The following is a 72,089-nucleotide window of genomic DNA, read 5'->3' as shown; positions in this document are numbered from 1 at the left end:
TATAACATGTGTGTGCAAGTATCTTTTTTGTATAATGACTTTTATTATGGGTAGATACACAAGAGTGGGATTGCTGGATCAAATGGTAGTCCTAGTTTTATTTATTTAAGGAATCTCCACAGTTTTCCATGATGGTTGTACTAGTTTACATCCCCACAAACGTTGTAAAAGTATTCCTTTTTCACCATATCTATGCCAACATCTATTATTTTTTGATTTTTTAATTATTGTCATTTTGCAGGAGTGAGATGGTATCACGTTGTGGGTTTGATTTGCATTTCCCTGATAATTAGTAATGTTGAGCACTTTTTCATATGTTTTTGGGCCATTTATTTATTTTGAGAATTTTCTATTCATATCCTTTGCTCACTTTTTGATGGTATTATTGTTTTTTTTTTTTTTTTTTTCTTGCTGTTTTGTTTGGGTTCCTTGTAGACTCTGGATATTAGTCCTTTGTCAGAATGGTAGATTGTGAAGATTTTCTCCCACTCTGTGGGTGTCTGTTTACTCTGCTGATGATCATGATGATGATGATTATTACTTTTTGTTGTTCTTGTTGTACAGAAGCTTTTTTGTTAAATTAAGTCCCATCTATTTATCTTTGTTTTTATTGTATTACTTTCGGGTTCTTGGTCAAAAAGTGTTTGTCAAATCCAACATCTAGAAGGGTTTTTCTGATGTTATATTCTAGAATCTTTATGGTCTCGGGTCTTAGATTTGAGTCTTTGATCCATCTCGAGTTGACTTTTGTATAAGGTGAGGGATGAGGATCCAGTTTCATTCTTCTATATGTTGCTTGTCAATTATCTCAGCACCATTTGTTTAATAGGGTGTCCTTTCCCCAATTATGTTTTTGTTTGCTTTGTTGAAAGACGGTTGACTGTAAGTATTTTGATTTATTTCTGAATCATCAATTCTGTTTCATTGGTATATATGCCTATTTTTATATCAGCCCCATGCTGTTTTGGTGACAAGGCCTTGTAGTATAGTTTGAAGTCAGATAATGCGACACCTCCAGATTTGTTCCTTTTTGCTTAGCCTTGCTTTGACCGTGAAGGTTCTTTTTTGGTTTCCTATGAGTTTTAGGATTTTTTTTTTTCTAGTTCTGTGAAGAATGATGGTGGTATTTTGATGAGAATTGCATAGAATTTGTAGATTGCTTTTGGTAGTGTGGTCATTTTCAAAATGTTGATTCTACCCATCCATGAGTATAGGATGTGTTTCCAAATTTTTGTATCATCTATGATTTCTTTCAGCAGTGTTTTTTAGTTTTCTTTATAGAGGTCTTTTACCTCCTTGGTTAGGTATACGTGTAAGTATTTTATTCTTTTGCAGCTATTGTAAAAGGGGTTGAGTTCTTGATATGATACTCAGCTTGGTCACTCTTGGTGTATAGAAGAGCTACTGATTTGTGTACATTAAATTTTAATCCTGAGACATTCCTGAATTCATTTACCAGTTCTAGGAGCTTTGTGGATAAGTCTTTAGGGTTTTCTAGGTATACAATTGTTATAAGCAAACCGCAACAGTTTGACTTCCTCTTTACCGATTTGGATGCCTTTATTTCTTTCTCTTGTCTGATTGCTCTGGCTAGGAATTCCAGTACTATGTTCAAGAAAAGTGGTGAAAGTGAGCATCCTTGTCATGTTCCATTTCTCAGGAGGAATGCTTCCAAATTTTCCCTATTCAGTATAATTTGACTGTGGGTTTGTCATAGACGGCTTGTATTACCTTAAGGTATGTGCCTTCTATGCCAATTTTGCTGAGGGTTTTAATCTTAAAGGGATTCTGGGTATGTCAAATGATTTTTCTGCATCTATTGAGGTGATCATGTGATTATTGTTGTTAATTCTGTTTATGTAGTGTATCACATTTATTGACTTGCATTTGTTAAACCATCCCTGCATAACTTGTATGAAACCCACTTGATCATGGTGAAGTATCCTTTTGATATGCTGTTGTATTCAGCATATTAGTATTTTGTTGAGGATTTTTGCATCTATGATCATCAGGGATATTGGTCTCTGGTTGCCTTTTTTTGTTATATCCTTTCCTGGTTTGGGTACTAGGGTGATGTTGGCTTCATAGAATGATTTAGAGAGGATTTTCTCTTTTTCTATTTTTTAAAATAATGTCAATAAGATTGCCATCAATTCTTCCTTGAATGTCTGATAGAATTCAGTTGTGGGCCGGGCGTGGTGGCTCAAACCTGTAATCCCAGCACTTTGGGAGGCCAAGACGGGTGGATCATGAGGTCAGGAGATCGAGACCATCCTGGCTAACATGGTGAAACTCCGTCTCTACTAAAAAATACAAAAACAAAAACAAAACAAAACAAAACAAAACAAGCCAGGCGACGTGGCGGGCGCCTGTAGTCCCAGCTACTCAGGAGGCTGAGGCAGGAGAATGGCGTAAACCCGGGAGGCGGAGATTGCAGTGAGCTGAGATCCAGCCACTGCACTCCAGCTGGGGTGAGAGAGCGAGACTCCGTCTCAAAAAAAAAAAAAAAAAAAAAAAAGAATAAAAAAAAGAATTCAGTTGTGAATTCATCTGATCCTGAGCTTTTTTATTGTTGGTAACATTAATTACCATTTTAATCTTTCTGCTTGTTCTTGATCTGTTCAGAGTTTCTATATCTTCCTGGTTTAATCTAGGAGTTATTTATTTTCAGGAATGTATTATTCTTCTCTAGGTATTCTAGTTTGTGTGTGTAAAGGTGTTTATAGTAGCCTTGAATGATAATTTGTATTTCTGTGATATCAGTTGTAATATCTTCTATTTTATTTCTAATTCAGCATATTTAGATATTTTTTCTTATTTTCATGGTTAATCTTACTAGTGATTTATCAATTTTATTTAGCTTTTCAAAGAAACAGCTTTTTGTTTCATTTATCTTTTGTATTTTTGTTTTATTTTGTTTTCATTTCAATTAGTTCTGGTTTGATCTTGGTTATTTCCTTTTTTCTGCTGGGTTTGGATTTGGTTTCTCCATGTTTCTTTAGTTCCTTGAGGTGTGACCTTAGCTTGTCTATTTGTGTTCTTTCAGAATTTTTGATGTAGGTATTTAATGCTATGAACTTTCCCCTTAGCATCAGCTTTTGCTGTATCCAAGAGGTTTAGATAGGTTATGTTACCATCATCATTCAGTTTAAATAATTTTTAAATTTCTATCAAGATTTCATTGTTGACCCAATTATCATTCTGTAACTGGTTATTTAATTTCCATGTATTTGCATGGTTTCAAGGGCTCTTTTAGAGTAGATTTCCAATTTTATTCTACTGTGCTCTAAAAGAGTACTTGGTATAATTTTAACTTTCTTAGATTTGTTGAGACTAGTTTTGTGGCCTAGTCTCATATGGTCTATCTTGGAGAATGTTCTATGTACTGAAGAATAGAATGTTTATTCTGTATTTGTTGGGTAGAATGTTCTGTAAATATCTATTCAGTCCAATTATTCTAGGGTGTACATTAAATTCATTGTTGTTCTTTGACTTTCTGTCTTGATGACCTGTCTAGTGTTGTCAGTGGAGTATTGACATCCTCCACTATTGTGTTGCTATCTCATTTTTTAGGTCTATTAGTAACGGTTTTACAAATTTGGAAGCTCCAGTACTAGGTACATCAGTATTTAGGATCATGATACTTTCCTTTTAAACAAGACCTTTTGTCATTATGTAATGTCTTTCTTTGTCTTTTTTTAACTGCTGTAGCTTTAAAGTTTTTTTGTCTGATGGAAGAAGAGCTCCTCCTGTTTGCTTTTGGTGTTTATTTGCATATAGCATCTTTTTCTGTACCTTTACCTTAAGTTTATGTGAGTCTTTGTGTGTCAGGTGAGTCTTGAAAACCGCAGATATTTGGTTGGTGAATTCTTTTCTACTCTGCTATTCTGTATCTTTTAAGTAGAACATTTAGGCCATTTACATTCAGTGTTAGTATTAAGATATGAGGTACTATTCTATTCATTGTGCTATTTGTTGCCTGAATACCTTGTTTTTTTAAAAAATTGTATTATTGTTATCTAGGTCCTGTGAGATTTATGCTTTAAGGAGATTCTATTTTGGTGTATTTTCAGGATGCTTTTCCAGACTTCGAGTTCATTTTAACAGTTCTTATCATTCTGGCTTTGTAGAGGTGAATTATCTCATCATTTCTTTTTTCACAAAATATCATATTTTTTATTTATGAAGCTTAATTTCGTTGGATATAAAACTTATGGCTGATAAATTTTTTAAAGAAAGCCAAATCTAGGAATCTAATCCCTTCTAGTTTGTAGAGTTTCTGCTGAGAAATCTGCTGATAATCTGATAGGTTTCCTTTGTAAGTTACCTGATAATTTTGCTTCACATCTCTTAAGACTCTTTCCTTGTCTTGACGTTAGATAATCTGATAACAATGTGCCAAGGTGATGATCTTTTTGCACGGAATTTCCCGAGTGTTCTATGAACTTCTTGTATTTGGATGTCTAGATCTCTAGCAAGGCTGGGGAAGTTTTCCTTGATTATTCCCGCAAATGTATCTTTCAAACTCTTAGATTCCTTTTCTTTCTCAGGAACGTGAAATATTCTTATGTTTGATTGTTTAACGTAATCCCAAACTTCTTGGAGACTTTGTTCAATTTTGTAATTCTTTTCTCCCAACCCTTTGTCAGATTGGGTTAATCTGAATGTGTTGTCTTTGAGCTCTGAAGTTCTTTCTTTTACTTGTTTGATTCTATTGTTGAGACTGTCCAGTGTATTTTGCATTTCTCTACATGTTTCATTCATTTCAGAAATTGTGATTATTTTTTATTTATGCTATCAATTTTACTTGGGATTTTTCCATTTGCATCCTGTATTTTTATTTTTATTTTTTGCTTGTTTCTTTAATTTGGACTTCACTGTTATCTGGTGCCTGCCTCCTTGATTAGCTTAATAATCCACCTTCTCAATTTGTTTTCTGGCAATTCTGGTATTTCTTTTTGGTTTGGATCTTATGTTAGTGAGCTAGTGTAATACTTTAGGGGTGTTAAAGACCTTGTTTTGTCATAGTACCAGAATTGCATTTCTGGTTTCTTTTTATTTGAATAGACTATATCAGAAGGACAATCTGGCACTTAAGCGTTGCTGTTCAGATTCCTTTGTCTCATGGGCTGTTTACTTGATGTGACATTCTTCCCTTTTCCCTGGGGATGGGGCTTCCTGAGAGCTGAACTTCAGTGATGGTTATTTCTCTTCTGGATCTAGGCACTCATCGGAGCTACCAGGCTCCAGGGTGATAGTAGAGAGTGTCTGTAAAGAGTACTGTGATGTGATTCATCTTCAGGTCTCTCAGCCATGGATACCAGCAACTATATCAATAAAGGTAGTAGGAGAGTGAAGTGGACTTTGTGATGGTCCTTGGTTGTATTTTTGTTAATTGCAAGGGTTTTGTGTTGCTGGCCTCCAGCTAGGAGGTGATGCTTTCAAGAGCACATTAGCTGCAGTACTATAGGGAAGATACAAGTTTGCCCTAGGGTCAGGCAGTGGGTAGAGCCATAGATATCCCAGAAGATTATATCCCTTTCTCTTTGGCTCTCAGGTTGAGTAAAGATCATCAGGTGGGAGCAAAGTTAGGTGTGTCTGAGCTCAGATTCTTTGGCGGGGCTTTCTGTGGCTGCTGGTGGGAGTGTGGTTGTGGTTCTCAGACCAATTGAGTTACGTTCCCAGGAATATGATGACTGCCTCTGCTGGGTCGCACAGGTCACCAAGATAGTGGGAGAAACCCAGCTACCACACAGCCCACAGCCCCAAAAGCCAATCTCACACCATGCCTTCCCCAACAGCACCAAATTTATTTCCAGGCAGCCAGTGAGCAGGGCTGAGTGAGACCTTGCTTCAGGTTACAAGCCTCCCAGCTCAGAAAGCAAGCAGACTCATAGTTCCTCAGTGGTCCCATGTAGCCTGCAGTGGCAATCCACCTCCTTCAGAAAGTCTGTGGATTCTATTGGTTTTCCTGTTATGTTCCTGCAGTCGTTCCTGAAGCAAAAGTTTACGATGTGAGTTTCCACATGCTATTCTTTTCATCCAAGTGGGAGCTGCAAGTTAGTCCTACTGCTGAACCACCATTTTTTTCTCCACATGTACTTTATTCATTTACCTGTTGAACACTTAGGTTGCTTTCAAAACTTAATTCTTGTAAACAGAGGTGAAACAAAAATAAGAGTGCAGATACCTCTTAGATATATTGATTTTCTTTCAGTTATATACCCAGCAGTTGGGTTGCTGGATTATATAATGTCTCTATTTTTAACTCTTCGAGGAACCTCTAAACTGTTCTTTATAGTGGTTGTACTAACTTACATTCCAACTAACAGTATATGAAGCTTCCATTTTCTCCACAACAGCATTTGTTATTTCCTGTCTTTTGTATATAAGCCATTTTATATGGGATGAGATGATATCTCATTGTAGTTTTGATTTGCATTTCTCTAATGATCAATTATGTTGAGCAACTTTTCATATGACTGTTTGCCATTTGTATATCTTCTTTAGCAAATGTCTATTCAAATATTTTGCCCATTTTTAATTGCATAGTTATAATTTTTCCTATACAGTTGTTTGAACTTTCATATATTCTGATTATTAACCCTTGTCAGATGTGTAGTTTGAAGATATTTTCTCTCATACTGTGAGTTGTTTCTACACTTTATTTGTTTCCTTTGCTGTGCGAATTTTTAATTTCATGTGTTGTATTTTTGTTTTTGAAATTTTTGCTTATAGTGCCTGTGTTTGTGGCATATTACTCAAAATATCTTTTCCAAGACTGATGTTCTGGAGAGTTTCCAAAATGTTTTATTATACTAGTTTTATAGATTGAGGTTTTACATTTAAGTATTTAAGAATTTGTATTTGATAAGGTCTAGTTTTATTCTTCTACATATGGATATTGACTTTTCCCAGCATCATTCACTGAAGGGACTGTCTTTTCCCCCGTGTATTTTTTGACACTCTTGTTGAAAATGAGTTTACTATAGGTGTATGAATTTGTTTCTATGTTCTCTGTTTTGTTCTATTGGCCTAGATGTCTGTTTTTCTGTCGGTACCTTGCTGTTTTGGTTACTATAGCTTTGTAGTATAATTTGAAGTCAGGTAATATGATTCCTTCAGTTTTGTTCTTTCTGCTTAGCATAGCTTTGGTTATTTTGGATATTTTGTGGTTCCATATAAATTTTAGGATTGCTTTTTTCTATTTTTCTGAAAAAGGTCATTGGTATTTTGACAGAGATTGCACTGAATCTGTAAATTGCTTTGGGTAGTATGGACATTTTAACATTATTGATTCTGCTAATCAGTGAACATAAAATATTTTTGCACTTTGGAGTGTGCTCTTCTATTTCTTTCATCAGTGTTTCATAGTTTTTATTATAACAATCTTTGATTTTTTTTTTACTTAAATTAATTCCTAAGTATTTACATTTAATTGTGGCTATTGTAAATGGGACTATTTAAAATTTTTTTCTCAGTTTGTTTTCTGTTAGCATCCAGAATGCTACTGATTGTTGTACGTTGATTTTGTGTCTCACAACTCTATTTAACTTTTTTTTTAGTTCTAATAGTTTTTTGGCTTACTCTTTCAAATTTTCCAAATATAAGATTATATCATCAGCAAACAAGGATAATTTGACAACTTGCTTTCCAAATTAGCCAAATTAGATGATAGTTATTTTTTTCTTTATCTGATTGCTCTAGTTAGAATTCCAAGGGCTATGTTGAATAACAGTTGTGAAAGTGGGCATTTTTGTCTTGTTCCAGATCTTAGGGGAAAGAATTTCAGTTTTTTAAAATTCAGTATGATACAAGCTGTTAAACTGTCATATATGACTTTTATTACATTGAGGTATATTCCTTCTATATCATTTTTTTTAGAGTTTTTATCACGAAGGGATGTTATATTTTATAAAATTCTTTTTTAGCATTACTGTAAATTATTGTATGGTTTTTCTCATTTTTTTCTGTTGATATAAGGTATATAATTGATTGATTTGCATATGCTGAAACATACTTGCATCTCAGGGATAAACTCTATTTGGTCATGATGAATGATCTTTCAAATGTATTGTTGAATTCTGTTTGCTATTATTTTGTTGAGAATGTTTCTGTCAATATTTATCAGAGATATTGGCCTAGAGATTTCTTTTTTATTTGATATGTCTTTGTCTAGTATATACATATTTTGATATGTCTTTGTCTTTGGTATCAGGATAATACTGGCTTTATAGAATGGCCTTGAATGTATTTCCTTCTCCTATACTTTTTGGAGTAGTTTGAGAAGAGTTAGTATTCGTTTATCTTTAAATGTTTGGTAGAATTCTTCAGTGAAGCCATTGGGTTCTGGACTTTTCTTTATTTGGAGAGTTTTTATTATGTCTTCAATCTCATTACCTCTTATTGCTCTGTTTAGGTTTTAGATTTTTTTCATGGTTTAATCTTGATAGGTTTCATCTGTCTAAGAACTTATCCATTACCCCCAGAGTTTCTAATTTATTGGTATGTAGTTGCTTATAGCAGCCAGTGATAACTCTTTGAATTTCTGTAGCATCAGTTCTAGTGTATCTTTTGTCAACTCCCATTTTATTTATTTGAATCCTTTTTTTAAGTTAGTCTGGCTAATGTTTAGTCAATTTTCTTTAGCTTTTAAAACAGCAAACTTTTTGTTTCATTGATATTGTGTATTGTTTTCTTTATTTCCATTTCTTTTTATGCTCTGATATTTACTATATTTTCTCTTCTACTAATATGGATTTGGCTTGCTGTTACTCTTCTAGTTCTTTAGATGCATAAATAAGTGATTTATTTGAAGATTTTTATTTGACGTAAATATACATTTTCCTCTTAGTACTGCTTTTGCTGTATTCCATAGTTGTGTTTTCATTATCAATTGTTTCAGAAAATTTCTCAATTTTTAAAAAATTATTTATCATTCCACTGGTCATTCTGGAGTATATTATTTAATATCTATATATTTGCATAGTTTCCAAAATTACCCTTATTAATTTCTAGTATTATATTGTTGTGGTCAGAGGAGATTCTTGATATTATTTTAATTTGAATGTTTTAAGACTTGCTTTGGATCTGGGCTGGCAAGATGGCCAAATAAGAAGAGCTCTGATCAGCAGCTCCCAGCAAGTTCAATGCAGAAGGTGGGTGCTTTCTGCATTTCCAACTAAGGTATCTGGCTCATCTCAATGGGACTGGTTAGATAGTGGGTGCAGCCCATGGAGGGTGAGCCGAAGCAGGGTGGGAACTCGCCTCACCTGGGAAGTATAAGGGGTCAGGGGAGTCCTTCCCCTGGCCAAGGGAAGGAATGGGGAACTACGTCGTGAGAAATGGTGCATTCCATCCCAGATACTATGCTTTTCCCGAAGTCTTCTCAAGCCACCGACAGGGAGATTCCCTCAGGAACCTACACCATCAGAGTCCTTGGTTTCAAGCATACAACTGGGCAGCCATTTGGGCTGACACCAAGCTAGCTGCAGGAGAATTTTTTTTTTCTTACCCCAGTGGCTCCTTGAATGCCAGCAAGACAGAACTATTCACTCCCCTGGAAAGGGAGCTGAAGCCAGGGAGTCAAGTAGTCTAACTCAGCGGACTCCCCTCCTCACCAAGCCCAGCAAGCAAAGATCCAATGGCTTGAAATTATTTTCTTTTTTTTTCTATTATGCTTTAAGTTCTAGGTACATGTGCACAAAGTGCAGGTTTGTTACATATGTATACATGTGCCATGTTGGTGTACTGCACCCATTTACCCGTCATTTACAATAGGTATATCTCCTATATCTCCTAATGCTATCCCTCCCCCTCCCCCTCCCCCTCCCCACAATAGGACCTGGTGTGTGATGCTCCCCTTCCTGTGTCCAAGTGATCTCATTGTTCAATTCCCACCGATGAGTGAGACCTTGCAGTACTTGGTTTTCTCTTCTTGCGATAGTTTGCTGAAAATGATGGTTTCCAGCTGTATCCATGTCCCTACAAAGGACAAAAACTCATCCTTTCTTATGGTTGCATAGTATTCCATGGTGTGCATGTGCCACATTTTCTTAATCCAGTCTGTCATTGATGGACATTTGGATTGATTCCAAGTCTTTGCTATTGTGAATAGTGCCGCAATAAACATACGTGTGCTTGTGTCTTTATAGCAGCATGACCTATAATGCTTTGAGTATATCCCCAGTAATGGGATGGCTGGGTCCAAAGGAATTTCTAGTTCCAGATCTTTGAGGAATCGCCACACTGTTTTCTACAATGGTTGAACGAGTTCACAGTCCCACCAACAGTGTAAAAGTGTTCCTATTTCTCCACATCCTCTCCAGCATCTGTTATTTCCTGATTTTTTAATGATTGCCTTTCTAACTGTTGTTAGATGATATCTCATTGTGGTTTTGATTTGCATTTCTCTGATGGCCAGTGAAGATGAGCATTTTTTCATGTGTCTGTTGGCTGTATGAATGTCTTCTTTTGAGAAGTGTCTGTTCATATCCTTGCCCACTTTTTGACAGGGTTGTTTGTTTTTTTCATGTAAATTTGATTGAGTTCTTTACAGGTTCTGGATATTAGCCCTTTGTCAGATGAGTAGATTGCAAAAATTTTCTCCCATTCTGTAGGTTGCCTGTTCACTCTGATGTTAGTTTATTTTGCTGTGCAGAAGCTCTTTAGTTTAATTAAATCCCATTTGTCAATTTTGGCTTTTGTTGCCATTGATTTTGGTGTTTTAGACGTGAAGTCCTTGCCCATGCCTTTGTCCTGCCTGAATGGTATTACCTGTGTTTTCTTCTAGGGTTTTTATGGTCTCAGGTCTAAGATTTAAGTCTCTAATCCATCTTGAATTAATTTTCGTATAAGGAGTAAGGAAAGGATCGAGTTTCAGTTTTCTACTTATGGCTAGGCAATTTTCCCAGCACCATTTATTAAATAGGGAATCCTTTCCCCATTTCTTATTCCTCTCAGGTTTGTCAAAGATCAGATGGTTGTAGATGTGTGGTATTATTTCTCAGGGTTCTGTTCTGTTCTATTGGTCTATATCTCTGTTTTGGTACCAGTACCATGCTGTTTTGGTTACTGTAGCCTTGTAGTATAGTTTGAAGTCAGGTAGCGTGATGCCTCCAGCTTTGTTATTTTGGCTTAGGATTGTCATGGCAATGCGGGCTCTTTTTTGGTTCCATGTTAACTTTAAAGCAGTTTTTTTTTCCAATTCTGTGAAGAAAGTCATTGGTAGCTTAATTGGGATGGCATTGAATCTATAAATTACCTTGGGCAGTATGGCCATTTTCACAATATTGATTCTTCCTATCCATGAGCATGGTATGTTCTTCCATTTGTTTGTGTCCTCTTGTATTTCACTGAGCAGTGGTTTGTAGTTCTCCTTGAAGATGTCTTTCACATACCTTGTAAGATGGATTCCTAGGTATTTTATTCTCTTTGAAGCGATTGTAAATGGGAGTTCATTTATGATTTGGCTCTCTGTATGTCTGTTACTGGTGTATAAGAATGCTTGTGATTTTTGCACATTGATTTTGTATCCTGAGACTTTTCTGAAGTTTCTTATCAGCTTAAGGAGATTTTGGGCTGAGACAATGGGGTTTTCTAAACATACAACCATGTCATCTGCAAACAGGGACAATTTGATTTCTTCTTTTCCTAACCGAATATCATTTATTTCTTTCTCTTGCCTGATTGCCCTAGCCAGAACTTCCAACACTATGTTGAATAGGAGTGGTGAGAGAGGGCATCCCTGTCTTGTGCCTGTATTCAAAGGGAATGCTTCCAATTTATGCCCATCCAGTATGATATTGGCTGTGGGTTTGTCATAAACAGCTCTTATTATTTTGATATATGTTCCATCAGTACCTAGTTTATTGAGAGTTTTTAGTATGAACGGCTGTTGAATTTTGTCAAAGGCTTTGTCTGCATCTATTGAGATAATCATGTGGTTATTGTCTTTAGTTCTGTTTATATGCTGGATTACGTTTACTGATTTGCATACATTGAACCAATCTTGCATCCCAGGGATGAAGCCCACTTGATTGTGGTGGATAAGCTTTTTGATGTGCTACTGGATTCAGTTTGCCAGTATTTTATTGAGGACTTTTGCATCGATGCTCATCAGTGATATTGGTCTAAAATTCTCTTTCTTTGTTGTATCTCTGTCAGGCTTTGGTATCAGGATGATGTTGGCCTCATAAAATGAGTTAGGGAGGATTCCCTCTTTTTCTATTGATTAGAATAGTTTCAGAAGGAATGGTACCAGCTCCTTCTTGTACCTCTGGTAGAATTTTTCTGTGACTCCATCTGGTCCTGGACTTTTTTTGGTTGATAGGCTGTTAATTATTGCCTCCATTTCAGAGCCTTCTATTGATCTATTCAGGGATTCAACTTCTTCCTGGTTTAGTCTTGGGGGAGCATAAGTGTCCAGAAGATTATCCATTTTTTCTAGGTTTTCTAGTTTATTTGTGTAGAGGTGTTTATAGTATTCTCTGATGGTAGTTTGTATTTCTGTGGGATTGGTAGTTATATCCCCTTTATCGTTTTTTATTACTTCTCTTTGATTCTTTTCTCTTTTCTTCTTTATTAGTCTTGCTAGCGGTCTATCAATTTTGTTGATCTTTTCAAAAAACCAGCTCCTGAAGTCATGGATTTTTTGGAGGAACTATCTCCTTTAGTTCTGCTCTGATCTTAGTTATTTCTTGCCTTCTGCTAGCTTTTGAATGTGTTTGTTCTTGCTTCTCTAGTTCTTTTAATTGTGATGTTAGAGTGTCAATTTTAGATCTTTCCTGCTTTCTCTTGTGGACATTTAGTGCTATAAATTTCCCTCTACACACTGTTTTAATTGTGTCCCAGAGATTCTGGTATGTTGTATCTTTGTTCTCATTGGTTTCAAAGAACATCTTTATTTCTGCCTTCATTTTGTTATGTACCCAGTAGTCATTCAGGAGCAGGTTGTTGAGTGTCCCTGTAGTTGAGTTTTGATTGATTTTCTTAGTCCTGAGTTCTAGTTTGATTGCACTGTGGTCTGAGAGACAGTTTGTTATAATTTCTGTTCTTTTCCATTTGCTGAGGAGTGCTTTCCTTCCAACTATGTGATCAATCTTTAAATAAGTGTGATGTAGTGCTGAGCAGAATGTATATTCTGTTGATTTGGGGTGGAGAGTTCTGTAGATGTCTATTAGGTCCACTTGGTGCAGAGTTGAGTTCAATTCCTGGATACCCTTGCTAACTTTCTGTCTCGTTGATCTGTCTAATGTTGACAGTGGGGTGTTGAAGTCTCCCATTATTATTGTATGGGAGTTTAAGTCTCCTCATAGGTCTCTAAGGTCTTGCTTTATGAATCTGGGTGCTCCTGTATTGGGTGCATATATATTTAGGAGAGTTAGCTCTTCCTGTTGAATTGATCCCTTTACCATTATGTAATGGCCTTCTTTGTCCTTTTGATCTTTGATGATTTAAATCTGTTTTATCAGAGACTAGGATTGCAACCCCTGCTTTTTTTTTTGTTTTCCATTTGCTTGGTAAATCTTCCTCCATCCCTTTATTTTGAGCCTATGTGTGTCTCTGCATGAGATGGGTCTCTTGAATACAGCAAACAGATGGGTCTTGACTCTTTATCCAACTTGCCAATCTGTGTCTTTTAATTGGACTATTTAGTCCATTTACATTTAAGGTTAGTATTGTTATGTGTGAACTTCATCCTGTAATTATGATATTAGCTTGTTATTTTGCTTGCTAGTTGGTGCAGTTTCTTCCTAGCATTGATTGACTTTGCGTTTTGAGAGGTTTTTGCAATGGCTGTTACCTGTTGTTCCTTTCCATGTTTAGTGCTTCCTTCAGGATCTTTTTTAGGGCAGGCCTGGTGGTGACAAAATCTCTAAGCATTTACTTTTCTGTAAAGTATGTTATTTCTCCTTCACCTATGAAACTTTGTTTGGCTGGTTATGAAATTCTGGGTTGAAAATTCTTGCTGCATGCAAAGCACACTGAAGTCGACCTGGGACACTCAAGCTTGGTGGGGGGGGCGGGATGCCCGCCATTGCTGAAGTTTGAGTAGGTGATTTTTCCCTCATGTGTAAAGAAAGCTGCCAGGAAATTCTAACTGGGTAAAGCTCACTGCAACTTGGGAAACCTGCTGTAGCTAGACTGTCTTTCTAGGTTCCTCCTCTCTCAGTATGGCGTCTCTAAAAGAAAGGCAGCAGCCACAGTCAGGAGCTTATAGATAAACTCCCATCTCCCTGAGACAGAACACCTGCGGGAGCGAATGGCTGTGGGCGCAGCTTCAGAAGACTAAACGTTCTTGGCTGCTGGCTCTGGAGGAAGAAGCAGGTCTCCCTCCCAGCACAGGACTCAAGCTCTGCTAAGGGACAGAGTGCCTCCTCAAGTGGGTCCCTTACCCCCATGTCTCCTGAGTGGAAGACACCTCGCAGCAGAGGTCGACAGACACCTCATACAGGAGAGCTCTGGCTGGCATCTGGTGGGTGCCCCTCTGGGATTAAGCTTCCTGAGGAAGGAACAGCAGCATTTTTTGCTGTTCTGCAGCCTCTGTGGGTAATACCCAGGCAAACAGGGTCTGGAGTGGACCTCCAGGAAACCCCAGCAAACCTGTAGCACAGGGGTCTAACTGTTAGAAATAAAATTAACAAACAGAACAGAATAGCAACAACATCGACAAAAAGAACGTCCCCACATAAACCACTTTTGAAGGTCACCAATATTAAAGATCAATAGTAATTAATCCACGAAGATGAGGAAAAATCAGTGCAAAAAGACTAAAAATTCAAACAACCAGAATGCCTCTTCTCCTCCAAAGGATCACAAATACTCACCAGCAAAGGAACAAAATTAGAGAATGAGTTTGATGAGTTGACAGAAGTAGGCTTCAGAAGGTGGGTGAAAACAAACTCCTCCAAGCTAAAGGAACATGTCCTAACCCAATGCAGGGAAGCTAAGAAACTCGAAAAAAGGTTAGAGGAATTACTAACTAGTTTAACTAGTTTAGAGTAGAACATAAATGACTGGATGGAGCTGAAAAACACAGCACGAGAACTTCATGAAGCCTATGCAAGTATCCATAGCCAAATCAATAAAGCCAGAGAAAGAATATGTGAAATTGAAGATCAACTTAATAAAATAAAGCATGAAGACAAGATTAGAAAAAAAATAACAAAAAGGAAAAAACACAATCTCCAAGAAATATGTAACTATGTGAAAGACCAAGCCTACATTTAATTGGTGTATGTGAAAGTGATCGGGAGATTAGAACCAAGTTTGAAAACCGCCTTCAGGATATTATCCAGGAGAACTTCCCCAACCTAGTAAGACAGGTCAACATTCAAATTCAGGAAAAAGAGAGAACACCACAAAAATACTCATAGAGAAGAGGAATCACATGACACATAATCATCAGATTCACCATTGTTGAAATGAAGGAAAAAATGTTAAGGCAAGCCAGAGAGAAAGGTCAGGTTACCCACAAAGGGAAGCCAATCAGACTAACAGTGGATCTCTATTCAGAAACCCTACAAGCCAGAAGAGAGTGTGGACCAATATTCAACATTCTTAAAGAAAAGAATTTTCAATCCAGAATTTCATATCCAGCCAAACTAAGCTTAATAAGAGAAGGAGAATAACATCCTTTTCAGGCAAGCAAATGCTGAGAGATTTTGTCACCACCAGGCCTACCTTACAAGAGCTCCTGAAGGAAGCACTAAATATGGAAAGGAAAAACTGGTACAAGCAATTGCAAAAGCATACCAAATTGTAAAGACCTTCAATACTATGAAGAAACTGCATCAGCTAACAGGCAAAATAACTAGGTAGCATCATAATGACAAGATCAAATTCACAATGAAAATATTAACCTTAAATGTAAATGGGCTAAATGCCTCAATTAAAAGACACAGACTGGTAAATTGGATTAAAAATCAAGACCCATTGGTGTGCTGTATTCATGAGACTGACCTACTACTGTACAAAGACACACATAGGTTCAAAATTAAGTGATGGAGAAATATTTACCAAGCAAATGGAAACAACAACAACAACAATAACAACAAAAAAGCAGGGGTTGTAATCCTCATTTCTGATAAAACAGACTTTAAACCTACAAAGATCAAGAAACACAAAGAATTGCATGACCTAATGATAAAAGGATCAATGCAACAAGAAGAGCTAACTATCCTAAATATATATGCCCCCAATACAGGAGCACCCAGATTCATACAGCAAGGTTTTAGAGACCTACAAAAAGACGTAGACTCCCACACATTAATAGTGGGGGTCGTTACCACCCCACTGTCAATATTAGATCAATGAGGCAGAAAATTAACAAGACTATTCAGGACTTGAACCCAGCTCAGGACAAAGTGGACCTAATAGACAACTGCAGTACTCTCCACCCCAACTCAACACAAAATAGATAATTCTCAGCACCACATCTCACTCATTCTAAAACTGACACCATTATTGAAAGTAAAACACTCCTCAGCAAATGAAAAATAATGAAAATCACAAAAAAAAGTCTCTCAGACCACAGTGCAATGAAGTTAGAACTCAGGAGTAAGAAACTCAATCAAAACTGCACAGCTACATGGAAATTGAACAATCTGCTCCTGAATGACTACAGGGTAAATAACGAAATTAAGGCAGAAAAAATAAATCCTTTGAAACCAGTGAGAAAAAAGACACAACATACCAGATTCTCTGTGACACTGCTTAAGCGGTGTTTAGAGTAAAACTTATAGCTCTAAATGCCCAAGGAGAAAGTGGAAAGATCTAAATTTGACGCCCTCACATCACAATTAAAAGAACTAGGGAAGCAAGAGCAAACAATTTAAAAAGGAGCTGGTTTGTTGAAGAGATTAACAAAATAGATAGACTGATAGCCACACTAATGAAGAGAAACAGAGGGAAGAATCAAATAGACCCAATAAAATATTATAAAGAGGATATCACCACTGATCCCACAGAAATACAAACTACCATCAAAGGAGACTATAAACAACTCTACTCAATAAACTAGGTTTATTAAGAAATTAATAAATTCCTGGATACATACACCCTCCTAAGTAAAAACCAGAAAGAAATTGAATCCCTGAATAGACAAATAACAAGTTCTGAAACTGAGGCAGTAATTAATAGTCTACCAACCAAAAAAAGCCCAGGACCTGATGGATGCACAGCCAAATTCTACCAAAGATACAAGCAGAGCTGGTACCATTCCTTCTGAAACTCTTCCAAACAAGATGAAAAGAGAAACTCCTAGCTAACTCATTTTGTGAGGCCAGCGTCATCCTGATACCAAAACCTGGCAGACACACACACACACACACACACATACACACACACACACAAAACAAAACAAAACAATACAAAACAAAACCCAGAAAATTTCAGGTCAATGTCACTGAGAAACAGAGATGCAAAAATCCTCAATTAAATCTGGCAAACTGAATCCAGCAGCATATCAAAAAATTGTCCACCACAATTAAGTCAGCTTCATCCCTGGGATGCAACTCTGGTTCAACATATGAAAATCAATTATATATATATATAATATACATAATATATAAAAAATATATAAAATGTATATATAATATATATATTATATATATATCTGGTGCTCCATTGTTGGGTGCATATATATTAAAAATTCTTATATACTCTTGTTGAATTGACCATTTTATTACTATAATAACCTTCTTTGACTGTTTTTATAGCTTTTATCTTGAAATCTGTTTTGTCTGACATAAGTATAGCTACTCCTGCTCTTTCTGGTTTCCTTTTGCATGGAATATCTTCTGCCATCAATGAGTTTTGTACCTATGGATGGTATATTATCACTCATTAATGTTCTTTTCTTTCTGATTTAAGTACACTCTTTAGCATTTTTTGTAGAATAGGTCTGGTGTTGAAAAATATTCTAATGTTTTTTATTTGTCTGGGAATGTCTTTCTTTCTCCTTCATATGAAAAGAAATTTTTGCTGGATATATATACCCTAGAATACTAGGGTAGTTTTTTTTCAGCACTTTACATATGTAATACCACTCTCTCCCAGCCTATAATGTCTCCACTGAACAGTCAGCAGCTAGACTTATTGGAGCTCCGTTGTATCTTATTTGTTTCTTTTCTCTTTCTGTTACATATTTTGATCCTTAATATTTGCGAGTTTACTTTCCAAATGCCCTGAGGTAAGCATCACTGGGTTAAATCTGCTTGGTGTTCTATAGCCTTCTTGTACTTATATATTGATATCTTTCTTTAGGTTTGAGAAATTCTCTATTTTCATCATGTATTGTAAACTTTCTAGCCCTATTACTTACTCTACCTCCTCTTTAAAGCCAATAACTCTTATATTTACTATTTTTTGACTATTTTCTAAATCCCGTAGGCTAGCTTCATCACTGTTTGGTTTTGTTTCCTTGTCTGTTTTTACTGTGTATTTTCAATTAGTCTTTCTTCCAGCTTAGTATTTTTTCTTCTGCTTGCTTGCTCAATTATGCAATTAAAAGACAGTGCAATTTATTATTTCAGTTTGCCAATTACATTTTTAAACTATGCATTTTGTGCTTGATTATTTTAAATTTTTTTTGTTAAATTTTTCTGATAGAATTCTGAATTCCTTCTGTGTGTTATCTTGAACTTCTCTGAGTTTCTTGAACACAGCTATTTTGGATTTTCTTTTTGAAAGATCACATATTTCTGTTTCTCCAGGATTGTTTCCTGGTGCCTTATTTAGTTCATTTGGTGAGACCATGTTTTCCTGGATTGTCTTTTAAAAATATTTTCTTTTTTAAAATTTCAATAGCTTTTGGGGAAACAGGTGGTGTTTGGTTACAAAAATAAGTACTTAAGTGGTGATTTCTGAGATTTTGGTGCACCCATCACCTGAGCAGTGTAAACTCTACCCAGTGTGTAGTCTTTTAACTCTTGCCACCCCCAAACTTTACCCCAGGTACCCAAAGATTAATGTATTATTCTTATGCCCTTGCATTCTCATTGCTTAACTCCCACATATTAGGGAGAACAAACTGTGTTTGGTTTTCCATTCATAGTCACTTCACTTAGACTAATAGTCTCCAATTCCATCCAGGTTGCTGCAAATTCCATTATTTTATTTCTTCTTATGGCTGAGTAGTATTCATATATAGATATATTTTGGTTCCATATTTAGTATTGTGTGTATATATGTATATATACACCTATATATGTGTATATGTATGTATATATACACATATATATAGATTCCATATTTTTGCAATTGTGCTCCTATAACATGTATGTGCAAGTATCTTTTTGTATAATGACTTCTTTTCCTCTAGGTAGATACCTAGTAGTGGGATTGTTGAATCAAATGGCAAATCCACTTTTAGTTCGTTAATAAATCTCTTCACTGTTTTTCATAATAGTTTTACTAGTTTACATTCCCACCAACAATATAAAAGTGTTTCACATCAACAATATAAAAGTGTTTCCTTTTCACTGCATCCATGCCAACATCTGTTATTTTTTGATTATGGCCATTCTTGCAGGAGTGAGATGGTATTGCATTGTGGGATTGATTTGCATTTCTCTGATCATTAGTGATTTTGAGCGTTTTTTCCATATGCTTTTTGGCCATTTGTATATCTTCTTTTGAGACTTGCCTATTCGTGTCCTTAGCCCACTTTTTGATGGGATTTTTTTTTCTTGTTGATTTGTTTGAGATCTTTGTAGATTCTAAATATTAGTCCTCTGTTGGAAGTATAGATTGTGAAAATTTTCTCCCACTCTGTGGGTTGTCTATTTACTCTACTGATTATTTCTTTTGTTGTGCAGAAGATTTTTCATTTACTTAAGTCCCATATATTTATTTATTTATTTGTTGCATTTGCTTTTGGGTTTTTGGTTGTGAAGTCTTTGCCTAAGCTAATTTCTAGAAGGATTTTTCTGATGTTATTTTCTAGAATGTTTATGGTTTCGGGTCTTAGATTTATGTCTTTAATCCATCTTGAGTTGATTTTTGTATAAGACGAGAGGTGAGGATCCAGTCTTACTTTTCTACATGTGGCTTGTCAATTATCACAGTACCATTTGTTGTATAAGGTGCTCTTTCCTCACTTTATGTTTTTGTTTGCTTTGTCAAAGATCACTTGGATGTAAGTATTTAAGTTATTTCTGGGTTCTTTATTCTCTTATATTGGTCTACGTGCCTTTTTTTTTTTTTTTTTTTTTGAGATGGAGTCTTGCTCTGTCTCCCAGCTGAAGTGCAGTGGCTGGATCTCAGCTCACTACAAGCTCTGCCTCCCGGGTTTACGCCATTCTCCTGCCTCAGCCTCCTGAGTAGCTGGGACTACAGGCGCCTGCCAACTCCCCCAGCTAGTTTTTTTGTATTTTTTAGTAGAGATGGGGTTTCACCGTGTTAGCCAGGATGGTCTCTATCTCCTGACCTCGTGATCTGCCCGTCTCGGCCTCCCAAAGTGCTGGGATTACAGTCTTGAGTCACCGTGCCTGGCCTACGTGCCTATTTTTACACCAGTACATGCTGTTTTGGTGACTATACCCTTATAGTATAGTTTGAAGTCTGGAAATGTTATGCATCGAGATTTGTTCTTTTTGCTTAGTCTCGCCTTGGCTATGTGAGCTCATTTTTGGTTTCATATATATTTTAAGATTGTTTCTTCTAGTTCTGTGAAGAATGATTGTGATATTTTGATGGGAATTGCATTGAATTTGTAGATTGCTTTAGGCAGAATGATCGTTTTCACCATATTGATTTACCCATCTATGAGCACTGGATGTGTTTCCATTTGTTTTTGTCCTCCATGACTTCTTTTAGCAATGTTAGTTTTCCTTATGAAGATCGTTCACCTCCTTGGCTAGGTATATCTGTAAGGATTTTACTTTTTTGCAGCTATTATAAAAGGGGTTGAGTTCTTGATATAATACTCAGCTTACTGGCTGTTGGTGAATAGCAGAGCTATACACTGATTTGTGTACATTACCTTTTTTACCCTGAGACTTTGCTGAATTCATTTACCAGTTTTGGGAGCTTTTTGGGCAAGTCTTTAGGGTTTTCTAGGTACACAATCATGTCATCAGCAAACAGTGACAGTTTGACTTCCTCTTTACCAATTTGGATGCCCTTTATTTTTTTCTCTTGTCTGATTGCTCTGGCTAAGAATTCCAGTGTCATATTGAATATAAGTGGTAAAATTTAGCATCCTTGTCTTGTTCCAATTTTTAGGGGAAATGCCTTCAACTTTTCCTCATTCAGTATAATGTTGGCTGTGAGTTCTCCAAAGATGGCTTTTATTACCTTAATGTATGCCCTCTCTATGCCGATTTTGCTGAGGGTTTTAATTATAATAAGATGCTGCATTTTGTCAAATGCTTCTTTGTGTGTCTATTGAGATTATCATGTGATTTTTGTTTTCAATTCTCTATATGTGGTGTATCACATTTGTTGATTTACATATGTTAAACCATCACTGCATCCCTGGTATAAAACCTACTTGATCATGGTGGATTACTTTTTTGATATGCTGTTGGATTCAGTTCACTAGTATTTCATTGAAAATTTTTGCATTTGTGTTTACTAGAGATATTGGTCTGTGGTGGTCTTTTTTTTACTATGTCCTGTTCTGGTTTTGGTAATAGGGTGATACTGGCTTCATAGAATGATTTGGGAAGGATTTCCTATCTCCAATTCTTGTGGAACAGTGTCATTAAGATTGGTACCAGTTTTGCTTTGAATGTCTGATAGATTTCAACTTTGAATCCTTCTGGTCCTAATCTTTATTTTTATTGTTGACAATTTTCTAAAAACAATTCAATCTTGCTGCTTGTTCATAGGTTTATGTCTTCCTGGTTTAATCTGGGAGGGTTGTATATTTCCAGAAATCCATCCATCCTCTCTAGGTTTTCTAATTTATGTGCATAAATGTGTTTATAGTAGCCTTGAGTAATCTTTTGTGTTTCTGTGGTATCATTTGTAATATCTCCCATTTTATTTCTAATTGAGCTTATTTGGTTCTGCTGTCTTCTTTTCTTTGTTAATTTCACTAATGGTGTATCAATTTTATTTATCTTTTCAAAGAACCAGCTTTTTGTTTCATTTAAATTTTGTGGATTTTTTGGTTTCAATTTCATTTACTTCTGCTGTGATCTTGGTTATCTTTTTTTTTTTTTTCTTTTCCACTGGATTTGAGTTTGTTTTGTTCTTGTTTTGTCAGCTCTGTAAGGTGTGACCTTATATTGTGTTTCTGCTCTTTCATACATTTTGATGTAGGTGTTTAAGGTTATGAACTTTCCACTTAACACTGCTTTTGCTGTGTCCCAGAGGTTTTGATAAGTTGTGTCACTATTATCATTTAGTTTACAGAATTTTTAAATTTTCATCTTGATTTTGTTGTTTACCCAATGATTATTCAGAAGCAGATTATTAAATTTTCATGTATTTGCATAGTTTTTAGGGTTCCTTTTGAAGTTGATTTTTAATTTTATTTGACTGTGGTCTGAGAGAGTACTTGTTATAGTTTTGATTTTCTAAATTTCTTAAGACTTGTTTTCTGGCCTATTATATAATCTATTTTGGAGAATGTTCCATGTGCTGAGGGATAAAATGTATATTCTGCAGTTTCTTGGTAAAATGTTCTGTAAATATGTTAAGTCCATTGTTCTAGAAAATAGTTGAAGTCCATTGTTTCTTTGTTTTTTACTTTCTCTCTTAATGACATAGCTACTGCTGTCAGTGGAGTATTAAAGTTCCTCACTATTATTGGGCTACCCAAGTCTCATTTCTTAGGTCTAGTAGTAATTGTTTTGTAAATTTGTGAGCTCCTGTGTTAGAGGCATATATATTTAGAATTGTGATATATTTTCCTGTTGGACAAGTTTTTTTTGTCATATGTAATGTCCCTCTTTGTCTGTTTTTTAACTGCTGTAGCTTTAAAGTTTGCTTCATCAGATAAAAGAATAGCTATTCCTGCTCACTTTTGGTGTCCATTTGCATAGAATATCTTGTTCTACTCATTTACTTTAAGTTTATATGAATCCTTTAGTGTTACACAAGTCTCTTGAAAACAGCAGAAACTTGGTTGCTGGATTATTATTCATTCTGCCATTTTGTATCATTAAGTGGAGCATTTAGGCCATTTACATTCAATGTTAGTATTGAGAAGTGAGGTAATATTCTATTCATTATGCTATTTTTCTGTACTATTGTAAGTCCTGTGAGATTTGTGACTTAAGGAGATTCTATTTTGGTTTATTTTGGGGATTTGTTTAAAAATTTAGAGCTCTTTTTAGCAGTTTTGTAGTGCTGGCTGGGTAGTGGTGAATGCTGTCAGCATTTGTTTTTCTAAAAAAAAAAACCTATATTTTTCTTTCATTTATGAAGCTTAGTTTTGCTGGATACAATATTCTTGGCTGATAATTGCTTTGTTTGAGGAGGCTAAAAATAGGACCCCAATTTCTTCTAGCTTGTAGGTTTTCTGCTGAGAAATCTGCTGATAATCTGACTGGTTTCCTTTTGTAGGCTGCCTGATGCTTTTTCCTCACAGCTCTTAAGATTTTTTTCTTGGTTTTGCTTTAGATAACCTGGTGACTATGTGCCTAGTTGATGATCTTCCTATAATGAATTCCCCATGTGTTCTCTGAGCATCTTGTATTAGGATGTCTAGATTTCTAGCAAGGTGGGAGAAGTTTTTTTTTTATATTCCCACAAATATATTTTTAAAATTTTAGATTTTTCTTCTTCCTTGGGAACAAAAATTATTCTTAGGTTTTAACATAGTCCCAAAGTTCTTGGAGGCTTTGTTCATTTTTGTACTTTTTTTTTTGGTCTTTGTCAGATTGGGTAAATTTGAAAGCCTTGTCTTTGAGCTCCAAGGTTTTTCTTTTGCTTGTTCAATTCTATTGCTGAGAATTTCCAGTGCATTTGGCATTTTTTGTGTGTTCTTGATTTTCAGAAGTTGTGATGGCTTTTTATTTATGATCTATATTTCACTAAGAATTTCCTTTTTATATCCTATATCATGTCTGTTTATTTCTTTAAGCTGGACTTGATCTTTCTCTGACACCTCCATTTTTAGCTTAATAATTGACCATCTCTATTCATTTCCTGGCCATTCCGTTATCTTATCATAGTTTGGATCTATTACTGGTGAGCTTGTATAATCTTTTAGAAGTGTTAAAAAACCTTGTTTTGTAATATTACCAGTACTGATTTCCTGGTTTCTTCTCATTTGGGTAGACTATGTCAGAGAGAAGATCTAGGATTCAGGCCTTGCTCTTCAGGCTCTTTTGTGTTCCTTTGATGTGATATTCTTCTCCTTCTAGAAATGGGGCTTCCTGAGAGCCATACTGCAGGAATTGGTTTTTCTCTTCTGGGTCTAGACACCCAGCAGAGCTACTGGGCTCCAGGCTGATAATGTGGAGTGTCTGCAATGAGTCCTGTGATGTGATCTGTCTTAAGGTCTTGCAGCTGTGAATACCAGCATCTGCTCCAGTGGACTTAGCAGGGAAGTAAAGTGGACTCTGTGGGGGTTCTTGGTTGTGATTTTGTTTATTTTACTGGTTTCATGTTGGTTGACTTCCAGCCAAGAGGTGGCACTTTTAAGAGTGCATTAGTGGGGAGAGCTGGCAAGATGGAGAAATAGGAACAGCTTTGGTCTGCAGTTGCCAGTGAGACCAACGAAAGAGAGTGACTTCTGCATTTCCAACTGAGGTACATGGTTCATCTCATTGGGACTGGTTAGACAGTGGTTGCAGCCCACGGAGGGTGAGCAGAAACAGGGTGGGCTGTCACCTAACCTGGGAAGTGTAAGAGGATGGGGAGCTCCCTCCCCTATTCAAGGGAAGCTGTGAGGGACTGTGCCGTGATGGACTGTGCTATCTGGCCCAGATACTATGCTTTTCTCACAGTTTTTGAAACCCCTAGACCAGGAGATTCCCTCGTGTGCCTACACCAGGACCCTGGGTTTAGAGCACAAAAATGGACAGCTGTTTGGGCAGACATCGAGCTGGCTGCATTTTCTTTCTCCCTGTGGCACCTGGAAAACCAGTGAGACAGATCTGTCCACTCCCCTGGAAAGGGGACCGAAGCCAAGGAGCCAAGTGGTCGTGCACAAAGGGTCCCACTCCCACAGAGCCCAACAAGCTAAGAACCACTGGCTTGAATTTCTCGCTGCCAGCACAGCAGTCTGAAGTCAACCTGGGACAATCAAGCTCAGTGAGGGAGGGGCGTCCAACATTACTGAGGCTTGAGTAGCTGATTTTCCCTTCACAGTGTTAACTCTGACTGCAGAACTCACATTCTGCATGTCAAATGTATGGCATGGCAAAGTGCATGGGGCCAGACCACCTCTCTAGATACCTCCTCACTGGGCAAGGCATCTCTGAAAGAAAAGCAACAGGCACAGTCAGGGGCTTATAGATAAAACTCCCGTCTCCCTGAGACAGAGCACCTGGGGGAAGGGACAGATATGAGTGCAGCTTCAATAGACTTAAATGTTCCTGCCTGCTGGCACTGAAGATAGCAGCAGATCTCTCAGCACAGCACTTGAGCTCTGCTAAAAAACAGACTGCCTTCTCAAGGGAACCCCTGTACCCCATGCCTCCTAACTGGGAGACACCAGCAGGGGTCAACAGACACCTCACAAAGGAGAGCTCCAGCTGGCATCAGGCAGGTGCCCCTCTGGGACAAAGCTTCCAGAGAAAGGAGCAGGCAGCAATCTTTGCTGTTCTGCAGCATCCACTGGTGATACCCAGGCAAACAGGGTCTGGAGTGGACCTGAAGCAAACTGCAGCAGATGAGGGGCCTGACTGTTAGAAAAGAAACTAACAAACAGAAAGTGATAACATCAACATCAACAAAAACAATGCCAACAGAAAAACCCCATCCAACAGGCCATCAGACTCAAAGATCAAAGATACGTAAATCCATGAAGATGAGAAAAAAACAGTGCAAAAATGCTGAAAATTCCAAATATTAGAATGCCCCTTCTCCTCCAAATGATTGCAACTCCTCTCCAGCAAGGGCACAATACTGAATGGAGAAAGATTTTGATGAATTGACAGAAGTAGGCTTCAAAAGGTGGGTAATAACCAACTCCTCTGAGCTAAAGAAGCATGTCCTAACCCAATGCAAGGAAGCTAAGAATGTTGATAAAAGGTTACAGGAACTGCTATCTCGAAAAAAACATTTTAGAGAAGAACGTAATTGACCCGATGGAGCTGAAAAACACAGCACAAGAACTTTGTGAAGCATACGCAAGTAGCAATAGTGGAATCAATAAAGCAGAAGAAAGAAATCAGAGATTGAAAATCAACTTAATGAATACAGCATGAAGACAAGATTAGAAAAAAAAAAAAAAAAAAGATGAAAAGGAACAAAAACTTCCAAGAAATATGGGACTATGTGAAAGACCAAACCTAGGATTCATTGGTATACCTGAAAGTGACAGGGAGAATGGAACCAAGTTGGAAAACACACTTTGCAATATTTTGCAGGAGAATTTCCCCAACCTCGCAAGACAGACCAACATTCAGATGCAGGAAATACAGAGAAAACCACTAAGATACTGCTCAAGAAGATGAAGCCCAAGACACATAATCGTCAGATTCTCCAAGGTTGAAATGAAGGATAAAATGTTAAGGGCAACCAGAGAGAAAGATCGGGTTGCCAACAAACAAGCCCATCATACTAACAGTGGATCTCTCTGCAGAAATCCTACAGGCCAGAAAAGAGTTGGGGTCAATATTTAACATTATTCAAGAAAAGGATGCTCAGTCCAGAATTTCACATCCAGCCAAACTAACCTTCATAAGCAAAGGAGAAATAAAATCCTTTGCAGAGAAGCAAATGCTGAGACATTTTGTCACCACCAGTCCTGCCTTACAAGAGCTCCTTAAGGAAGCACTAAATATGGGAAGGGAAAACCAGTAACAGCCACTGCAAAAACATACCAAAATATAAAGATCAACGAGACTATGAAGAAACAGCATCAACTAATGTGCAAAATAAACAGCTAGCATCATGATGACAACATCAAATTTACACATAACAGCATTAAACTTAAATGCAAATGGGCTAAGTGCCCCAATTAAAAGACATAGACTGGCAAGTTGGATAAAGAGTCAAGAACCATTGGTGTGCTGTATTTAAGAGACCCATCTCATGTGCAAAGACACATATAGGCTCAAAATAAAGGGACGGAGGAATATTTACCAAGCAAATGGAAAGCAAAAAGAAGCAAGGGTTGCAATCCTAAAGGGATCAATGCAATAAGAAAATATATATGCATTCAGTACAGGAGCACCCAGAGCACTAAATATATATGCACTCAATACAGGAGCACCCAGAATCAATAAAGCAAGGTCTCAGAGACCTACAATGAGACTTAGACTCTCATGTAAATATTGCAGGAGAATATAAAACCCAACTGTCAATATTAGATGAAAAATTTAAAAGAATATTCAGGACTTGAACTCAGCTCTGGACCAAACAGACCTAACAGACATCTACAGAACTCTCCACCTCAAATCAACAGAATATACATTGTTCTCAATACCACATAGCACTTAATATAAAGTTGACCACATACTTGAGAGTAAAACACTCCTCAGCAAATACAAAAGAATGGAAATCATAACAAATAGTCTCTCAGAACACAGTTCAATCAAATTAGAACTCAGGATTAAGAAACTCACTCAAAACTGCACAACTACATGGAAACTGAAGAACCTGCTCCCGAACAAGTACTGGGTAAATAACAAAATTAAGGCAGAAATAAATAAGTTCTCCAAAACCAATGAGAAGAAAGACACAACATACCAGAATCTCTGGTACACAGCTAAAGCAGTGTTAAGAGGGAAATTTATAGCACTAAATGCTCACCTTAGAAAGTGGGAAAGATCTAAAATTGACACCCTAACATCACAATTAAAAGAACTAGGCAAGCAAAAGCAAAGAAATTCAAAAGTAAGCAGAAGATAAGAAATAACTAACATCTGAGCAGAATTGAAGGAGATAGAGAAAAGAAAACTTCAAAAAATGAATGAATCCAGGAGCTGGTTTTTTGAAGAGATTAACAAAACAGATAGACCCCTAACCAAACTAATAAAGAAGAAAAGAGAGAAGAATCAAATAGACACAATAAAAAAAAAATGATAAATGAGTTATCACGACTGATCCCACAGAAATATAAACTACCCTCAAACAATACTATAAACACCTCTATGCAAATAAACTAGAAAATCTCGATGAAATGGTTAATTCCTTGACACATTCACTCTCATAAGACTAAACCAGGAAGAAGTCGAATCTGTGAATAGAATAACAACAAGCTGTGAAATTGAGGCAGAAATCAGTAGCTTAACAACCAAAAAAAGCCCAGGACCAGATGGACTCACAGCTGAATTCTACCAGAAGTACAAACAGAGACTTGTATCATTTCTTCTGAATCTATTCCAAACAACGGAAAAAGAGGGACTTCTCCCTAAGTCATTTTATGAGGCCACCATTATCCTGATACCAAAATGTGGCAGAGACACAACAAAAAGAGAAAACTTTAGGCCAATTGCCCTGATGAACATCGATGCGAAAATCCTCAATAAAATACAGACAAACTGAATCCAGCAGCATCTCAAAAAGATTATCCACCAGGATCAAGTCAGCTTCATCCTGAAATGCAAGGCTGGTTCAACATACAGAAATCAATAAACATAATCCATCACATTAACAGAACCAATGACAAAAAGCACAGGATTATCTCAATAGATGCAGAAATGGCCTTCAATAAAATTCAACACCCCTTCATGATAAAAACACTGAATAAACAAGGTATTGGTGGAACATATCTCATAATGATAAGAGCTATTTATGACAAACCCATAGCCAATGTCATATTGAATGAGTAAAAGCTGGAAGCATTTTCATTGAAAACTGTCACAAGACAAGGATGGCCCCTCATCACTCCTTTTCAACATAGTACTGAAAGTTCTGGCCAGGAAACTCAGGCAAGAAAAATAAATAAAGCATATTCAAATAGGAAGAGAGGAGGTCAAATTGTCTGTTTGCAGATGACCTGATTGTGTATTTAGAAAACCCCATTGTCTCTGCCCAAAATTCCTTAACCTGATAAACAACTTCAGCAAAGTCTCAGGATGCAAAACAATGCAAAATTCACAAGTATTCTTATACATTAATAATAGACAAACAGTGAGCCAATCATGAGTGAACTCCCATTCACAATTGCTACAAAGAAAATAAAATACCTAGGAATACAACGTCAAGGGACATGAAGGACCTCTTCAAAGATAACTACAAACCACTGCTCAAGGAAAAAATAGGAGACAAACAGACGGAAAAGCATTCTGTGCTCATGGATTGGAAAAAGCAATATCGTAAAAATGGCCATACTGCCTAAAGTAATTTACAGATTCAATGCTATACCCATCAAGCTACCACTGACTTTCCTCGCAGAACTAGAAAAAACTACTTTAAATTTTATATAGAACCAGAAAAGAGCCTGTATAGCCAAGAAAATCCTAAGCAAAAAGAAAAAAGCTGGAGGCATCACCCTACCTGACTTCAAACTATACTACAAGGCTACAGCAACCAAAACAGCATGGTACTGGTACCAAAACAGATATATGGGCCAATTGTACAGAACAGACACTGCGGAAATAACACCACGCATCTACAACCATCTGATCTTTGACAAATCTGACAAAAACAAACAGTGGGAAATCATTTGTTATTTAACGAATGGTGCTGGGAAAACTGGCTAGCCATATGCAGAAAACTGAAACTTGACCCTTTCCTTACACTTTATACAAAAATTAAGATGGATTAATGACTTAAATGTAAAACCTAGAACCATGAAAACCCTAGAAGAAAACCTAGGCAATACCATTCAGGACACAGGCATGGGAAAAGACTTCATGACTAAAACACAAAAAGCAATGGCAACAGAAGCCAAAATTGACAAATGGGATCTAATTAAACTAAAGAGCTTCTGCACAGCCAAAGAAACTATCATCAGAGTGAACAGGCAACCTACAGAATGGGAGAAAATTTTTGCAATCTATCAATCTGACAAATGTCTAATATCCAGAATCCACAAGAAACGTAAACAAATTTACAAGAAGCAAACAACCCCATCAAAAAGTGGATGAAGGATATGAACAGACACTTCTCAAAAGAAGATATTTATGTGGACAAAAAAAGAAAAAAAGAAAAAAAGCTCATCATCACTGGTCATTAGAGAAATGTAGATCAAAACCACAATGAGATACCATCTCACACCAGTTAGAATGGTGATCATTTAAAAAATGAGGAAACAATAGATGCTGGCGAGAATGTGAAGAAATAGGAAATCTTTTACACAGTTAGTGGTTGTGTAAATTAGTTCAACCATTTTGGAAGACAGTGTGGTGATTCCTCAAAGATCTAGAAACAGAAATAACATTTCACCCAGCAATCCCATTACTGGGTATTTACCAAAAGGAATATAAATTATTCTAATATAAAGACACATGCAAACGTATGTTTATTGCAGTGCTATTCGCATTAGTGGAGATTTAGAACCATCTCAAATGCTTATCAATGACAAACTGGATAAAGAATATTATGCAGCCATAAAAAGGAATGAGTTCATGTCCTTTACAGTAATATGGATTAAGCTGGAAACCATCATTTTCAGCAAACTAACACAGGAACAGAAAATCAAACATCGCATATTCTCACTTATAAGTGGGAGTTGAACAATGAGAACACATGGACACAGGAAGGGGAGCATCACACACTGGGGCCTGTCGGGGTGTGGGGGTCAAGGGGAGGGAGAGCATTAGGACAAATACCTAATACATGTGGGGCTTAAAATCTAGATCATGGGTTGATGGGTGCAGCAAACCACCATGGCACAGGTATACCTATGTAACAACCTGCACCTTCTGCACATGTTTCCCAGAACTTAAAGTTTAAGAAAAAAGAAAAAAAGAGTGTATTAGCTGCTATAGTACTATAGGGGGATGCAAACTTTCCCTAGGGACACCTAGTTAAGTATTCAGGTTTCTCAGAAGGTAGACAGTCCCATAGAGCTCCCAAAAGATTGTGACCTTTGTCTTTGGCTACCAGGGTGAATAGAGAAAAACCACCTGGTGGGGCCAGGGATAGGTGTGTCTACACTTAGCCATTCCTGGGTGGGGCTTGCTGTGGTTGCTATGGTGGATGATGGTGTGGTTCTCAGTCCAATGGAGTTTTTACTTTATGAGTTATTGGGGAACAGGTGTTATTAAGTTACATGTGTAAGTTCTTTAGTGGTGATTTGTGAGACTTTGGTTCACCAATAATCCTAGCAGTATACACTGCACCATATTTGTAGTCTATTATCCCTCACCCCCATTCTTCTTCCCAAGTCCCCAAAGCCCCCCATTGTAATATTCTTAGGCCTTTGCATCCTCATAGCTTAGCTCCCATATATTGGTGAGAACATACAATATTTCCTTTTCCATTCCTGAGTTACTTCGCTCAGAATAATAGCTTCCAGTCTCATCCAGGTCACTGCACATGCTGCTAATTCATTCTTTTTTATGGATGAGTAGTATTCATGTGTGTGTGTGTGTGTGTCACATACACACACACACACACACTCACACACACTCATACCACAGTTACTTTATCTACTTGTTGATTGATGGGCATTTGAGTGGGTCCACGATTTTGCAATTATGAATGGTGTTGCTATAAACACGTATGTGCAAGTATCTTTTTCGAATAATGACTTCTTTTCCTATGGGCAGATATGCCATAGTGGGATTGCTGGATCAAATGGTAGTTTTACTTTTAGTTCGTTAAGGAATCTCCACACCGTTTTCTATAGTGACTGTGCTAGTTTACACTCACACCAGCAGTGTAGAAGCATTCCCTGATCACAGCATCCATGCCAACATCTACTGGTTTTTGACTTTTTGATTATGTCTATTCTTGCAGGAGTAAAGTGGTATCACATTGTAGTTTTGATTTGCATTTTTCTGATCATTACTGGTGTTGAGCATTTTTTCATATGTTTGTTGGCCATTTGTTTATCTTCCTTTGAGAATTGTCTACTCATGTTCTTAGCTCACTTTTTGATGGGATTGTTTATTTCCTTCTTACTGATTCATTTGAGTTTGTTGTTGATTGTTGACATTAGTCCTTTGTCAGATGTATAGATTGTGAAGATTTTTCTCCCACTCCGTGGGTTGTCTGTTTACTGACATTGAGGTAAGTCCCTTGTACGCCAATTTTACTGAGAGTTTTAATTATAAAGGAATGCTGAATTTTGTCAAAGGATTTTTCTGCATCTATTTAGATGATCATGTGATACATGTTTTTAATTCTGTTTATGTGGTGTATCACATTTTTTGACTTGTATATGTTAAACCTCCCTGCATCCCTGCTATGAAATCCACTTGATCATGGTGGATTATCTTTCTGATATGTTTTTGGATTTGGTTAGCTAGTATTTGGTTAAGGATTTTAGCATCTCTGTTTATTGGAGATGTTTGTTTGTAGGTGTCTTTTTTGGTTATGTCTTTCCCTGGTTTTGGTATTAGGGTAGTGCTGGTTTCACAGAATAATTTAAGTAGGGTTCCTTCTTTCTCTATATTGTGGAATAGTGTCAAAAGGACTGGTAACTTTTTAAAAAAAATCTGGTTAAATTCTGCTGTGAATTCTTCTGATCCTGGCCTTGTTTTTGTGGGTAATTTTTGTTCATGTCCTTTGCAGGGACATGGATGAAGCTGGAAATCATCATTCTCAGCAAACTAAGACAGGAACAGAAGGTCAAACACCACATGTTCTCACTCATAAGTGGGATTTGAACAATGAGAACACATGGACACAAGGAGGGGAATATCACACATCGGGGACTGTCAGCGTGTGGGGTTCTTCAGGAGGGATAGCATTAGGACAAGTACCTAATGTAGACGATGGGCTGATGGGTGCAGCCAACCACTATGCCACATGTATACCTATATAACAAGCCTCAACATTCTTCACATGTATCCCAGACTTAAAGTATATAATAAAAAAATAAATAAAGGACAATCAAGAGCTTGGGGATAACCCCATGCCTTAATTGCTTGTACTTTCAGAAATTCAAAGTGCAACAAACAAACAAACAAGAAAAATTACCATTTTAATCTTGCTGTTTGTTATTGGTCTGTTCAGGGTATCTAATTCTTCCTGATTAAAGCTAGAAGGTTATATTTTTTTCTAAATTTATCCATCTCATCTAGGTTTTCCAGTTTTATGTTTGTAAAGATGTTCATAGTAGCCTTGAATGATTTTTTGTATTTCAGTAGAGTCAGTCGTACTATCTCCTGTTTCATTTCTTTTTTTTTTTTTTTTTTTTATTATACTTTAAGTTCTAGGGTACATGTGCATGACGTTTATATCATGTATAACTCCCCATGCAATCCCTCCCTCCTCCCCCTCCCCATGATAGGCCCCAGTGTGTGATGTTCCCCTTCCCGAGTCCAAGTGATCTCATTGTTCAGTTCCCACCTATGAGTGAGAACATGTGGTGTTTGGTTTTCTCTTCTTGTGATAGTTTGCTAAGAATGATGGTTTCCAGCTGCATCCATGTCCCTACAAAGGATGCAAACTCATCCTTTTTTATGGCTGCATAGTATTCCATGGTGTATATGTGCCACATTTTCTTAATCCAGTCTGTCACAGTTGGACATTTGGGTTGATTCCAAGTCTTTGCTATTGTGAATAGTGCCGCAATAAACATACGTGTGCATGTGTCTTTGTAGTAGAGTAATTTATAATCCTTTGGGTATATACCCAGTAGTGGGATGGCTGGGTCATATGGTACATCTAGTTCTAGATCCTTGAGGAAACGCCATACTGTTTTCCATAATGGTTGAACTAGTTTACAATCCCACCAACAGTGTAAAAGTGTTCCTATTTCTCCACATCCTCTCCAACACCTGTTGTTTCCTGACTTCTTGATGATTGCCATTCTAACTGGTGTGAGATGGTATCTCATTGTGGTTTTGATTTGCATTTCTCTGATGGCGAGTGATGACGAGCATTTTTTCATGTGTCTGTTGGCTGTATGGATGTCTTCTTTTGAGAAATGTCTGTTCATATCCTTTCCCCACTTTTTGATGGGGTTGTTTGTTTTTTCTTGTATATTTGTTTGAGTTCTTTGTAGATTCTGGATATTAGCCCTTTGTCAGATGAGTAGGTTGCAAAAATTTTTCCCATTCTGTAGGTTGCCTGTTCACTCTGATGGTAGTTTCTTTAGCTGTGCAAAAGCTCTTTAGTTTAATTAGATCCCATGTGTCAATTTTTGCTTTTGCTGCCGTTGCTTTTGGTGTTTTAGACATGAAGTCCTTGCCCATGCCTATGTCCTGAATGGTACTACCTAGATTTTCTTCTAGGGTTTTTATGGTATTAGGTCTAACATTTAAGTCTCTAATCCATCTTGAATTAATTTTCGTATAAGGGGTAAGGAAAGGATCCAGTTTCAGCTTTCTACTTATGGCTAGCCAATTTTCCCAGCACCATTTATGAAATAGGGAATCCTTTCCCCATTTCTTGTTTCTCTCAGGTTTGTCAAAGATCAGATGGCTGTAGATGTGTGGTATTATTTCTGAGGACTCTGTTCTGTTCCATTGGTCTATATCTCTGTTGTGGTACCAGTACCATGCTGTTTTGGTTACTGTAGCCTTGTAGTATAGTTTGAAGTCAGGTAGCGTGACGCCTCCAGCTTTGTCCTTTTGACTTAGGATTGTCTTGGCAATGCGGGCTCTTTTTTGGTTCCATATGAACTTTAAAGCAGTTTTTTCCAATTCTGTGAAGAAACTCATTGGTAGCTTGATGGGGATGGCATTGAATCTATAAATACCTTGGGCAGTATGGCCATTTTCACGATATTGATTCTTCCTATCCATGAGCATGGTATGTTCTTCCATTTGTTTGTGTCCTCTTTGATTTCACTGAGCAGTGGTTTGTAGTTCTCCTTGAAGAGGTCCTTTACATCCCTTGTAAGCTGGATTCCTAGGTATTTGATTCTCTTTGAAGCAATTGTGAATGGAAGTTCATTCCTGATTTGGCTCTCTGCTTGTCTGTTACTGGTGTATAAGAATGCTTGTGATTTTTTCACATTAATTTTGTATCCTGAGACTTTGCTGAAGTTGCTTATCAGCTTAAGGAGATTTTGGGCTGAGACGATGGGGTTTTCTAAATATACAATCATGTCATCTGCAAACAGGGACAATTTGACTTCTTCTTTTCCTAACTGGATACCCTTGATTTCTTTCTCTTGCCTGATTGCCCTAGCCAGAACTTCCAACACTATGTTGAATAGGAGTGGTGAGAGAGGGCATCCCTGTCTTGTGCCAGTTTTCAAAGGGAATTTTTCCAGTTTTTGCCCATTCAGTATGATATTAGCTGTGGGTTTGTCATAAATAGCTCTTATTATTTTGAGGTACGTTCCATCAATACCAATTTATTGAGCGTTTTTAGCATAAGGGCTGTTGAATTTTGTCAAAAGCCTTTTCTGCATCTATTGAGATAATCATGTGGTTCTTGTCTTTGGTTCTGTTTATATGCTGGATTACGTTTATTGATTTGCGAATGTTGAACCAGCCTTGCATCCCAGGATGAAGCCCACTTGATCATGGTGGATAAGCTTTTTGATGTGCTGCTGAATCCGGTTTGCCAGTATTTTATTGAGGATTTTTGCATCGATGTTCATCAGGGATATTGGTCTAAAATTCTCTTTTTTTGTTGTGTCTCTGCCAGGCTTTGGTATCAGGATGATGTTGGCCTCATAAAAAGAGTTAGGGAGGATTCCCTCTTTTTCTATTGATTGAATAGTTTCAGAAGGAATGGTACCAGCTCCTCCTTGTACCTCTGGTAGAATTCAGCTGTGAATCCATCTGGTCCTGGACTTTTTTTGGTGGGTAGGCTATTAATTGTTGCCTCAATTTCAGAGCCTGCTATTGGTCTATTCAGGGATTCAACTTCTTCCTGGTTTAGTCTTGGAGAGTGTAAGTGTCCAGGAAATTATCCATTTCTTCTAGATTTTCTAGTTGATTTGCGTAGAGGCATTTATAGTATTCTCTGATGGTTGTTTGTATTTCTGTGGGGTCGGTGGTGATATCCCCTTTATCATTTTTTATTGCGTCTATTTGATTCTTCTCTCTTTTCTTCTTTATTAGTCTAGCTAGCGGTCTGTCAATTTTGTTGATCTTTTCAAAAAACCAACTCCTGGATTCATTGATTTTTTGGAGGGTTTTTTGTGTCTCTATCTCCTTCAGTTCTGCTCTGATCTTAGTTATTTCTTGCCTTCTGCTAGCTTTTGAATGTGTTTGCTCTTGCCTCTCTAGTTCTTTTAATTGTGATGTTAGAGTGTCAATTTTAGATCTCTCCTGCTTTCTCTTGTGGGCATTTAGTGCTATAAATTTCCCTCTACACACTGCTTTAAATGTGTCCCAGAGATTCTGGTATGTTGTATCTTTGTTCTCATTGGTTTCAAAGAACATCTTTATTTCTGCTTTCATTTCGTTATGTACCCAGTAGTCATTCAGGAGCAGGTTGTTCAGTTTCCATGTAGTTGAGCGGTTTTGATTGAGTTTCTTAGTCCTGAGTTCTAGTTTGATTGCACTGTGGTCTGAGAGACAGTTTGTTATAATTTCTGTTCTTGTACATTTGCTGAGGAGTGCTTTACTTCCAATTATGTGGTCAATTTTGGAATAAGTGCGATGTGGTGCTGAGAAGAATGTATATTCTGTTGATTTGGGGTGGAGAGTTCTATAGATGTCTATTAGGTCCGCTTGGTGCAGAGATGAGTTCAATTCCTGGATATCCTTGTTAACTTTCTGTCTCGTTGATCTGTCTAATGTTGACAGTGGAGTGTTGAAGTCTCCCATTATTATTGTATGGGAGTCTAAGTCTCTTTGTAGGTCTCTAAGGACTTGCTTTATGAATCTGGGTGCTCCTGTATTGGGTGCATATATATTTAGGAGAGTTAGCTCTTCCTGTTGAATTGATCCCTTTACCATTATGTAATGGCCTTCTTTGTCTCTTTTGATCTTTGATGGTTTAAAGTCTGTTTTATCAGAGACTAGGATTGCAACCCCTGCTTTTTTTTGTTCTCCATTTGCTTGGTAGATCTTCCTCCATCCCTTTATTTTGAGCCTATGTATGTCTCTGCATGTGAGATGGGTCTCCTGAATACAGCAGACTGATGGGTCTTGACTCTTGATCCAGTTTGCCAGTCTGTGTCTTTTAATTGGAGCATTTAGTCCATTGACATTTAAGGTTAATATTGTTATGTGTGAACTTGATCCTGTCATTATGATATTAACTGGTTATTTTGCTCGTTAGTTGATGCAGTTTCTTCCTAGCCTCGATGGTCTTTACATTTTGGCATGTTTTTGCAATGGCTGGTACCGTTGTTCCTTTCCATGTTTAGGGCTTCCTTCAGGGTCTCTTGTAAGGCAGGCCTGGTGGTGACAAAATCTCTAAGCATTTGCTTATCTGTAAAGGATTTTATTTCTCCTTCACTGATGAAGCTTAGTTTGGCTGGATATGAAATTCTGGGTTGAAAATTCTTTTCTTTAAGAACGTTGAATATTGGCCCCCACTCTCTTCTGGCTTGTAGAGTTTCTGCCGAGAGGTCTGCTGTTATTCTGATGGGCTTCCCTTTGTGGGTAACCCGACCTTTCTCTCTGGCTGCCCTTAAGATTTTTTCCTTCATTTCAACTTTGGTGAATCTGGCAATTATGTGTCTTGGAGTTGCTCTTCTGGAGGAGTATCTTTGTGGCGTTCTCTGTATTTCCTGAATTTGAATGTTGGCCTGCCCTACTAGGTTGGGGAAGTTCTCCTGGATGATATCCTGAAGAGTGTTTTCCAACTTGGTTCCATTTTCCCCCTCACTTTCAGGCACCCCAATCAGACGTAGATTTGGTCTTTTTACATAATCCCATACTTCTTGCAGGCTTTGTTCATTTCTTTTTCTTCTTTTTTCTTTTGGTTTCTCTTCTCGCTTCATTTCATTCATTTGATCCTCAATCGCTGATACTCTTTCCTCCAGTTGATCGAGTCGGTTACTGAAGCTTGTGCATTTGTCACGTATTTCTCGTGTCATGGTTTTCATCTCTGTCATTTCGTTTATGATCTTCTCTGCATTAATTAGTCTAGCTGTCAATTCTTCCACTTTTTTTTCAAGATTTTTAGTTTCTTTGCGCTGGGTACGTAATTCCTCCTTTAGCTCTGAGAGGTTTGATGGACTGAAGCCTTCTTCTCTCATCTCGTCAAAGTCATTCTCTGACCAGCTTTGATCCGTTGCTGGCGATGGGCTGCGCTCCTTTGCAGGGGGAGATGCGCTCTTATTTTTTGAATTTCCAGCTTTTCTGCCCTGCTTCTTCCCCATCTTTGTGGTTTTATCTGTCTCTGGACTTTGATGATGGTGACGTACTGATGGGGTTTTGGTATAGGTGTCCTTCCTGTTTGATAGTTTTCCGTCTGACAGTCAGAAGGACTGTCTGTTGGTCTGTTAGAGATTGCTTGAGGTCCACTCCAGACCCTGTTTGCCTGGGTATCAGCAGCAGAGGTTGCCGAAGATAGAATATTGCTGAACAGCGAGTGTACCTGTCTGATTCTTTCTTTGGAAGTTTCCTCTCGGGTGACGCCACCCTGTGAGGTGTGGGGTATCAGACTGCCCCTAGTGGGGGATGTCTCCCAGCTAGGCTACTCAGGGGTCAGGGACCCACCTGAGCAGGCAGTCTGTCCGTTCTCAGATCTCAACCTCCGCGTTAGGAGATCCACGGCTCTCCCCAAAGCTGTCAGACAGAGTCGTTCGGGTCTGCAGCGGCCCCGCTCTTTCCCCTAATGGACTGCAGCTGTGCGCTGTCCGCAGCGGTAGAGTCTACAGAGACAGGCAGGCTTCCTTGAGCTGCTGTGAGCTCCACCCAGTTCGAGCTTCCCAGCGGCTTTGTTTACCTACTTAAGCCTCAGCAATGGCGGGCGCCCCTCCCCCAGCCTCGCTGCTGCCTTGTGGATAGATCGCCGCAGACGGCTGTGTTAGCAGTGAGGGAGGCTCCGTGGGCGTGGGACCCTCCCGGCCAGGTGTGGGATATATTCTCCTGGTGTGCCTGTTTCCTTAAAGCGCAGTATTGGGGTGGGAGTTACCCGATTTTCCAGGTGTTGTGTGTCTCAGTTCCCCTGGCTAGGAAAAGGGATTTCCTTCCCCTTGCGCTTCCAGGTGAGGCGATGCCTCGCCCTGCTTCAGCTCACGCTGGTCAGGCTGCAGCAGCTGACCCGCACCGATTGTCCGGCACTCCCTAGAGAGATGACCCCAGTACCTCAGTTGAAAATGCAGAAATCACCGGTCTTCTGTGTCGCTCGCGCTGGGAGTTGGAGACTGGAGCTGTTCCTATTCGGCCATCTTGCTCCGCCCTCCTGTTTCATTTCTTAGTGAGGTTGTTTGAATTTTCTCTCTTGTTTTCTTGGTTTATCTTGCTGATGGTTTATCAGTTTTATCTTTTTAAAAAACAGGTTTTTGTTCATTTATCTTTCACATTGTTTTCTTTGTTTTAATTTTATTTAGTTCTGCTGTCTGGTTATTTCCTTTCATCTGCTGGGTTTGAGTTTGGTTTGTACTTGTTTCTCTGGTTACTTGAGGTGACCCTAGCTTGTCTGTTTGTACTCCTTCAGTCTTTTTAATGTAGGTGCTTAGGACTATGATTTTCCTCTTAGCACCGCCTTTTGTTGTATACCAGAGGTTTTGATATGTTGTGTTATCATTGTCATTCAGTTCAAATAATTTTTTAATTTCCATCTTGATTTAATTTTTGACCTTGGATCATTCAGAAAAAGTTATTTAATTCCATGTATTTGCATGGTTTTGAAAGTTCCTTTTGGAGTTGATTTCCACTTTTGTTCTACTGTGGTCTGAAAGAGTGCTTGACGTAATTTCAATTATCTTAAATGTATTGAGTCTCATTAATGGCCTATCATATGGTCTATCTTGGAGAAAGTTCCATGTACTGTTGCATAGACTGTATTCTGTTGTTGTTGGATAAAATGTAATGTATATATCTGTTATGTCCATTTTCAAGGAATTGTTCAAATCCATTGTTTCTTTGTTGACTTTCTGTCTGGATGACCTGCCTAGTGCTGTCAGTGGAGTATTGAAATTCCCCACTATTATTTTGTTGCTGTCTATCTCATTTCTTAGGTCTATTAGTAATTGTTTTATAAATTTGGGAGCTCCAGTGTTAGGTGCACATATATTTAGGATTGTGATATTTTTCTGCTGGACAAGGCCTTTTACCATTATGTAATGTCCCTCTCTGTCTCTTTTAGCTGCTGTTTCCTTAGTTTGTTTTGTCTCATATAAGAATACTTCTGCTCACTTTTGGTGTCCATTTGCATGAAATGCCTTTTCCACCTCTCTACTCTAAGTTTATGTGAGTCCATATGTGTAGGTGAGTCTCCTAAAGGCAGCAAACACTTGGATGTTGAGTTTTTATCTATTCTGTGGTTCTGTATCTTTTAAGTGAAACATTTATGCCATTTACATTCAATATCTGTATTGAGATGTGAGATGCCATTGCATTCATGATGCTATTTGATGCCTGTGTACTTTGGCTTTTTTGGTTTTTGTTTTTGCTTTTTAACTTGTATTTTTATCTTATAGGTCCTGTGTGATTTATGTTTTCAAGAAATTTTGTTTTGATGTGTTTCCAGGATTTGTTTCAATATTTAAAGCTCCTTTTAGCAGTTCTTGTAATTGTGGCTTCATAGTGATGAATTCTGTTAGCGTTTGTTTGTCTGGAAAAGACGGTGTCTTTTCTTCATAAATGATGCTTAATTTTGCTGGATACAAAATTATTGGCTGATAATTGTTATGTTTGAGAAATCTGAAGATGGGGCCCCTATCCCTTCTAGCTTGTAGGGTTTCTTCTGAGAATTCTGCTGTTAATCTGATATGTTTTCCTTTACGGGTTACCTGATGCTTTTGCTTCACAGCTCTTATGACTTTCTCCTTCATCTTAACTTTGGATAAACTGATGACAATGTGCCTAGATGATTATCTTTTTGTGATGAAAATCTCAGGTGTTCATTGTGCTTCTTGTATTTGAATGTCCATGTCTCTAGCAAGGCTGGGGAAGTTTTCCTCAATTATTCTCCCAAATATGTTTTTTAAGCTTTTAGAGATCTCTTCTTCCTCAGGAACACCAATTATTCTTAGGTTTGGTCATTTAACATAATCCGAGACTTCCTGGAGGTTTTGTTCATAATTTTATTCTTTTTTCTTTGTCTCTGTTCTATTGGGTTACTTTGACCTTGTCTTCGAGCTCTAAATTTTTTTTCTTTTACTTGTTTAATTCTATTGCTGAGACTTTCCAGAGCATTTCTGTGTGTCCAATGTTTCCTGAAGTTTTGGTTGTTTCTTCTTTAAGCTATCTATTTCCTTGAACATTTCTCCCTTCACTTCTTTTATCTTTTTTATTTTTAATTTGATTTTCTTTTATTGGGCTTCACTTTTCTCTGGTGCCTCCCTGATTAGCTTAATGATTAACCTCCTTAATTATTTTTCAGGCGTCAGGGATTTCTTCTTGGTTTGAATCCATTGCTGGTGAACTAGTGTGATTTTGTGGGGGCGTTAAAGAGCCTTGTTTTGTCTTATTACCAGAGTTGGTTTTCTGGTTTCTTCTCATTTGGGTAAGCTCTGTCAGAGGGAAGGTCTAAGGCTCAAGAATGTTGTTCAGATTCTTTGGTCCCATAGGGTGTTACCTGTAGTATGCTCTCCCTTTCCCTATGGATTTGGCTTCCTATGACCTGAACTGGAGTGATTTTTCTCTCCTGGGTTTAGCCACTCAGCAAGTCTACTCAGCTCTGGGCTCTTACTGGGGATTGTCTGCACAGAGTTCTGTGATGTGAACCTTCTATGGGTTTTTCAGCCATGGATAGCAACATTTGTTCCAGTGGAGGTGGTGGTGGGGTGCAATAGACTCCATGAGAGTTCTTAGCTTTGATGGTTTAATGCTCTATTTTTGTGCTGGTTGGCCTCTTGCCAGGAAGTGGCACTTTTCAGAGCATCTGCTGTGGTAGCATTAAAAGGATCCAGCAGTGAGTGGGCCTCTAGAACTCCCAAGATTATGTGCCCTTTGTCTTCTGCTACCAAGGTGGGTAGGGAAGGACCGTTGGTTTTGTCCGAGTCTAAGCATGTATGAGCTCAGGCTCTCCTTTGGTGGGTCTTGCTGCAGCTGCTGTGGAAGATGGGATTGAGATTCCCAGATCACTGGAGTTCTGTAGCTAGGAGGATTACGGCTGCCTCTGCTGAGTCATGCAGGTTGTCAGGGTAGTGAGGGAAAGCCAGCAGTCACAGACCTCACCCAGCTCCCACACAAACCAAAGAGCCAGTCTCACCCCTACCATGTGCCCCCAACAGTGCTGAGTCTGATCCCAGGCATTGGGCAAGCTGGGCTTGAAAATTTGCCCCACTTACCCTGCCTCCCAGCTGCAAAGGAAAAGGGCATGGTTCTTCCCCGACCAGTGGAGTTTGCATGTCGGATTCACACACTCCCCTGAGTTCTGGCAAGGAGGCTTCTCTCCCCATTCAAATTGTTAGGAAGTTCAGCTGCAGATTTCCTTCTCCCTGTGGAGTTGCCCCCAACACCCCCCTCCCCGTCTCCCGGCTGCTCTGGCTGCTCTCCTGGTACTAGGCAGGAATTTACTGCTTGGGGAACCAGTGAGCTCCCAGGACCTTCCTGCTGCTCCCTTTACTCCTGTATTTTTCTCAGCTCTCTGAATTGATTTAGCTCCATATAAGGTCAGAAACTTCTCCTGCAAACAGACCTTCAGTTTCTCCAGTGTGGGAGTGTCTTCAAGAGAGGAGGCTCTCCCTTTCCCAGGAATACAGTTGGGGCACTCACATTATTTAGGGTGTCTTCCGGATCCTGTAAAAGCTGTCCACTTCCTTCATAAGGTCTGTGGGTCCTCTAGGGATTGCTGATTTGTCTTGCAGTCCATCTGAAGCTGAAGTTCTCAGTGTGAGCCTCTGAACACTGCTCTGTCCACCTGAGTCAGAGCTACAATCTAGTCCTGCCTCCCGTCCACCATGATGATCCCTCTTTCTCCCCAGTCCAATGGAGTTATATTCCCAGGGGGATTATGGCAGCCTCTGCTGAGTCAGACAGGTTGCCAGGAAAGTGGAGGAAAGCCAGCAGTCAGGCCTCATCCCTCCCTCATGGAGCTCATAGTCCTAATGGCCAGTGTCACTTCCACTGTGCCCCTTCTAACAGCACCAAGTCTGTTTTCTCCCAGCTGGTAACCAGGGCTGATGCCTTGCCCCAAACCATGAGCCTCCCCATTGAGAAAGCAAGCAGACTCACAGTTTTTCAGCATCTCAGGGAGCATGAAGCGGTGATCCAATTTCTTCAAAGGGTCTGTGGTTTTTCTTGGCTTTCCTAGTATGTTCCTGTGGTAGCTCTTGGAAGAAAAGTTCACAATGTGCATCTCCACACACTCCTTTGTTTGTTTGAGTGGCAGCTGCAAGCTCGTTCTCCCTCCTATCTGCCATTTTAATGTTCACCTTTTCCTGGCTTATCTTAATACTGGTAGATGCTTTTCTGTGTATGGGCATTGAAGAGTTAGTTTTTTATTGCAGTCTTTACAATCTGGGTTTGTTTGTACTCGTCCTCTTTTGGGAGGCTTTCCAAATATTCAAAAAGATTTAGGTGTGCTGATCTAAGCTGTACATGCCTTAAGGGAGATCACAAACTCAGTAGTTCTGTGATTCTTGCAGAACTATAGAGGTACTGTCTTTAGGGTCTTGGACAAGATCCAGAAGAATTCTCTAAATTACCAGGCAAAAAACACTGTTTTCTTTTCTTACTTTCTCTCAAAATCACAGTTTCTCTCATTGCTCTGAGCCACATAGAGCTTGAGATGGATTGACACAAGCACGCCAGTGGCCACTACCCCTTAAACTGCACTGGGTCAGACCTGAAGCCAGCACTGTATAGGAACTCTCTCAAGGCCTGCTGTAACCACTCCCTGGATACTTTGTATGTTCGCTCAACACCATGGGGCTTTACAATCAGTAGGCAGACAAACCAGCAAGGTATGTGTCCTTCCTTTCAGGGTGACCAGTATCCCCAGGCCCCAGTTAGGCACAGAGGTATTGTCTGGGAGCCAGTGATGAGAGTCAAAAACCTTACAAGTCTACCTTATGTCCTACTGCTGACATTTTCTTAAGTTCCATGGACTATTCAGTCAGCTTGTAGTAAATGCTGACTGGGCTGGGACTCACCCTTCATGCGAGTGGGCTCCCCTCTCACCCAGGATAGGTCCAGAAATGCCATCAAAGATTCAAGCTCAGGAATTGAAGACCTTAAGAATCTGTTTGATTCTCTACCACCTGTGGCCAAGCTGATGCCTATAGTGCAAGACAAAGTCCTCTTTACTTTTCCCTCTGCTTTTCTCAAGCAATAGTAGACTCACCCCATAGCCACTACAGCTGGGAATGTGCTAAGTCTTCCCTGAAGCTAGCAAGTCTAAGAGGCTAACTCAAGGTCCTTGATGTATTACCTGGGTGTCACTGTTGACTATTCAGGATCCAAGGGTTTTTCAGTCAGCAGGAAATAAATGCTGCCAGGACCGGCTCCTTTCTTCAAGGCAGCAGGTTCTCTTCTGGCTTGGAGTGTATCTAGAAATGTTCAACAGTTGAAAAGGGGTCTGATGGCTCTGACTGGTACCCTGTCTTGCTGTGGTTGAGCTATATCCAAGATGCAAGACAAAGTACTTCCCACTTTTCTGTCTTCTCTCTTCATGTGAAAGGAGGAGGTCTTTTTGGGAGCCATGAGCTGTGCAGCCTGGGGTTAAGAGATGAGTGATGTCAGCTCTCCCTTAGCCTTCCTGACTGTTGTCTCAGGTTACATGTCCTCCAAGTCCATTGTCTCTTGGCCCAGTTCAGTCCTAGGACTCACCTAGGTGTGACAGTCCTTGTGGCCTAGACTGCCTTTCAAATATATTTGATGAGCGAGAGCACTTTAGCCCATGGTGGTGAGGTTTGTAGGAATACAAGTTCTGATGACTAGGATTGGTGATTCTTTTCTGGCTAGGGCTAGTTTAAATGCACTCTCTGTGGCAGACAACAGCTGAGTTTGGTACCATTTTGATTTCTTCTATGATAAGAATAATACCGAGTTCAATGTCTCACAATTGCTAGTTTCCCCCAACTCTCCAGCAAACAGAAGCATTCTCCACATCATTCTGCCTCTGCAAGGAAATAAAAAGAGGCGGTGTCAGTGATTCAAAACTATTTTTCTACCTTTTTAGTACCTCTTTCAATGATATAAAGTAAAAATCAAGTACTGAGCATAATTACCTGATTTGTGGTTGTTACAAAGGTCTTTTTTTGTCTGTAGATAGTTGCTAAATTAATGTCATTGCATGGGGAAAATAGATAGATTCTATCTTTGTTTTCATTAGTTTCAAAGAACTTACTGATTTCTGCTTTAATTATATTACCCAAAGTTTGTTCAGAAGCAGGTTGTTTAATTTTCATGCAATTGTATGGTTTTTAGCAATTTTCTTAGTCTTCAATTCTGTTATTATTGTGCTGTGGTTCAATAGAGAGGGTGGTATAATTTTTGTGTGTGTGTGTGTGTTTGTTGAGAATTGTTTTAGGTCCATTCATGTGGTCGATTTTAGAGTATTTGCCATGTGCAGATGAGAAGAATGAATGTTCTATTGTTCTGGTGTAGAGAGTTCTGCAGATGTCTATCAGGTCTATTTGGTCCAGTGTCAAGTTCAGATTCTGAAAGCCTTTGTTAATTTTCTGCCTTGGTGATAAGTCTAATACTGTCAGTGGGGTGTTGAAGTCTCCCATTATTATTGTGTGAAAGTTTGTGTCTCTTTGAAGATCTCTAGGAATTTGCTTTATGAATCTGCATGCTCCTGTGTTGGATGCATATACATTTAGCATAGTTAGGTGTTCTTTTTGAATTGAAACTTTTACCATTATGTAATGCCCTTGTTTGTCTTTTAAAATTTTTGTTGGTTTAATATCTGTTTTGTCTAAAATTAGAATTTCAACCTCTGATTTTTTCTGTTTTCCATTTCCTTAATAAATTTTTCTTCATTCCTTATTTTTAGCCTATGGGTGTCATTGGATGTGAGATGTGTCTCTCACTGTACCAATGGTTCTTGATTTTTTTTTTTTTTTTTGAGATGGAGTCTCACTCTGTCGCCCAGCCTGGAGTGCAGTGGCGGATCTCAGCTCACTGCAAGCTCCGCCTCCTGAGTTTATGCCATTCTCCTGCCTCAGCCTCCTGAGTAGCTAGGACTACAGGCTCTCGCCACCTCGCCCGGCTAGTTTTTAGTATTTTTTAGTAGAGACCGAGTTTCACCGGGTTAGCCAGGATGGTCTTGATCTCCTGACCCCGTGATCCACCCGTCTCAGCCTCCCAAAGTGTTGGGATTACAGGCTTGAGCCACCGCGCCTGGCCTGGTTCTTGCTTTTTTATTCAGATTGTCACTCAGTGTCTTTTAATTGGGGGCATTTGTCCCATTTACATTCAAGACTAGTGTTGATACGTGTGAATGTGTTTCTGCCATCATGTTATTAGCTGTTTATTATGCTGATGTGTTTTTGTGGGTTCTTTATAGTGTTACTGGTATGTTCACTTAAGTGTATTTTTTTAGTGGACAGTAGCAATATTTTCTTTTTATATGTAGTGCTTTATACAGGAGCTCTTTAAAGACCAGTCTTGTGGTAATTAATTCCATTAGCATTTGGTTGTCTGAAAAAATCTTACTTCTCTTTTGTTTGTAAAGCTTAGCTTGGCTGGATATTAAATTCTTGGTTAAATTTCTTTTAAGAATGTTAAATAGGAGACCCCAATCTCTTCTGGCTTGTAAGGTTTCTACTGAGAGGTTTGATGTTAATCTGATGAGTTTGCCTTTGTAGGTGATCTGTTTTTACTCTCTAGCTTCCTTTAACATTTTTTCTTATATTCCAATTTTGGAGAATCTGATAATTATGTTTCTTTGGGCTGATCTTTATGTGAGGTATTTTACAAGGATTTCTTGAATTTTCTGAATTTTTGTGTGGGCTAAACTAGAAAAGTTTACACAAAAGATATCCTGAACTATGTTTCCAAGTTTATTCCATTATCCCAATTTCTTTCAGATATACCAAGGAGTAGCAGATTTCGTCTTTCTCCATAATCCCATATTTCTCAAAAATTTTATTTGTTCCTTTTAATTCTTTTAGTTATTCTTTTCTGACTATCCTGTTTCAGAAAGCCAGTCTTCAATCTCAGATTATATCCTCAGCTTGGTCTATTCTGCTACTAATACTTCTGCTTGTACTGTGTGTTCTCACTTATAAGTGGGAGCTGAATGATGAGAACACATGGACACATGACGGGTGATGTAACACACATTGAGGTATGTCAGAGATTGAGGTGTAGGAGGAGGGAGAGCATCAGGAAGATGCTGGGCTTAATACCAAATGGATTCTGGGTTTAATACTTGGGTGATGGGATAATCTGTGCAACAAACTATTATGACACATTTATCTATGTAACAAACCTACACATCCTGCAAATGTACCCCTGAACTTAAAATGAAAGACAGAAATAAAAGAGAAAATATTGCAATTGGATTATAAAATTCTTTTGGAGTATTTTTAGCTTGGTCTGATCAGTTACATTCTTTCTATATTGACTATTTTTTCAGCTCTTTTACCATTTTATTGTGATTCTTAGCTTCTGTAGATTCAATTCAATTTTCTTCTAATCTTGATTATCTTTCCTATGCATATTCTTATTTTTCTTTTTTTAAATTATAATTTATGTTCTAGGGTACCTGTGCACAACGTGCAGGTTTGTTACGTATGTATACATGTGACATGTTGGTGTGCTGAACCCATTAACTCATCATTTACATTAGGTACATCTCCAAATGCTATCCCTTCCTCCTGCCGCACACCACAACAGGTCCCAGTGTGTGATGTTCCCCTTACTGTGTCCAAGTGTTCTCATTGTTCAATTCCCACCTATGAGTGAGAACATGCGATGTTTGGTTTTCTGTTCTTGGGATAGATTGCTGAGAATGATGGTCTCCAGCTGCATCCATGTCCTTACAAAGGACATGAACTCATCCTTTTTAATGGCTGCATAGTATTCCATGGTGTATATGTGCCAATTTTCTTTTCTATTTTATTTTATTATACTTTAAGTTCTAGGGTACATGTGCACAACGTGCAGATTTGTTACATATGAATACATGTGCCATGTTGTTTGCTGCACCCATCAACTCGTCAGGACCCATCAACTTGTCATTTACATCAGTTAAAACACCTAGTGCCATTCCTCCCCCCTCCTTCCTCCCCATAATAGGCCCCAGTGTGTGATGTTCCCCTTCCCGAGTCCAAGTGATCTCATTGTTCAGTTCCCACCTATGAGTGAGAACATGCGGTGTTTGGTTTACTGTTCTTGTGACAATTTGCTGAGAATGATGGTTTCCAGCTGCATCCATATCCCTACAAAGGACATAAACTCATCCCTTTTTATGGTTGCATAGTATTCCATGGTGCATATGTGCCACATTTTCTTAATCCAGTCTGTCACTGATGGATATTTGGGTTGATTCCAAGTCTTTGCTATTGTGAATAGTGCCACAATAACATACGTGTGCATGTGTCTTTATAGCAGCATGATTTATAATCCTTTGGGTATATACCCAGTAATGGGATGGCTGGGTCAAATGGTATTTCTAGATCTAGATCCTTGAGGAATCGCCATACAGTTTTCCACAATGGTTGAACTAGTTTACACTCCCAGCAACAGTGTAAAAATGTTCCTATTTCTCCACATCCTCTCCAGCACCTGTTGTTTCCTGACTTTTTAATGGTTGCCATTCTAACTGTGTGAGATGGTATCTCATTGTGGTTTTGATTTGCATTTCTTGATGGCCAGTGATGATGAGCATTTTTTCATGTGTCTGTTGGCTGTATGCATGTCTTGTTTTGAGAAATGTCTGTTCATATCCTTCCCCACTTTTTGATGGGGTTGTTTGTTCTTTTCTTGTAAATTTGTTTGAGTTCTTTGTAGATACTGGATATTAGCCCTTTGTCGGATGAGTAGATTGCAAAAATTTTCTCCCATTCTGTAGGGTGCCTGTTCACTCTGATGGTAGTTTCTTTTGCTGTGCAGAAGCTCTTTAGTTTAATTAGATTCCATTTGTCAATCTTGGCTTTTGTTGCCATTGCTTTTGGTGTTTTAGACGTGAAGTCCTTGCCCATGCCTATGTCCTGAATGGTATTATCTAGATATTTTCTAGGGTTTTTATGGTATTAGGTCTAACATTTAAGTCTCTAATCCATCTTGAATTAATTTTCGTATAAGGAGTAAGGAAAGGATCCAGTTTCAGCTTTCTACTTATGGCTAGCCAATTTTCCCAGCACCATTTCTTAACTAGGGAATCCTTTCCCCGTTTCTTGTTTTTGTCAGGTTTGTCAATGATCAGATGGCTGTAGATGTATGGTATTATTTCTGAGGACTCTGTTCTGTTCCATTGGTCTCTATCTCTGTTTTGGTACCAGTACCATGGTGTTTTGGTTACTGTAGCCTTGTAGTATAGTTTGAAGTCAGGTAGCGTGATGCCTCCAGCTTTGTTCTTTTGACTTAGGATTGTCTTGGCAATACGGGCTCTTTTTGGTTCCATATGAACTTTAAAGCAGTTTTTTCCAATTCTGTGAAGAAGTCATTGGTACCTTGATGGGGATGGCATTGAATTTATAAATGACCTTGGGCAGTATGGTCATTTTCACGATATTGATTCTTCCTATTGATGAGCAATGTATGTTCTTCCATTTGTTGTGTCCTCTTTTATTTTGTTGAGAAGTGGTTACAGTTCTCCTTGAGGGTTCCTTCACACCACTTGTAAGTTGGATTCCTAGGTATTTTATCTGCTTTGAAGCAATTGTGAATGGAAGTTCATTCCTGATTTGGCTCTCTGTTTGTCTGTCACTGGTATATAAGAATGCTTGTGATTTTGCACATTAATTTGTATCCTGAGACTTTGCTGAAGTTGCTTATCAGCCTAAGGAGATTTGGGCTGAGACAATGGGGTTTTCTAATATACAATCATGTCATGTGCAAACAGGGACAATTTGACTTCTTCTTTTCCTAACTGAATACCCTTGATTTCTTCTCTTGCCTGATTGCCCTCAGAGAATTTCCAACAGTATATTGAATAGGAGTGATGAGAGAGGGCATCTCTGTCTTGTGCCAGTATTCAAAGGGAATGCTTCCAATTTTTGCCCATCCAGTATGATATTGGCTGTGGGTTTGTCATAAATAGCTCTTATTATTTTGAGATACGTTCCATCAATACCGAATTTATTGAGCGTTTTTAGCATGAAGGGCTGTAGAATTTGGTCAAAGGCCTTTTCTGCATCTATTGGATAATCATGTGGTTTTTGTCTTTTGTTCTGTTTATATGCTGGATTACGTTTATTGATTTGCATATGTTGGACCAGCCTTGCATCCTAGGGATGAGGCCCACTTCATCATGGTGGGTAAGCCTTTTGATGTGCTGCTGGATTCGGTTTGCCAGTATTTTATTGAGAATTTTAGCATCAATGTTCATCAGGGGTATTGGTCTAAAATTCTCTTTTTTTGTTGTGTCTCTGCTAGGTTTTGGTATGAGGATGATGTTGGCCTCATCAAATGAGTTAGGGAGGATTCCCTCCTTTTCTATTTATTGGAATGGTTTCAGAAGGAATGTTACCAGCTCCTCCTTGTACCTCTGGTAAAATTCGGCTGTGACTCCGTCTGGTCCTGGACTTTTTTTGGTTGGTAGACTATTAATTATTGCCTCAATTTCAGAGCCTTCTATTGGTCTATTCAGGGATTCAATTTCTTCCTGGTTTAGTCTTGGGAGCATGTATGTGTCCAGGAAATTGTCCATTTCTTCTAGGTTTTCTAGTTTATTTGTGTAAAGGTGATTATAGTATTCTCTGACGGTAGTTTGTATTTCTGTCGGGTCAGTGGTGATATCACCTTCATCATTTTTTGTTACATCTTTTTGATTCTTCTCTCTTTTCTTCTTTATTAGTCTTGATAGCTGTCTATCAATTTTGTTGATCTTTTCAAAAAACCAGCTCCTGGATTCATTTATTTTTTGGAGGGTTTTTTGTGTCTCTATCTCCTTCAGTTTTGCTCTGATCATAGTTATTTCTTGCCTTCTGCTAGCTTTTGAATGTATTTGCTCTTGTTTCTCTAGTTCTTTTATTGTGATGTTAGAGTGTCCATTTTAGATCTTTCGAGCTCTCTCTTATGGGCATTTAGTGCTATACATTTCCTCTACACATTGCTTTAAATGTGTCCCAGAGATTCTGGTATGTTGTATCTTTGTTCTCATTGGTTTCAAAGAACATCTTTATTTCTGCCTTCATTTCGTTATGTACCCAGTTGTCATTCAGGAGCAGGTTGTTCAGTTTCCATGTAGTTGAGCAGTTTTGATTGAGTTTCTTAGTCCTGAGTTCTAGTTTGATTGCACTGTGGTCAGAGAGACAGTTTTGTTATAATTTCTGTTCTTTTCCATTTGCTGAGGAGTGCTTTACTTCCAACCGTGTGGTCAATTTTGGAATAAGTGTGATGTGGTGCTGAGAAGAATGTATATTCTGTTGATTTGGGGTGGAGAGTTCTGTAGATGTCTATTAGGTCCTCTTGGTGCAAAGTTGAGTTCAATTCCTGGATATCCTTGTTCACTTTCTGTCTCATTGATCTGTCTAATGTTGACAGTGGGGTGTTGAAGTCTCCCATTATTATTGTATGGGAGTCTACGTCTCTTTGTAAGTCTCTACGGACTTGCTTTATGAATCTGGGTGCTTCTCTGTGGGTGTATATGTTTTTAGGATAGTTACCTCTTCCTGTTGAATTGATCCCTTTACCGTTCTGTAGTGGCCTTCTTTGTCTCTTTTGGTCTTTGTTGCTTTAGACGTCTGTGTTTTCAGAAAATAAGATTGCAACCCCTGTTTCTTTTTGTTCTCCATTTGCTTGGTAAATCTTCCTCCATCCCTTTATTTTGAGCCTATGTGTGTCTCTGCATGTGAGATGGGTCTCCTGAATACAGCAAACTGATGGGTCTTGACTCTTTATCCAGTTTTCCAGTCTGTGTCTTTTAATTAGAACCACTTAGTCCATTTACATTTAAGGTTAATATTGTTATGTGTGAACTTGATTCTGTCATTTTGATATTACTGGTTATTTTGCTCGTTAGTTGATGTAGTCTTTTCCTAGCATCAATGGTCTTTACATTTTGGCATGTTTTTGCAATGGCTGGTACCGGTTGTTCCTTTCCATGTTTAGTGCTTCCTTCAGGAGCTCTTGTAGGGCAGGCTTTGTGGTGTCAAATTATCTCAGCATTTGCTTATCTGTAAAGGATTTTATTTCTCCTTCACTGATGAAAGTTAGTTTGGCTGGATATGAAATTCTGGGTTGAAAATTCTTTTCTTTAAGAATGTTGAATATTGGCCCTCACTCTCTTCTGGCTTGGAGAGTTTCTGCCAAAAGATCTGCTGTTAGTCTGATGGGCTTCCCTTTGTGGGTAACCCGACCTTTCTCTCTGGCTGCCCTTAACATTTTTCCTTCATTTCAACTTTGGTGAATCTGACAATTATGTGTCTTGGAGTTGCTCTTCTGGAGGAGTTGCTCTTCTCGAGGGGTATCTTTGTGGCATTCTCTGTATTTCCTGAATTTGAATGTTAGCCTACCTTACTAGATTGGGGAAGTTCTCCTGGATGATATCCTCTAGAGTGTTTTCCAACTTGGTTCCATTTTCCCCCTCACTTTCAGGCACACCAATCAATTGTAAGTTTGTTCTTTTCACATAATCCCATATTTCTTGGAGTCTTTGTTCATTTCTTTTTACTCTTTTTTTCTCCATACTTCTCTTCTCGCTTCATTTCATTCATTTGATCCTCAATCCCTGATAGTCTTTCTTCTAGTTGATAGGGTTGGTTACTGAAGCTTGTGCATTTTTCACATATTTCTTGTGTCATTGTTTTTATCTCTGTCAGTTCGTTTATGGCCTTCTCTGCATTGATTATTCTAGTTATCCATTCTTCCATTCTTTTTTCAAGATTTTTGATTTCTTTATGCTGGTTACATAGTTCCTCCTTTAGCTCTGAGAAGTTTGATTGACTGAAGCATTCTTCTCTCAACTCGTCAAAGTCATTCTCCGTCCAGCTTTGATCCAGTGCTGGCGATGAGCTGTGTTCCTTTGGAGGAGGAGATGTGCTCTGAATTTTTGAATTTCCAGCTTTTCTGCCCTGCTTTATTCTCATCTCTGTGGTTTTATCTGCCTCTGGTCTTTGATGATGGTGACGCACTGATGGGGTTTTGGTGTGGGTGTCCATTCTGTTTGTTAGTTTTCCTTCTAACAGTCAGGACCCTCAGCTGTAGGTCTGTTGGAGATTGCTTGAGGTTCACTCCAGACCCTGTTTGCCTTGGTATCATCAGCGGAGGCTGCAGAAGATAGAATATTGCTGAACAGCGAGTGTTGCTGTCTGATTCTTGCTTTGGAAGATTCATCTCAGGGGTGTACCCCACCGTGTAAGGTGTGAGGTGTCAGTCTGCACCTAGTGAAGGATGTCTCCCAGGTAGGCTACTCAGGGGTCAGGGACCCACTTGACCAGGCAGTCTGTCCATTCTCAGTTCTCAGCCTCCGTGCTTGGAGATCCACTGCTCTTTTCAAAGCTATCAGACAGGGTCATTTACCTGTGCTGAGGTTTCTGCTGCTTTTTGTTTAGCTATGCCCTGTCCCCAGAGATGGAGTCTACAGAGACAGGCAGGCCCCCTTGAGCAGCAGTGGGCTCCACTAAATTCGAGCTTCCCAGCAGCTTTGTTTACCTCCTTAAGCCTCAGCAATGGCGGGTGCCCCTCCTCCAGCCTTGCTGCTGCCTTGCGGTTAGATCTCAGACTGCTGTGCTAGAAAGGAGGGAGGCTCCGTGGGAATGGGACCCTCCCGTCCAGAAGTCGGATATATTCTCCTGGTGTGCCATTTGCTAATACCCTTGTTAAAGTGCAGTATTAGGGTAGGAGTTACCCAATTTTCCATGTGTTGTGTGTCTCGGGTTCCCTTGGCTAGGAAAAGGGATTCCCTTCCCCTTTGTGCTTCACAGCTTAGGTTATGGCTCACCCTGCTTCAGCTCTCGCTGGTCGGGCTGCACCAGCTGACCAGCACTGATTGCCAGCACTCCCCAGTGAGATGAACCCGGTACCTCAGTTGAAAATGCAGAAATCACCCATCCTCTGTGTTCTTCGCACTAGGAGCTGCAGGCTGGAGCTCCTCCTATTCGGCCACCTTGCTCCGTGAACCTGTGCCAATTTTCTTAATCCAGTCTGTCACTGATGGACATTTGGGTTGGTTCCAAGTCTTTGCTATTGCGAATAGTGCCACAATAAACATACCTGTGCACGTGTCTTTATAGCAACATGATTTATAATCCTTTGGGTATATATCCAGTAATGGGATGGCTGGGTCAAATGGTATTTCTAGTTCTAGATCCTTGAGGAATCGCCACACTGTTTTCCACAATGGTTGAACTAGTTTACAGTCCCACCAACAGTGTAAAGGTGTTCCTATTTCTCCACATTCTCTCCAGCACCTGTTGTTTCCTAGCTTTCTAATGATCGCCACTCTAACTGGTGTGAGATGATTTCTCATTGTGATTTTGATTTGCATTTCTCTGATGGTGAGTGATGATGAGCATTTTGTCATGTGTCTGTTGGCTGCATAAATGTCTTCTTTTGAGAAGTGTCTGTTCATATCCTTTGCTCACTTTTTGATGGGTTTTTTTTCCTTTTCTTGTAAATTTGTTTGAGTTCTTTGTAGGTTCTGGATATTAGCCCTTTGTCAGATGGACAGATTGCAAAAATTTTCTCCCATTCTGTAGGTAGCTTTTTCACTCTGATAGTAATTTCTTTTGCTCTGCAGAAGCTCTTTAGTTTAATTAGATCCCATTTGTCAATTTTGGCTTTTGTTGTCATTTCTTTTGGTGTTTTAGACATGAAGTTCTTGCCCATGCCTATGTCCTGATGGTATTGCCTCGGTTTTCTTCTAGGGTTTTTACAGTTTTAAGTCTAACATTTAAGTCTCCAATCCATCTTGAATTTTTGTAAAAGGTGTAGGAAGGGATCCAGTTTCATCTTTCTACCAATGGCTAGCCAGTTTTCTCAGCACCATTTATTAAATAGGGAATCCTTTCCCCATTTCCCCTTTTTGTCAGGTTTGTCAAAGACCAGATGGTTGTATATGTGTGGTCTTATTTCTGAGGGCTCTCTTCTGTTCCGTTGGTTTATATCTCTGTTTTGGTACCAGTACCATGCTGTTTTGATTACTGTAGCCTTGTAGTATAGTTTGAAGTCAGGTAGCATGATGCCTCCAGCTTTGTTCTTTTGACTTACGATTGTCTTGGCAATGCGGGCTCTTTTTGGTTCCATATGAACTTTAATGTAGTTTTTTCTAATTCTGTGAAGAAAGTCATTGGTAGCTTAATGAGGATGGCATTGAATCTATAAATTACCTTAGGCTTTGTGGTCATTTTCACTATATTGATTCTTCCTATCCATGAGCATGGAATCTTCTTCCATTTGTTTGTGTCCTCTTTTATTTCACTGAGCAGTGGTTTGTAGTTCTCTTGAAGAGGTCTTTCACATCCCTTGTAAGTTGGTTTCCTTGGTATTTTATTCTCTTTGAAGTAATTGTGAATGGAAGTTCATTCATGATTTGGCTCTCAGTTTGTCTGTAATTGGTGTATAGGAACGCTTGTGATTTTTCCTCACTGATTTTATATCCTGAGATTTTGCTGAAGTTTCTTATCAGCTTAAGGAGATTTTCGGCTGAGATGATGGGGTTTTCTAAATATACAATCATGTCATTTGCAATCAGGGACAATTTGACTTCCTCGTTTCCTAATTGAATACACTTTATTTATTTCTCTTGCCCGATTGCCCTGGCCAGAATTTCCAACACTACGTTGAATAGGATTGGTGAGAGAGGGCATCCTTGTCTTGTGCCAGTTTTCAAGGGTAATGCTTCAGTTTTTGCCCATTCAGTATGATATTGGCTGTGGGTTTGTCTTAAATAGCTCTCATTGTTTTGAGATACGTTCCATCAATACTGAATTATTGAGAGTTTTTATCATGAAGGGCTGTTGAATTTTGTCAAAGGCCTTTTCTGCATCTATTGAGATAATCATGTGGTTTTTATCTTTGGTTCTGTTTATATGCTGGATTATGTTTATTGATTTTTGTATGTTGAATGAGCCTTGCATCCCAGATATGAAGCCCACTTGATCATGGTGGATAAGCTTTTTGATGTGCTGCTGGATTTGTTTAGCTAGTATTTTACTGAGGATTTTGGCATCAATGTTCATCTGGGACATGGATCTTAAATTCTCTTTTTTTGTTGTGTCTCTGCCAGGCTTTGGTAACATGATGATGTTGACCTCAAAATATGCATTAGGAAGGATTCCCTCTTTTTCTATTGATTGGGAGAGTTTCAGAAGGAATGGTATCATCTCCTCCTTGTACCTGTGGTATAATTTGGCTGTGAATCCCTCTGGTCCTAGACTTCTTTTGGTTGGTAGGCTATTAATTATTTTCTGAATTTCAGAGTCTGTTATTGGTCTATTCAGGAATTCAACTTCTTCCTGGTTTAGTCTTGGGAGTGTGTATGTGTCCAGGAACTTATCCATTTCTACTAGGTTTTTAAATTTATTTGCATAGAGGTGTTTAACAGTATTCTCTGATGGTAGTTTGTATTTCTGTGGGGTCGGTGGTGATATCCCCTTTATTATTTTTTATTGCGTGTTTTTTATTCTTCTCTCTTTTCTTCTTCATTAGTCTTGCTAGCAGTCTATCAATTTTGTTGATCTTTCCAAAAAACCAGCTCCTCGAATCGTTGATTTTTTGAAGGTTTTTTTGTATCTCTATCTCCTTCAGTTCTGCTCTGATATTAGTTGTTTCTTGCCTTCTGCTAGCTTTTGAATGTGTTTGGTCTTGCTTCTCTAGTTCTTTTAATTGTGATATTTGGGTGTCAATTTTAGATCTTTCCTGCTTTCTCTTGTGGGCATTTAGTGCTAAAAATTTCCCTCTACACACTGTTTCAAATGTGTCCCAGTGATTCTGGTATGTTGTATCTTTGTTCTCGTTGGTTTCGAAGAACATCTTTATTTCTGCCTTCATTTTCTTATGTACCCAGTAGTCATTCAGGAGCAGGTTGTTCAGTTTCCTTGTAGTTGAGTGATTTTGATTGAGTTTCTTAGTCCTGAGTTCTAGTTTGATTGCACTGTGGTCAGAGAGACAGTTTGTTATAATTTCTGTTCTTTTCCATTTGCTGAGAAGTGCTTTACTTCCAACTATGTGGTCAATTTTGGAATAAGTGTGTTGTGGTACTGAGAAGAATGTATATTCTGTTGATTTGTGGTGGAGAGTTCTGTAAATGTCTACTAGATCCACTTGGTGCAGATTTGAGTTCATTTCCTGGATATCCTTGTTCACTTTCTGTCTCATTGATCTGTCTAATGTTGCCAGTGGGGTCTTAAAGTCTCCCATTATTATCGTATGGGAGTCTAAGTCTCTTTGTAAGTCTCTAAGAACTTGCTTTATGAATATAGGTGCCCCTGTATTGGGTGTATATATATTTAGGATAGTTAGCTCTTCTTGTTGAATTGATCCCTTTACCGTTGTGTAATAGCCTTCTTTGTGTTTTTTGATCTTTGTTGCTTTAGAAGTCTGTTTTATCAGAGACTAGGATTGCAATGCCTGCCTTTTTTTGTTTTGTTTTCCATCTGCTTGGTAGATCTTCCTCCATCCCTTTATTTTGAACCTATGTGTGACTCTGCATGTCAGATGGGTCTCCTGAATACAGCAAACTGATGGGTCTTGACTCTTTATCCAATTTGGTAGTCTGTATCTTTTAATTCAACCATTTAGCACATTTACATTTAAGGTTAATATTGTTATGTGTGAACTTGATTCTGTCATTATGATGTTAGCTGGTTATTTTTGATCGTTAGTTGATGCAGTTTCTTCCTAGCTTCAATGGTCTTTACATTTTGGCATGTTTTTGCGGTGGCTGGTACTGGTTGTTCCTTTCCATGTTTAGTGCTTCCTTCAGGAGCTCTTGTAGGCAGGCTTGTGGTGTCAAAATCTCTCAGCATTTGCTTGTCTGTAAAGGATTTTATTTCTCCTTCACTTATGAAACTTAGTTTGGCTGGATATGAATTCTGGGTTGAATATTCTTCTCTTTAAAAATGTTGAATATTGACCCCCACTCTCTTCTGGCTTGTATGTTTTCTGCCAAGAGATCCGCTGTTAGTCTTATGGGCTTCCCTTTGTGGTTAACCCGACCTCTCTCTCTCTGGCTGCCCTTAACATTTTTTCCTTCATTTCAAATTTGGTGAATCTGACAATTATGTGTCTTGGAGTTGCTCTTCTTGAGGAGTATCTTGTGACGTTCTCTGTATTTCCTGAATTTGAATGTTGGCCTGTCTTCCTAGGTTGGAGAAGTTCTCTTAGATAATATCCTGCAGAGTGTTTTCCAACTGGTTCCTTTCTCCACGTCACTTTCAGGTACACCAATCAGATGTAGAGTTGGTGTTTTCACATAGTCCCGAATTTCTTGGAGGTTTTATTCATTTCTTTTTACTCTTTTTTATCTAAGCTTCTCTTCTTGCTTCACTTCATTGATTTGATCTTCAAACTGATACCCTTTCTTCCAGTTGATCGAGTCGTTTACTGAAGCTTGTTGATTTGTCACGGAGTTCTCCTGTCATCGTTTTCATCCCTATCAGATCGTTTAAGGACTTCTCTACATTGATTATTGTAGTTTAGTCATTCATCAAATCCTTTTTCAAGGTTTTTAGTTTCTTTGCACTGGGTTCACACTTCTTCCTTTAGCTCAGAGAAGTTTGATCGTCTGAAACCTTCTCTCAACTCGTCGAAGTCATTCTCCATCCAGGTTTGTTCCATTGCTGGTGAGGAGCTGCATTCCTTTCGAGGGGGAAGGCACTCTGATTTTTAGAATTTTCAGCTTTTCTGCACTGCTTTTTCCCCACCTTTGTGGTTTTATCTACCTTTGGTCTTTGATGATGGTGAAGTACAATTGGGGTTTTGGTGTGGATGTCCTTTCTGTTTGTTAGTTTTCCTTCTAACAGTCATGACCCTCAGCTGCAGGTCTGTTGGAGTTTACCTGAGGTCCACTCCAGACCGTGTTTGCCTGGGTATCAGCAGTGGAGGCTGCAGAAGATAGAATATTGCTGAACAGGAAGTGTTGCTGTCTGATTCTTGCTCTGGAAGCTCCATCTCAGAGGTGTACCCAGCCATGTGAGGTGTGAGGTGTCAGTCTGCACCTAGTGGGGGATGTCTCCTAGTTAGGCTACCCTCGGTTCAGGGACCCCCTTGAGCAGACAGTCTGTCCATTCTTGGATCTCAAAGTCTGTGCTGTGAGAACCACTACTCTCTTCAAAGCTGTCAGACAGGGATATTTACATCTGCAGAGGTTTCTGCTGCCTTTTGTTTGGCTATGCCCTCTCCCCAGAGGTGGAGTCCACAGAGTCAGGCAGGCCTTCTTGAGCTGTGGTGGACTCCACCCAGTTCGAGCTTCCCACTCGCTTTGTTTACCTACTTAAGCCTCAGCAATGGTGGGCACCTTTCCCCAAGCCTTGCTGCCACCTTGCAGTTGGATCTCAGACTGCTGTGCTAGCAATGAGAGAGACTCCATGGGCATGGGACCCTCAGAGCCAGGTGCAGGCTATAATCTCCTGGTGTGCTGTTTGCTAAGACCCTTGGTAAAGTGCAGTATTAGGGTGGGACTGAATCGATTTTCCAGGTGTTGTGTGTCACGGCTTCCCTTGGCTACCCGTTTTCTGGTCTCTCACGCCAGGAGCTTGAGGTTGGAGCTGTTCCTATTTGGCCATTCTGGTGCCACTCCTCCTATACATATTCTGAATTCTATTTCTGTCATTTAAGCTGTCTCAGTCCAGTTAAGAACTCTTTCTGGAAAATTATTGTGGTCATTTGGAAGAAATAAGACACTTTGGCTTTTTGAATTGACATTTCTTATACTGGTTCTTCTCATCTTTTTGGGCTGATGTTCCTTCAGTCTTTGAAGTTTCTGTCTTTTGCATAACACGAGAAATGCTACAGACCAATATTCCTGATGAACATAAATGCAAAAATTCTTGAAAAAATATCAGCTAACCAAATCCAAGAGTACATCAGAAAGGGAATACATCATAAACAAGTGAGTTCCATCCGAGGGATACAGGGATGCTTTAACATACAGGTCAGTATATATGATACATCATAAAAACAGAATTAAAAACAAAAATCATATGATCATCTAAATAGATATGGAAAAAGCATCTGATAAAATTCATCATTGCCTTATGATCAAAACCCTCAACAAAATAAGTGTAGAAGACAGTTACCTGAAAGTAACAAAAGCCATATATTACAAACACACAGTCAACATCATACTAAATGTGGAAAGTTGGGAATTATTCTTCCTGAGAAATGGAACAAGAAAAGAATGCTAAGTGTCACCACTTTTGTTAAACATAGTACTGGAAATCCTCTTCAGAGCAATCAGACAAGAGAAAGAAATGAAGGGAATCAAAATTAGAAAATAGAAAATCAATCTATCACTGTTCACAGATGAAATTATTATATATATAGAAAATCCTAAAGACTCCACCATTGGACAATTAGATTTGATTAGCAAATTCAGTAGAGTCTCAGGTTACAAACCAGTGTACACAAATCAGTAGCACTGCTATACACCAACAACGACCAAGCTGAAAATCAAATCAAGAACTCAATCCATTTACAACAGGTACGAAAAATACCTAGGAATGTAACTTAACCAAGGAGGTGACAGATCTCTGCAAGGAAAACTACAAAACACTGCTAAAATATTTTATAGATGACAAAAGCAAATGGAAACACATTCTATGCTCATGGATGGAAAGAATCAATATTGTGAAAATAACCATATTGCCCAAAGCAATCTACAGAGTCAATGCAATTCTTATCAAAATACTGTTATCTTTCTTCACAGAACTAGAAAAAACGTCTTAAAATTCATATGTATCCAAGAAGGAACCCACCTAGCTAAACTAAGACTAAGCAAACAGAAAAATCTGGAGGTATCCCATTACCTTACTTGAAATTATACTACATGTCTATGGTTACCAAAACAGCATGATACTGGTATAAAAATAGGCACTTAAGCTAATTAAACAGAATAGAGAATCCAAAAATAAAGCCAAATACTTACAGTCAACTGATCTTTGACACAGCATACAAAAATATAAATTGAGAAAAGACCATGCCGTTCAATAAATGGTGCTGGGCATACTGGTAAGCCACATGTTATAGAATAAAACTGGATTATCATCTGTGATGGTTAATATTGAGTGTCAACTTCATTGGATTGAAGGATGTGAAGTATCATTCTTGGGCATGTCCATGAGAGTGTTGCCAAAGTGAATTAACGTTTGAGTTAGTAGACTAAAAAAGGCAGACCCACCCTCAATCTGAGTGAGCACAATCTAATCATCTCCCAATGCAGCCAGCACAAAAGCAGGCAGAAGAATGTGGAAAGATGAGACTGGTTTAGTCTTCTGGCCTACATTTTTCTCCCTTGCTGAATGCTTCCTCCCCTTGAACATCACACTCCAAGTTCTTTAGCTTTGGGACTTGGACTGGCTTCATAGCTCTTCAGCTTACAGACAGCCTATTGTGGGACCTTACCTTGTCATTTTATGAATTAGTACTTCTTACTAAACTCCCCTTTATATATACATCTGTCCTATTAGTTATGTTCCTCTAGAAAACTCTGACTAATACAGATTTTAGTACTAGGAGTGGTTCTAGGGAAACAAAATATTAAGTATGGAGTTCTTTTGTCAGTTTCGGGGTTTCTGGATTTGGCTACTTAATATGATTAGACTCCAAAATGCTAAGGACTCTACTTCTAATAGTATGGAGAATGATAATCCTTGGTATGAACTATTTAGAGAGTTGTGCAAAATAAATCCATTTACTAATCTTGATAAACTGCTCTTGAGAGGCAAGGAGTTTAGTGACTCTATACATAATACCTTTGACCATATATGGAGATCCAAGGAATATAATGAAGTTGGTTGGTTTCTCCTAAGTTTCCTGGACAAAGTGATGAAAGAAAATAATGAATTCAAAAATTCTAACTCCTGGCTTCAGAAGGAGATACTGAGCCTCAAATATTCTAAGATTGCCCTGAGTGAGAGTCCTATCACCTGTAGAGAAAGAGCTGAAATTGTGGAAAAACAGACACAAGTTCTTATCATGTGAGTAGCTGACCTGCAACAAAAGTGCGTGCACAGCTTCACCAGGTGTCCATTGTAAAAATGAGGGCGTTGATTGGAAAAAGAATGGGACCCTCCAACTTTGAATGGGGATGTGTGGGAGGACCCTGATAAATATGGGGACACTGAGCTTGTGAATTTGAATGAGACTTTTTTGCCAGAAGAAACACCTTTTCCATTCTGTGTAGTGGAAACATCCTCTCCCCAACGCATGTTGCCATCAGTATTTATTCCTTTGTTTGAAGAGATAAATTCTGTGCTGTTTGAGGCAAGAGTGATGGCCTTCCCTGAGTCAGTTGCCAGGCAAGACAATGTTGATTCTTCTCAGGAGCCATTCCAATCCCCCATTTGCTTCTAGACCTATTGCTAGACTCAAGTCCCAGCAGGCCCCTAGAGGGGAGGTTCAAAGTGTGACACATGAGGAGGTGTGCCATACTCCAAGAGAACTGCTTGAGTTTTCTAATTTATGTAAGCAAAAATCTGGAGAACAGGCATGGAAATGGATGTTAAGGGTGTGGGATAATGGTGGAAGGAACGTAGAATTGGATCAGTCTGAATTTACTGATTTGAGTCTACTAAGCAGGGATTCTGCATTTAATGTTGCAGCTCAGGGAGTTACAAAAGATTCTAATAGTTTATATGCTTGGTTAGCAGAAATGTGGATTAAAACATGGCCCACTGTGAGCAATCTGGAAATGCCTGATCTCCCTTATTTCAATGTAGAGGAAGGGATTCAAAGGCATAGGGAGATTGGGATGCTGGAGTGGATTAGTCACTTTAGACCTACTCATCCCAGCTGTGAGGGTTCAGAAGATATACCCTTGACTACTACTTTGCAAAGTAACTTTGTGAGGGCAGCACCTGCATCCTTGAAGAGCTCTGTTATTGCTCTTCTCTGTATACCAGATATTACAGTAGGAACTACAGTCATTCAATTATGGAATTTAAATACAATGGGAATAATTGGATCCCAAGGTGGTGGGGGCAAAGTGGCAGCACTCACCCATCAAAGGCAAGGTGGGTGAAGTTACCATAATGGACAGCAGATACAAAGCAGCAATCAGAATAGTGTGACTCATGTAGAACTCTAACATTGACTAATTTACCACGAAGTCCCTAGAAGTGAAATTGATAGGAAGCCTACTGCATTCTTAATTTATATAACCAGAAAACTTCCAGGTCGAGTGGACAAAAAACTAATTTGAATTATAAAAACAAAATCACGGTCTCTCTATCAATTTCCAGACTTTAGCCAGTTTGAACCCCTTGAATGAAGGGGAGGCCGGGTCCTTTTGAGGAAGAATCCCACCACACTACCAACAATTTAATGCTGTTAATCTTTCTCGCATCCTTCCCCAAGGAGACCTTCAGTCTTTTACCAGGGTAACTGCACTGAGGAAAGGAAAATTATCAGAACTGTCGGGGACTGCTAAACACTGACTCTGAGCTGACATTGATGCCAGGGGACCCAAAACATCACTGTGGTCCTCCAGTTAAAGTAGGGGTTTATGGAAGTCCAGAATTTAATGATGTATCAGCTCAAATCCCACTTAAAGTGGGTCCAGTGGATTTCCAGACTCATTCTGTGGTCATTTCCCCAGTGCCAGAATGCATAACTGGCATAGACATATTTAGCAGCTGGTGGAACCCCCACTTTGGCTTCCTGACTGGTAGGATTAAGGATATCATGGTGGGAAATGCCAAATGGAAGCAATTAGAACTGCCTCTACTTAGAAAAAAAATAGTAAATAAAAAACAATATTGCATCCTGGATGGATTTCAGAGATTAGTGCCACCATAAAAGACTTGAAAGACTCAGAGGTGGTGATTCCCACCACATTCCTCTTCAACTATTCTATTTGGTCTGTGCAGAAGACAGATGGATCTTGGAGAATGAAAGTGGATTATCATAAGCTTTACCAAATGGTGACTCAAATTGCAGCTGCTGTACCAGAAATGGTTTCATTGCTTGAGCAAATTAACACATTTCCTGGAACCTGGTATGCAGCTATTGATTTGGCAAATGGCTTTTTCTCCATTCCTATCCATAAAGCCTACCAGAAGCAATTTGCCTTCAGCTGGCAAGGCTAGCAATATATCTTCATTGTTCTATCTCAGGGGTATATCAGCTCTCCATCTTTGTGTCATAATCTTGTTCAGAGAGACCTTGATCACTTTTTTCTTTCACAAGACATCACACTGGTCCATTACATTGGTGATATTATGCTGATTAGATCCAGTGAGCAATAAGTAGCAAACACATTGGACTTATCAGTGAAATATTTGCATGCCAAAGGACTGTAAATAAATGAAACTAAAATTCAGGGACCTTCTACCTCAGTATAATGTCTAGGGGTTCAGTGGTGTGGGGACTATTGAGACATTCTTTCTAAGGTGAAGGATAAGTTGATGTATTTGGCCTCTCCTACAGCCAAGAAAGAGACACAATGCCTAGTCAGGCTATTTGGATTTTGGAAGCAACACATTCCTCATCTGAGTGTGTTACTTTGGTCCATTTATTGAGTGACACAAAAGGCTGCCAGTTTTGAGTGTGATTCAGAATAGGAGAAGGCTCTGCCATAGATCCAGGCTGCTGTGTAAGCTGCTCTGCCACTTGGGCAATATGAGCCGTCAGACTCAATGGTGCTTGAGGTGTCAGTGGCAGATAGAAATGCTGTTTGGAGCCCTTGGAAGGCCCCATTGGTGAATCACAGTGGAGACCTTTAGGATTTTGATGCAAGACCCTGCCATCTTCTGCAGATAACTACTCTCCTTTTCAGAAACAGCTCTTGGCCTGTTACTGGGCTTTAGTAGAAACTGAACGTTTGACTATGGGTCATGAAGTCATCATGTGACCTGAACTGCCTATCATGAACTGGGTTCTTTCTGACCTATCTAGCCATAAAGTGGGCATGCACAGCCGCATTCCATTATCAAATGGAAGTCATCTATATGTGATCGGGCTTGAGCAGGTCCTGAAGGCACAAGAAACTTATGTGAGGAAGTGGCTTAAATGCCCATGCTTCCCACTCCTGCCACCCTGCCTTCTCTCCACCAGCCTGCACTGGAAGCCTCACGGGGAGTTCCCTATGGTCAGTTGACAGAGGAAGAGAAGACAAGGGCCTGGTTTTGATGATATACAGGCACCACCCCAAAGTGGGCAGCTGCAGCAGTACAGCCCCTTTCTAGGACATCCCTGAAGGACAATGGTGAAATAAATCTTCCCAGTGGGCAGAATTTCGAGCAGTTGTGCACTTTGCTTGGAAGGAGAAATGTCCAAATGTGCGATTATATACTGATTCATAGGCTCTAGTCAATGGTTTGGCTAGATGGTCAGGGACTTGGAAGAAGAATAATCAGAAAATTGGTGACACAGAAATTTGGGGAAGAGATATGTTGATGGATCTTTCTGAGTCGTCAAAAACTGTGAAGATATTTGTATCTCATATGAGTGCTCACCAAAGGATGACTTCAGCAGAGGAGGATTTTAATAATCAAGTGGCTAGGATGACTTGTTCTGTGGACACCACTTAGCCTCTTTCCCCACCCACCCCTGTCATCACTCAATGGTCCCATGAACAAAGAGGCAATGATGGTAGGGATGCAGATTATGGATGGGCTCAGCAACATGAACTTCCACTCACCAAGGCTGACCTGGCTACCGCCACTGCTGTGTGCCCAATTTGCCAGCAGCAGAGACCAACACTGAGCCCTCGATATGGCACCATTCCTCAGGGTGACCAGCCAGTTACTTGGTGGCCGGTTGATTATATTGGACTTCTTCCATCTTGAAAAGGGCAGTGGTTTGTCCTCACCGGAATAGATACTTACTCCAGATATGGGTTTGCCTCTCCTGCACACAATACTTCTCCCAAGGCTACCATCTGTGGACTCACAGAATGCCTCATCCACCACCATCAGGGCTTTCCACATAGCATTGCCTCTTACCAAGGCACTTACTTTATGGCTAAAGAAGGGCAGCACTGGGATCATGCTCATGGAATTCACTGGTCTTATTATATTTCCCATCATCCTGAAGCAGCTGGATTGATAGAACTGTACAATGGCCTTTTGAAGTCACAATGCCAACTAGGTGGACAATACTTTGCAGAGCTAGGGCAAAATTTTCCAGAAGGCTGTGTATGCTCTGGATCAGCATCCAATATATGGTACTCTTTCTCTCATAGCCAAGATTCATGGGTCCAGGAATCAAGGAGTGGAAGTGGATGTCCTACTACTCACCATTACCCCTAGTAACCCACTAGAAAATTTTTGCTTCCTGTTCCCACAGTATTATGTTCTGCTGACCTAGATGTCTTAGTTCCAGAGGAGGAACACTGCCACCAGGAGGCACAACAATTCCACTAAACTGGTAGTTAAGACTGACACCTGGCCACTTTGGGCTCCTCTTACCTCTAAGTCAAGAGACTAAGAAGGGAGTTACAGTGTCGGCTGGGGTGATTTACCTGGACTATCAAGATGAAATTGGTCTACTCCACAACAGAGGCAAGGGACAGTATATATATTACACAGGAGATCCCTTAGGGTGTTTCTTAGTACTACCATGCCCTGTGATCAAGGTCTATGGGAAACGACAACAGGCCAGTCCAGGCAGTACTACAAATGGTCCAGACCCTTCAGGAATGAAGGTTTGGGTCACTACACCACACACACAAAACTACAACCTGCTGAGGTGCTTGCTGAAGGCAAAGGCAATACAGAATGTGTAGCAGAAGAAGGTAGTCATCAATACCAGCTGTGATCACGTGACCAGTTGCAGAAACAAGAACTAATTGTCATGAGTATTTCCTCCTTTTTTTATTAAGAACATATTTGTGTATGTATTCACTTCTACTAAGAAACTATTAATTTTATTTGCTTTCTTTTTCCTTTATCATGTGACATGAGATTTATTGACTTCACATCAGCATTTAAGTGTTGTTAACTTTATGTAATAGCATTTGGGTTGGGGACTGGTGCATTTCCAGTTGCACAAAAATAGCTGTAGTATGTTAGTCATAATTACAACCTTATTATTTTCTTTATTTGAAGATTATGTATGATTTCAGGAGATGTGCAATGGGTTCCAGTTGACAAAGGATGGACTTCTGATGGTTAATATTGAGTGTCTACTTCATTGGATTGAAGGATGCAAAGTGTAGTTCTTGGGTGTGTCTGTGAGGGTGTTGCCAAAGGAAATTAAAATTTGAGTCAGTGGACTGGCAAAGGCAGGCCCACCCTCAATCTGGGTGGTCACAATCTAATCAGCTGCCAGAGTAGCCAGAATAAAAGCAGGCAGAAGAACGTGGAAAGACTAGACTGGTTTAGTCTTCTGACCTACATCTTTCTCCCATGCTGGATGGTTTCTGCCCTGGAACATCGCACTCCAATATTTCTGCTTTGGGATTGGGCTGACTTCCTTGCTCCTCAGCTTGCAGAAGGCCTATTGTGGAACTTCACCCTGTGATTGTATGAGTCAATACTCCTTAATAAACTTCCCTTTATATATACATCCATCCTATTAGTTCTGTCCCTCTAGAGATCCCCAACTAATACACCGTCTATCACTTTATACAAAATTCACCTCAAGATGGATCAAAGACTCAAATCTAAAGCCTAAAATCATAAAAATTCTGGAACATAATATTAGAAAAACTCTTCTAGACATTAGCTTAGGCATAGAATTCATGACTAAGGCCCCAAAAACAAATGTAACAAAAACAAATATAAATAAATGGTACCTAACTAAACTAAAAAGCTTCTGCATAGTAAAAGAAGTAATCAGCAGAGTAAAGAGACAACCCACAGGATATGAGAAATTATTCTCAACCTATGCATCCAGCAAAAGATTAGTATCCAATTAGTATCCAATTAGAAACAAAAAAATAAGCAAACAACAAACCAGTCTTATCAAAAAGTGGACAAAAGAAATGAACAGGCATTTCCCCAAGAAGATATACAAACAGCAACAAGCATACAAAAAAAAAAAAAAAAATACTTCACTGCACTAATCATCATGAAAATGCAAATTAAAGCCACAACAAGATACCATTTTACTCCTTGTAAGAATGACTATAATTAAAGTCAACAAACAATAGATGTTGGCATGAATGTGGGGAAAAGGGAACACAGATATACTGCTGGTAGAAATTTAAATTACTACATAGTAATTACCATTACTATGGAAAACAGTATGGAGATTCCTTAAAGAACTAAAAGTAGAACTATTTGATCCAGCAATCCCACCACTGGATATCTTCCTGAAGAAAAATAAGTCATTATACGAAGAAAAAAAACCACATGTTTAGAGAGACAAAATTTACAAGAGCATAGATATGGAACCAACCTAAGTGCCCATCAACCAACAAGTGGATAAAAATCAGTGTGGTATATATATGCCATGGAATACTACTCAGCCAGAAAAAGAAATAAAATAATATCTTTTGCAGCAACTTGGGTGCTGCTGGAGGCCATTATTCTTAGTGGAGCATGGCCAGGGACGCACATCCCCCTAGGCTCAGTCAGAAAAAGGAACAAAATAATGTCTTTTGCAGCAACTTAGGTGCTGCTGGGGGCCGTTATTCTGTTGTGGAGCACAGCCAGGGATGCACATCCCCCTAGGTTCAACTTGCTCCCATAGGAGACTTTAGCCCTAGGGGAGCTATAGGCCTGAACTCTGCAGGGTCGGTTTGACACGAGCACCTCTTGGTCTACTGGCTTCTCCTGGGGCCCCAGCCTGGTTGTGTCCACTGAGGTGAAGTAACTCAGGATTGGAAAACCAAATATTGTATGTTCTCACTTAGAAGTGGGAGCTAAGCTATAAGAACGCAAAGGCATAACAATGATATAATGTACTCAGAGGGTGGTGAAGGTTCGGAGAGGAGTGAGAGATGAAAGACTATATATTGAGTGTAGTGTACACTGCTTGAGTGACTGGTGCACTAAAATTTAAGAAATCACCACTGAAGAACTTATCCATGTAACCAAAAACCACCTGTACCCCAAAAACTATTAAAGTAAGAAAAATATATATATATTTAAATTTTATCTTATTTGATGACCTTGGTGTTTTGATTGCGGTGTAAGTGGGTTCGGTTTACTTGCTTTTTTCCTGAAAGATTTTAGGAGACCAAGGCTCAGCTCAGGACTCCTGGACTGTGTGTTCTAACTCTGGGGGACTGGTATCTGGTCCTGGCTTTTATCTGTGTCCTCGAGGTTAGAAACATGCTCTGCTGGAGAGGCCAAGGTGCTCCAGGACCACTGGTCACAACACTCTGACGAGTGGTGCCCGCCAAAGCACTTCATGGGCAGTGGCAGCGGGATTTGTCCTCGCTCGCACATGCCGGCAGCAGCAGCAGAAGCGGCGTTGCTGGGTGTACGCTCCTTGGCTGCAGCAGGATATTAGGGGGTGCTAGGGTGTGAACGTCTGTGGCAGTACAGCTTGGGGGCTGGGAGGCTCCCCCTGGTGACTGCGCACGAGTTAATGCCGGTGGTGGTGTTAACATGTGGACGGGGTTCTGTTTGGTGCAGGATTCTGTGAGCCCTCTGTGCACCCTCACGCTGGTGGTGGTCAGCGCTCTCGCCTAGGGGCAGGTCCCCTGTTTTCCAAGCCCAGTTTCCTGCTGGAGGCAGTGTTAGCAGAATGCTGGCGCGGGCAGATCTGGCGGCTCCATACCTGCCACTGCTCCAACGACAACGGTGGTGTGATGAGGGAAGTGGGGGGAGGTGCACTCATGCCCGTAGCAATGGCACGGCAGAGTGCATACACACATGCGTGCTAGCAGAGAAAGAGGGCTTGGTGCCCCCAAGCACACACGCACCAGCAAAGCAGTGTGGAGGGGTGGCCATGGGTGACTGACTGCGGTCAAAGGGGCACAGGGGAGTTTGTAATGGGGGAGGACGCAGACTAGATGGTGCATGTCCGCTGGGGCCACTATGCTGGAGCTCTCTGCCAGTCAAACATGGTCTGCAAGTGCAGGAGGAATAATGTGCGCCCCTAGGAGACACCCAGGGGCTGCACTGAAAGCAGACAAAGCCATGCTGGGGCCCCATGAGCAGCCAGTAGACCGAGGGGTGCTCATGTCACACTGATCCTTTCTCATGGTCAAAACTGCCCTGCAGAGTTCAGGCTCTACAGTCCCCCTAGGGCTAATGCCTCCTGTGGGAGCAAGTTGAGCCTAAGGAGATGGATGTCTCTGACTGTGCCCCACTACATACATTCCTGCACCAAACCCTTATGGGCTCCACACCGGCTGGAGTTCTGCACCTACCACGTATCTAAGCAGCTTTCTCTGACAACTTAAGTGTCTGTGGCAGTCGAGGGGTCTCCTCCTGATGAGGTTACAGAGGCCCCCGGCAAGAGCGATTTGCTCCTTGCCTGTTAAACTCACACCTTGCACAGAAGTCATTGGGAGCCAGAATGATTCCAATGCTGGGTAATTCCCAGTAGGCCTTCTATCTTCCTCCCCCTTCATCTCAGACACTCTTTCTTTCCTCCCTCTGCTCTCGATGCCTTCCCTCTGAAGATCTGCTAAGAATGATACAGTCCTCCCAATGTCATGGGAGATGTTACCCCTGGTTGCCTCTAGTCAGCCATCTTGGGCAGAAATCTTTAATTTATTATAGACTATAGTCACCCTGTTCTCTTGAATTATATTTTGTCTTATAGTAGAAAGATTTTCTTCCTTTGGGTATATACCCAGTAATGGGATTGCTGGGTCAAATGGTATTTCTTATTCTAGATCCTTGAGGAATTGCCACACTGTCAATTTTGAACCAATTTACATTCCCACCAACAGTGTAAAAGCGTTGCTATTTCTCCACCGTCTCACCAGCATCCATTGTTTCCTGACATTTTAATAACTGCCATTCTGACTGGTGTGAGATGGTATCTCATTGTGGTTTTGATTTGCATCTCTCTAATGATCAGTGATGATGATACTTTTTTTTTGTTATTATACTTTAAGTTCTAGGGTACATGTACACAACGAGCAGGTTTGTTACATAGGTATACACGTGCCATGTTGGTTTGTTGCACCCATTAACTCGTCATTTACATTAGGTTTTCTCCTGATGCTATCCCTCCCCCAGACCCCCACCCCCTAACAGGCCCCAGTGTGTGATATTCTTCTCCCTGTGTCCACGTGTTCTCATTGTTCAACTCCCACTTATGAGTGGCCTAAAATTCTCTTTTTTTGTTGTTGTGTTTCTGTCAGAATTTGGTATCAAGATGATGCTGGCCTCATAAAATGAGTTAGGGAGATTTCCCTCTTTTTGTATTGATTGGAATAGTTTCAGAAGGAATGGTACCAGCTCCTCCTTGTACCTCTGGTAGAATTTGGCTGTGAATTCTCCTGGTCCTGGATTTTTTTGCTTGGTAGGCTATTAATTATTGCCTCAATTTCAGAACCTGTTATTGGCCTATTCAGAGATTCAGCTTCTCTCTTGTTTAGTCTTGGGAGGGTGTATGTGTCCAGGAATTTATCCATTTATTCTAGATTTTCTAGCTTATTTGCATAGACATGTTTATAGCATTCTCTGATGTAGCTTGTATTTCTGTGGTATCGGTGGTGATATCCCTTTATCATTTTCTAGTGTGTCTGTTTGATTCTTATCTCTTTTCTTCTTTAATAGTCTGGCTAACTGTCTATCTGCT

The sequence above is a fragment of the Trachypithecus francoisi genome, unplaced genomic scaffold, assembly GCF_009764315.1.
Source record: "Trachypithecus francoisi isolate TF-2019V2 unplaced genomic scaffold, Tfra_2.0 Lachesis_group6, whole genome shotgun sequence".
NCBI classification, from domain to species: Eukaryota; Metazoa; Chordata; class Mammalia; order Primates; family Cercopithecidae; genus Trachypithecus; species Trachypithecus francoisi.
Note: the sequence above shows the minus strand (reverse complement) of the source record.